Source organism: Urocampus carinirostris, chromosome 1, assembly GCF_059441175.1.
Source record: "Urocampus carinirostris isolate Australia breed hairy pipefish chromosome 1, RoL_Ucar_1.0, whole genome shotgun sequence".
Classification (NCBI taxonomy): Eukaryota; Metazoa; Chordata; class Actinopteri; order Syngnathiformes; family Syngnathidae; genus Urocampus; species Urocampus carinirostris.
The window spans coordinates 16034853-16095800 of NC_142349.1; the positions used below are offsets into that span (position 1 = coordinate 16034853).

The 60948-nt window shown below is 40.5% G+C and overlaps 3 protein-coding genes across 4 annotated transcripts in view; 2 read left to right on the forward strand and 1 right to left on the reverse strand.

Moving 5' to 3' along the window:
- The window catches only part of adgre5a (adhesion G protein-coupled receptor E5a), a 21356-nt gene extending 6865 nt beyond the window's left edge, over positions 1-14491 (forward strand). The window contains exons 6-19 of the mRNA XM_088353649.1: positions 1044-1169; positions 1247-1290; positions 1364-1468; positions 2521-2674; positions 3350-3472; positions 3556-3746; positions 5899-6063; positions 6132-6326; positions 7977-8194; positions 8286-8346; positions 8495-8586; positions 8728-8896; positions 8978-9070; positions 14165-14491. Coding sequence (XP_088209775.1) covers positions 1044-1169; positions 1247-1290; positions 1364-1468; positions 2521-2674; positions 3350-3472; positions 3556-3746; positions 5899-6063; positions 6132-6326; positions 7977-8194; positions 8286-8346; positions 8495-8586; positions 8728-8896; positions 8978-9070; positions 14165-14206 — 1778 coding nt within the window. The 3' untranslated portion in view covers positions 14207-14491. The remainder of the gene's footprint in view (positions 1-1043; positions 1170-1246; positions 1291-1363; positions 1469-2520; positions 2675-3349; positions 3473-3555; positions 3747-5898; positions 6064-6131; positions 6327-7976; positions 8195-8285; positions 8347-8494; positions 8587-8727; positions 8897-8977; positions 9071-14164) is intronic.
- Positions 14492-19776: 5285 nt separating this feature from the next.
- On the forward strand, positions 19777-42848 carry slc27a1a (solute carrier family 27 member 1a). 2 transcript variants are annotated; one of them, XM_088328528.1, is made up of 13 exons: positions 19777-19912; positions 27745-27912; positions 30673-31067; positions 31169-31336; positions 33505-33574; positions 33662-33753; positions 33831-33940; positions 36491-36700; positions 36772-36898; positions 36984-37121; positions 37225-37389; positions 40559-40705; positions 42113-42848. In XM_088328528.1, the coding sequence occupies exons 2-13, from the start codon at positions 27746-27748 to the stop codon at positions 42268-42270; spliced, it is 1947 nt and encodes a 648-aa protein (XP_088184654.1). In that variant the 5' UTR covers positions 19777-19912; position 27745; the 3' UTR covers positions 42271-42848. The 2 variants fall into 2 exon arrangements, with proteins under 2 accessions (XP_088184654.1, XP_088184644.1); XM_088328518.1 differs by lacking the exon at positions 19777-19912 and adding an exon at positions 25449-25869.
- Positions 42849-43451: 603 nt separating this feature from the next.
- On the reverse strand, positions 43452-51243 carry trim35-13 (tripartite motif containing 35-13). Its single transcript, XM_088328539.1, has 6 exons — positions 51034-51243; positions 48431-48526; positions 45676-45906; positions 45574-45596; positions 45391-45509; positions 43452-43991 (listed from the first exon to the last, which is right to left on the reverse strand). Exons 1-6 carry the CDS (start codon positions 51241-51243, stop codon positions 43456-43458), a joined length of 1215 nt encoding a protein of 404 aa, XP_088184665.1. The 3' UTR covers positions 43452-43455.
- Positions 51244-60948: the final 9705 nt, after the last annotated feature.

Sequence of the window (60948 nt, forward strand, 5' to 3'; positions counted from 1 at the left end):
CTAAAAATGTGTACACAAACTGACAACACAGCATATAAAGAAGTAGCAATCCATCTATTATCTGCACCACTTATCCTCAGTAGAGTCGCAGGGGTGCTAGAGCCCATCCTCCGCTACCTTCGGGCAGTGGGTAGGGGACACCCTGAACTGTTTGCCAGCCGATTGAAGGGACAACAACAGACAACTCACTTGCTCATTCACACCTAAGGACAATAAATTGACATGCATGTTTTTGGAATGTGGGAGAAAACCAGAGTGCAAGGAGAACATGCAAACTCCGCACAGGGAGGATGGTAGCTTGATATGAACCCATGACTTCAGAACTGCGCTGCGGATGCGCTAAACACTCATCTGCCGTGCTGCCCTAGTGGTGGCAATATAGTGCTCAATTGTTTCTTCTTGTTTTCACTATACCAGGGGTGAGCAAACACCTTGAGTCGTGGGCCGCAATGTGTTAAAAAATTGTGAAAGGGCTAGGAGAAAATATAATTATTAATATTATTTTTTGTATCCACCAATGCACTACAGGATGTTATACCTTACCAATACATGAGGGAGGGTTAACTGGAGATGACTCTTTTTAAAATAGCAACGAATTGTGCATTTATAGATTACCAAACATGGATATATGTTTTATTTCCTTGTTTTTTTTCTATAAATAAACCAAATTGGTTATTATTATCCATAATATGCATAACTCAAGTACATCACAGATAGCTCGGATTCATTTTAAACTAAATGAATGTCTTTATGAATAAGATAAAAACATGATAAAAATAGCAATTCATGAAAAATGTAGCCATCTATTTGAATGTGGGGGACATTAGGGACAAGAGTGGCATAAAAGCCAACACATTCTCATTAGTAGAACTGTAAGTCGTACCATTTATTTTACACATTATCATTTTCATTTAGCGAAGCCTGACAAAAAAGCTTGACTGGCTGCATCCGGTCTGCGGGCCGTAGTTTGCCCATATCGGATCTATACGAGCGAAGGTCTGTATAGTATTGACATTTTGAATTTCTCGTTCTGTTTTCTTTAGCCATATGTTCCATTAACGAAACAAACCACTGTGGAAATGGAACTTGCCACATTGAAGCCAGCGGCCCTTCCTGCGCGTGCCATGCAGGCTTCACCAATTATGGAAATAAAGCTGCTCGTTGCTCGGGTAAAGTGTATTTTCCCACCCTCACGCATCCTTGTTCTATTCAGTGAAGTTTGTTTACTGAAACTCATTTTCTTCAGCCTTGGACTGCAGTGCACTCAGTGACGCAGAGGATCTGAAAGTGGTAACTGCACAAACAAGGACCACACTTCGGAAACACGTTTTGTCGTTAATTATCCCAAAATAATTTTGCTTAGATTAACCCTGTAGCTCATGATTTTATGAAGAAGCTGAAAAGAACTTGTCTCAACCTGACCAAGGGAGAACATCCTCAAGACATGGACAACAAGGACATGCTTCAGGTATTTCTGCTTTAAAGTTTACAAAACGCTCTGCTTCTACTAAAGGTGGGCAGATTGATCCAAATACATTATAGTCGAAAAATCTCATTTCAACTATCACAATGATAATGTGTCATAATATTATACATAAATTACAATTTTCAAATGTGATCCAATTGTGGTTTTCATTTATTCATTTATTTCCAAAATATTGTGCACTAAAATGACTGTATTTTCTGGACTGTAAGACCCAGCTTCAAAAAATATCCGCTTTTGAAAGATGTTTTTATATATAAGGCGCGTTGAACGATATGCACATGAGATTTAAACAGAAGATCCAAAATTATTTAATGGAACATAAATATCAGGGAATCTGGTATTACAACAAAAATAATTCAATCAAACCATAAAAGGTTAGCGTATGGAAAAGCATTCAATGAAGTTATATCCGGCTCCATAAAGGCACACTGGATTATAATGCGCGTTTATAAATCTCTGGACAATTTGGGGTATTTGGGTGAGCCTTTTGGTCCAGAAAATACAGTAATTAAGTTCTCCTGTTGCCAGTTTATACAGTACTTTACATTGTTGCTTTTTGGATTGGATTTTTTTTTTTTTTGAAATAGTTGTTGTCGTTAAAATATTGTATTGTATTCTCTTTAATACTGTTAATATAGTTGTTTTACTTGTATTTTTGTTACGTTGCTGCTTTTATTGTTTGACTCTCTTGATTTTTGTTCCGAAACAGTCGTACTACAAATTTTCATTTGCATTTATTTAACTGTTAAGATTTACATTGTGGTTACTTTATAAAAAGTAAACTATTTTAGGCTGTCTTAATTGTAATTATAAAGTGACTCACAGTGGAGGAATTCTGTTTTTTAATGATCATGACATTTACGACTTGACTTGATCAGTATTGGATTGGTATCGATCGATATTTTCCTGTATTTTACTCTGAACAGATCGATCCAAAAAAAAAAAAACAGGATTGCCCTCTCCTAGCTTCTACCTACTCATCTGCTCGATTTACTTGTGAAATAATGTTCTGATCCTTCTTCTTTTTTTAACAGAGACTTTTGGAGGTCATTGATCACCTCTTGTCCGGTGGCACCCTTCATAACAACAGGAAGGTGTCGATCTTTCTGGATATAGTGGAAAGTGCATTAAAAATGATTGGACAATTTATGAAAGTCCCCAGAATGAGGAAGTCGTCCACCTACACAGGTATGAATAGTTCCAGTAACTTCATGTTCTCTCAAAATATACAGTCTGTTCTCTCAGTGATATAAAAGTAATTAGATAAAATGTTACGTTTTTCCACCATAGAAATTGTGGACATTTGAGGTCCATAAACTTTAGATCGAGAGGTCTGTGTTTTTAAAAAGTGCAAGAAATTTTTACTTTTTTAATCCCTCCTGCATCCGGAACCTAAACAAGCTGTCTAACCAAAATAAAATCGGATAAAAATACTTTAACATTTATACCAGCATTAGCATGCATCAAGTTATCAAAGGGAAAAAAATATAGGCTTCAGTGATGTATTAAGAAATAGAAGCTCGCAAGTGCAATAATTAAATCAAAAGTTTAATCAAATTAAAATCAATTTAAAAAGCACTTTTCAGACAATGAATTGCAATTAAAGGTGCTGAATAAAATCATTCAGTTTAGAATAAGAAAAAGAAATCCAAGTTGTTAACATTTTGTGAAGTTCTAAAATCTTCCAGTTTTGGTAAAGGTTTCTCTCCCATACTTTCAGGACTGGTGACTAAGACCTGTGTTATATCAAAGTTGAGCTGTTGGAAGTTCTCTGCTATCCATGAAATAATAGAAGCCTCATTTAAAATAATTTATTAAAATATCTGCCTATCCCTAATGTGATCTCATAACATGTATTTTCAGAACTGCAGCTTCTTTCTCACAAAGGGCCCAGACTACCTCTAGGGGTCGTGACATTATCAACAAAGCCGGTAAAGTTAAGTATCCACTTGGAAACCGTTGCTGGAGATCTTTGGCAGTACCCAGGTAGTGGTCACAACTAACAAATGCTACTTTCATTTGGACATCCACTTACCGTAGTTGTGATGTTCCTATTGTGACTGCTACAGGCAGGGCAAGCGTGTTCTTGCTCAGCTACAGAAATCTAGAAGCCTTCACTGGTGGTTTCTACATGAGTTTGAAGCCACAGGCCAACCAACGCTTAATCATCAATTCCAAAGTGGCAACGGTGTCCGTCACAAACACAGACACTCATCACCTACAAGAGGCTATCATCCTAAACTTTCATCATCTAAGAAAAGTAACGTTCAACTCTTGACATTGTAATTGAAAGATGTATTTTCAATTAAAGCTTTAGTAGAACATTTTACACACAGTTGGAAAGGTGAACTCAGGAAATTACAGAATTTTAAAAAAGCTGTCTTTGGTCTGTCGGCAGGGGACACCCTGAACCGATTGCCAGACAGTCACAGGGCACACAAAGACATTCAACCATTCACAACTAGGGAAGATTTGGACTTACCAATTACCCTGACATGCCCGTGATTAGAATGTGGGAGGAAACCGGAGTGCCTGGACGAAACCCACGCAAGCACAGGGAATACATGCAAACTCTGCACAGGGAGGCCGGTAGGTGGAATTGAACACTAGACCTCCACACTGTGCACTAACCACCAAGCCGCTGTGCTGCGTTAAAAATTAAATAATTAAAATGAAAATAATATTTAAAAGTGGGAATATGCAAGGAAAACAGTAGAGAACTGTACAAGAAACCCTTACAATGCCAGGGTTGGGTAGGGTTACTTTAACTGAATTACTTTCAATTACTTTTGGATTACTCCAATACCAAATATACTAATAAAAGACAAAAGAAACTAAACATGAATAAAATTACTACATTTTGTGCAGGCTTGGGGAGTAACGGAATACATGGAACGGCAAAAATGATGTTGGCAAGCTGTTTGAATTTATTTTCATTTTGTTTCTGTCACATTTTATGTTAGTTTTGCCGGAGATCAAAGCCAGGAGAGAAAGCTTACCACGTATTGTGAGTCATCATTTTATTCATATTTAGTTTCTTTTATTAGCATATTTGGTATTAGAGTAATCCAAAAGTAATTGAAAGTAATCAAGTTAAAGTAACCCTACCCAACCCTGCTAATTACAATAATGTTCAAAAAGCGTTCCCCTGATCCATTTATTTTTATTAAATCTATTGAGTTATGAAAAGCAGATGAGCTCTAAAGGGTGTGCAAATCAAAGAGCAGCATCATTATTGGCCAATAATGACAATAATGTAAACAGTGCATAGTAGTCAAAATAACAACATTAAGGTTTAACATTTCAAATAACAAAATTGAATCTTATGAAGGTATCCATTATTTAAAAACAAAATACATTTATCAACTAGCAAAAGTATATTTCTTTGGCAACCAAATCCTTAAAAAATATATACCAGGGATGTCATACTCAGTTTGGCTACAGGGGCGGATCCAGACTTCCTGTTCTCATGCGGGTCAGAACAGTAAAAGAACTTCAACTTGAAATGTTGATCCTACTAAATGTTTTTAGTATTATGCTTTATCATTCAGCCTACTTTAGTAGCCATCCACATATATCATAATTATAACAAGGGCTTTTTCTAAGCATATCACAATTATTCACAAAAAAATGGTAAAAAAATGATTTTTATGTTTGGCTTTGGATGAGTTGACTGATTTATTTTTTAATAGTTACCATAGCTATGACAAAAATGTATTTTTTGTCTTTGTATGGTATGAAATGAATTTAAAGACAAAATCAAAATTTTAACAGATGATTGGGCAAAAAGATTAGACTACATACGATCAAACGACTAGACTGGGTCAACAATAGCTGAGAGTATGCTCTTTACTGCCTGCTAGTGGTCAGACGGAGTATTTGGTTTAGTTTTATCCTAAAAATTCTAACTTTTAATAAAAATGAACTAAAGACTTGCTTCTTTTTTTACATACTCAGAAACTCTAGGCGTGCCGGATTTAAACATCCAACAGGCAGGGTCCGTGTTTGACACGTCGGTTCATTACTGGTTTTATGGATATTTAATGGCTGGTTTCAAAATTAAATTTATAAGAAAACTAAAATTACAAAAGCCAGACATTCCAAGAATGTAAAAATATCTGTGGCAGTGTTTCCATTTTCAGAATCCAAGGTTGTAATACATTTCATATTATGCCTCGCTATTTAGGTGACAAATTAATTTTGATGCATAATTTGTGACTCATTTCAACAAGTACCAGTAAATTATAGTAAGATAGAAATAAGAGTACTCCTGTAACACGACCAATAAGTGCACTAAATTCTTCTTTTTAGCTTGGATCGTTTTAAAAGGTTTAAGCTCCATTATATAATTTATTGAGAACTTATATATTACTGTAATTTACTACATATGTGCATGTGTGGTTATCTTCTAGGTAGATGGTTCGTACCACATCTGTGTGTTCTGGGACACTTCCCAAGGGAACGGAAGCTGGTCTGCCAACGGTTGCACAGTGGTAGAGTCCAACTCGGAAGTCACCGTGTGCTCCTGCAACCACTTAAGCACCTTTGCCGTGCTCATGGCCCTCTACGATGTAGAGGTAAACAAACTTTATCCGAAGATGTTTAAGATGCCGGATATTTCTTAATGTGTCTCTCATGTGGACAGGCGACATTTGAGTTGCAGGTCATAACCCAGGTGGGATTGTCCCTGTCTCTGATTTGCTTGCTCATATGCATCTTGACCTTCTCACTCGTTTGCTCCATCCAAAGTCCCCGGAACACCATCCATTTGCACCTATGCATCAGCCTCTTCGTTGCAGCGGTCATCTTTCTCTTGGGGATCTCTCGTACAGAGAACCAGGTGAGAATAAAAAATGATGAAATGATGACAGGACGTTATGCACTTTAGAGTCCCTTTACTATCCTAAAAGCTTTTTTTCCTGTTCTTATTTTTTGCACTTTATTATATATATATATATATATATATATATATATATATATATATAGTGGCGCGGTGGTTAGCGCGTGTGCGGCACAGTTCTGAGGTCATGGGTTCAAATCCAGCTACCAACCTTCCTGTGCGGAGTTTGCATGCACTCCGGTTTCCTCCCACATTCCAAAAACATGCATGTCAGGTTAATTGGCTGGTCCAAATTGTCCCTAGGTGTGACTGAGCGAGCGAATTGTCTGTCCTTGTGTGCTCTGCGACTGGCTGGCAACCTGTTCAGTTGTCTCCTGCCCACTGCCCGAAGATAGCTGGGATGGGCTCCAGCACCCCCGCGACCCTACTGAGGATAAGTGGTACGGATAATGGATATATATACTGCGGCTCTGCAGCAGAGTGGTTAGCGTGTAGTTCTGATTCACGGGTTTAAATCCAGCCACCAGCTTTCAGAGTTTGCATGTTCTCCCCGTGCTTGAATGGATTTCCTCCCACATTCCATAAACATTCATGTCAGGTTAATTATGTAAATGGGCAAGTCAGTTGTCTGTCTCTGTGTGCTATGCAACTGGCTGGCATCCAGTCCAGGGTGTCCAGGATGTCCCCTGCCCACTGCCGGAAGACAGCTGGAATATGCTCCAGCACCCCAGCGACCCCACTGAGCATAAGAGGTCCGGATAGTGGATGGATATACAAATATATATATATATATATACATATATATATATATATATATATACACCCCGCAACCCTACTGAGGATAAGCGGTGCAGCTAATGAGATGAGATGAGATATATATATATATATATATATATATATATATATATCATCTCATCTCATTAGCTGTACCGCTTATCCTTATTAGGGTCGCGGGGTATATATATATGTATATATATACACACACCGGAGCCATATCTACCTAGTGGGAGGTGGCTAGAGTGTTTTCTGACTCTTTCTGGGAGATTGATACAGAGGAGGGGATTCCCAGCCCCCTCGCTCAACCCAACTGATGTGTTGGGAGTCAGTCTCAGGGCGGGCGCCCTACCCCCAAGGCCACCGAGATATATATATATATATATATATATATATATATATATATATATATGTACTATACCATACAATATAATTATATTTATATATATTTCCCCCCGCAGCACGGCGGCGCAGTGGTTAGCGCTTGTGCGGCACAGTTCATGTCATGGGAACCTGTCGTGGGTTCAAATCCAGCTCCAGACTTCCTGTGCGGAGTTTGTATGTTCTCCCCGTGCTTGCGTGGGTTTCCTCCGGGCACTCCGGTTTCCTCCCACGTTCCAAAAACATGCATTTCAGGTGAATTGGCCGGTCCAAATTGTCCCTAGGTGTGAATGAGCGAATGAGTTGTCTGTCCCTGTGTGCCCTGTGATTGTCTGGCAACCAGTTCAGGGTGTCCCCTGCCCACTGCCTGGAGATGGCTGGGATGGGCTCCAGCCCCTTCCGCGACCCTAATGAGGATAAACGGTACGGCTGATGAGATGAGATGAGATGAGATATTTCCCCCCTTAACCTATGCTTCTGTGTTTATTTGTCAAGAGTGCATGTGCTGTGATTGCTGGCCTGCTGCATTTCTTCTTCTTGGCTGCGTTCTGCTGGATGTGTCTGGAAGGCGTGCAGCTCTTCCGGATGGTCATCTTTGTTTTCAACACCAACTTCCGGACCCTTCATATGATAGCCGGGGGCTACGGCATCCCGGCGGTGATTGTCTTCATCTCTGCGTTGGTGAACCCTAAAGGATACGGAACTCAGAGATAGTGAGAAATATAACGAGATAATTGGTGATTTTCTGGTTCATCATTGGGTCGCCTTGCAAGGATCTGCTTACATTTGAATTTATACTTGCAGTTGCTGGTTAAATGTGGAATTCATTTGGAGTTTTCTGGGCCCAGCTGCTGTCATTATTGCTGTAAGTACCACCAGAAAATGCCCAGATTACTGTGTTTTGAAAGTAAGCATGTTGTGTTTGTTTGCATGGATTTTTACCAATCAATAATGTTTTTGCACACGCGAAATTTGACATCATATGTCCCCTTAATAGTTACAATGTTTTCCAGATCAATCTTTTCTTCTTTCTCATCACGGTTTGGAAATTGGCACAGAAATTCTCAAGTCTAAATCCAGACCTAAACAACTTACAGAAAATCAAGTAAGACACCATGCATGCGTGGAAATAACGTGTTTGAAAAATAACCTCGCTTCCTTAGAGCGAGCAAGTTTTTGTTTAGGCTGCCCAACGTCAGGCTGGCCTTTATGTTGTTCCTGTACGGCCCTCTGCCGCCCCCTGTAGAACATTCACCGTTACAGCATTGGCCCAGCTGTGCGTGCTGGGAGCAACATGGATTTTCGGCCTCTTCCAATTTGAGAAGGGCACCATGATTTTGTCTTACCTGTTCACGGTCTTCGCCAGCTTGCAGGGTCTCATGCTGTTTGTGACGCACTGCCTGCTCTCTAAGCAAGTGGGTCACTAAAAAACATCAGTCAAAGATGAATCAGAGATGCATTTGAATTTACTGTTAACTTTGCATTATGGTTGTTAGGTCAGGGACGAATATGGAAAGCTCCTGTTCAGAGTCACTGCACCGCCAAGGAAAAAGTACTCTGATTTCTGCTCGTTTTCCGGCAAAAAGATGGTAAGAACTCGTTTTTGTTTGTTTTGTTTGAATGTTTGTGAAGATGTAATCGTGAAACAAAACACACTGTCCACATACGTAGAAAACAAGCTCAGATCCCTCACAATTTTTGCCAGCAATGAAATGATGGATTTTATTTTTATTTTTTATTTTTAATAGTTTAGTGTTTTCACGTGTTTTGTAGGGTGTGGTTTGCTGCCATCCTTGTCATTGTAGAATTGCCTGACCTGTGAGTGTCAAAAATGCATTTTTATATGATAGTGCGCAAATCAATATTGCGTTTCTTTTTTTTACTTTTTTTTTCTAATCACCAGCTAAAGAATACACACTGTCCTTTCAAAGCAAAAGACACAGATTTTTTTTCTACAGTATTATTTTTATGGACTATCAAGTCAAAACATGTTTATTTGTATAGCCCTTAATCACAAGGAGTCTCAAAGGGCTGCACAGAATACAGATCATTGCAAACTACAGACTATTATCACACCATCCCCTGATCTAAAACCAACACGAGGGCAAGGAAAACTCAAAAACCTCAACATGGGTAAAATGAAAAAACCTTGAGAAGGGACCGCACATGAGGTAATCGGATGACCAGGATGCAAGTGATGTTGCAATAACAAACAATACTGTCGACAAATCAACTTGTTAAATATGCATTAGTCAACAAAATAGATCTATTGTATTTAATTTAGAAGGTGTCCTTTTTTCATATATCATAGAAAATGCTCAGGCTTCAGCGAATGACCAATTACGATTCATCTGCTTTTTGAAGTAGAGCAAAGATGGGCTAATACCCAAACTGTGAAGTAATTTTCATTCAATTGCAAGCAGGAAAATGATTACTTTTATACTTTTTTGCCCATGTTTGCTCTTTCCCCCGGATCACCACCTTATCGTGGTGGGGCACTTTGTGCGTCTCAATGACCCCTAGAGCTATGTCGGCGGGAGTCTCGTACTCCTGGCAGGGTTACCCAAGCCGAACAGGTCGAAGGGTAGAGTCCAGACTAAGAGTGATCCCAAAAGCTGGTGGCGGCACGCTTTGAGGCGGTTTCCCACAGACCTGGATTCCGGCAGCCGCCTGCAGTTGTGGGAAGATGCCGGTCGTCTAGGGTCTCCCTTGCCACTGGATCCATCTTCTCTACAATCAAGATAGTGGCGTTGGGGAAAGCGCACCCCTTACGCCACTTTAAAAACCATCATTGCGCAGGTATCTTCTTTTACCTGAGTCCCCGACCACAAAAGTCTGGCGGCGATGGAGTAACCAGTGACGGGAGCAGGTTTGAATGAGCTGGAAGCTCTTAGCTGGACCTCTGCATGTCAGCGGCACAGGGCAAGGGTCGTTAGCAGCTGGGATTGAGTGGCAGCTGTTTCCGGCAGACCCCTGTGCGTCTGAGCAGAACTATTTAGTGGCCGCACTGCTCACCCCAATTGGGGAAAGGCCTAGAAAAGGTGGCCTAAAGATTGCCCACTCAGCACAGTACCCGGACAGGAAACCGCGCCTGTCGGGACATTCCACTATGCGGTCGAAAAACAATAGCATTTAGAATTGCAGCATGGAACATAAGGACACTCCTGGATACCAGTCTGGACAGACCACAGCGCAGAACAGCACTCATTGCCAACGAGCTGAAGCGATATAATGTGGATGTGGCAGCGCTCAGCGAGACCAGACTCCTTGAGGAAGGCTCACTCAATGAAGAGGGGGAGGGTTATACATTCTTTTGGAAGGGATACCCCATGGGCGGACACCATCTTCACGGAGTTGGTTTTGCAATTAAGAACACTCTACTGCTGAAGCTCACAGAGTCACCAGTGGGTGTCAGTGAAAGACTAATGACTCTTCGCATCCCACTTGCAAAATGCAGACATGTCACATTAGTTAGTGCCTATGCACCAACACTGCCATCGAATGATGAAGAGAAGGATCGCTTCTACCAGGCACTCGATGACATCCTCAGTCACATCCCGAGGAATGACAAAATCATGCTGCTTGGTGATTTCAATGCAAGAGTCGGAAAGAACTTGCAAAACTGGGATGGTGTGATTGGTGCCCATGGCATTGGAAAAGTTAATTCCAATGGCATGAGACTTCTTAGTCTGTGCGCGGAACATAACCTTACCATCACAAACACCATCTTCCAACAAAAGAATAAATATAAGGCATCCTGGATGCATCCCAGGTCCAAACACTGGCATCTGATTGACTACGCGATCGTGAGGAGGGCTGACCTGAAGGACGTGCTCATTACAAGAGCTATGCGTGGGGCAGACTGTTGGACCGACCACCGCATGATTCTGACAAAGGTCAGAATGCATGTCCGGCCCCTAGCACGTCATGGTGGTTCAAAGAGGAAGACACTCAACTGTGCCAAACTCTCCAGTAGCGACACCCTTGACAACTTCCATTGCTCTCTAGCTGAGAGGCTGGCAAACATTGAGCAGCTGGTCATGTCAGAGGCTGGGATGGATGAGAAGTGGACCTATATATCTACCACCCTCTTTGACACTGCAGCCCAAACCGTTGGTTTTAAAACTAAAAAACACCAGGACTGGTTTGACCAGAATGCCGGAGAGATCTCGACCCTCCTGGACAGAATGCACAAGGCACACAGAGCCACCCTGAACAACCCACAATCTCAATTCCATAAAAAGCTATGGCAAGCCCTTCGTTCCGAGGCCCAGAGAACTCTCAGAAAACTGCAAAATGAGTGGTGGATCTCAAAAGCCAATGAAATCCAGTCTCACGCTGATAGAAGCGATATGCACAGTTTCTATGATGCAGTAAAAACCATCTATGGCCCCAGACACTGCTCACTGGCACCTGTTAGATCTGCTGATGGAACATCTCTAATCAAGGATCAGGCTATGATAGTGGAGCGGTGGGCTGAGCATTTCAACACCCTGCTCAACCAGCCCACCCCAGTGGACCCAACTGTCCTTTCAGAGCTCCCTGAACATCCTACATTGCCAGACCTCGACCTCCCGCCAACTTTCAATGAAATCCTGCATGCAGTCAAAACCCTGAAAAACAATAAATCCCCTGGACCTGACAACATCCCAGCTGAACTTCTCAAGGTAGGAGGCTACCTCTGTACACGGACACTGTTTCAATATATTTCTGAGGTGTGGAGACGAGAGTGTGTCCCGCAACTGTGGAAAGATGCGAACATTGTGACCATCTTTAAGAATAAAGGAGATAAATCCATCTGCTCCAACAGTAGGGGTATCTCTTTGTTGGCCACTGCTGGAAAGGTCCTTGCCAAGGTCATGCTCCGCAGACTCATCTCCAAAATATCGGAACGCGTCATCCCAGAGTCACAGTGTGGTTTTCGAAAGGACAGGGGAACAGTCGACATGATCTTTGTGACACGTCAGCTCCAAGAGAAATGCCGGGAGCAGCACAAGGACTTGTTCATCGCCTTTGTCGATCTTTCAAAGGCATTTGACACAGTGAACAGGGACCTACTGTGGCAAGTCCTGAAGAGATTTGGGTGTCCACCCAAGTTTCTCACCATTCTTGCACAGTTCCATTCAGGGATGACGGCCAGAGTGGTAGTTGGAAGACACAGCTCAGAGCCCTTTGGCGTCGAAACTGGAGTGAGGCAAGGCTGTGTGCTGGCTCCAGTTCTCTTCAACATCTTCCTCGTCTGTGTTACAACACTGCTACGTAGAAGGATGGAGGAGCAGGCTGGAGTTACCATCAACTTCAGGGCTGATGGTAACCTGTTTAACATCAGGAGGCTACAGGCAACTACCAAACTGACTTCAGAGACCATCATTGAGCTACAGTATGCTGATGACTGTGCCCTGGTTGCCCATACACCGGAGGCTCTGCAAAACATTCTCTCGGCAGCTGTAACTGCATACACCAGAATGGGACTGACGATCAACACCCAGAAGACAGAGGTACTCTGTCAGTCCAGTGCTGACCTCTTACCAAACCCAATAACCCTCACAGCAGCTGGGCAACACCTGCTCATGGTGCCCACCTTCAAATATCTGGGGAGCATAGTGTCTGACACCTGCTCATTGGATGATGAGATCCAGAGCCGCCTCAAGCAAGCATCAGCATCTTTCGGTCGACTAAGGATAAGGGTCTTTCAAAACAACAACCTTAGACTCCACACCAAAATGCTGGTCTACAGAGCTGTATGTATCACGACATTACTGTATGGATGTGAGGCATGGACTATCTACAGCCGCCATCTAAAGAGCCTCGAGACCTTCCATGTAAGATGTCTTCAGAAGATCCTTGGCATCACATGGAGGGACAGAGTGCCGCACACAGAGGTGTTGGAGAGGGCAGGCAGCTGCAGCATGGAATCCATTATGGCCCAACACCAACTTAGGTGGCTGGGGCATGTTGTTCGAATGCCCAGCCACAGACTGCCACGCCGTATCCTCTATGGTCAGTTACATCTAGGCCAACGCAGTGCTGGTGGGCAGAAGAAGCGGTTCAAAGACCAAATGAAGAACATCCTGAAGAGATGTCGGATAAACCCCTCCTCACTGGAGGAACTTGCTTCCTGCCGAGACCTCTGGCGCTCCCACTGCTCACATGGAGTGGATTACATGGAGGAACAGCGCATGCAACACCGTGCAGCAAAGCGTACAAAGAGACATGCTCGCCAGGCCACCCCTGCTCCCCCCAGCACCCCCTTCACATGCTCTGTCTGTAACCGCATCTGTGGATCCAGGATCGGACTCTTCAAACATCAGCAGACTCACAATTAAAAGAAGATGGTCATCATCGTATCGATGGACAACCCCAAGCATGGAAATGGTACACTGGCATTCATTTTACTGCATATACATTTTAAAAAGAAAATAAATATGGTTGGATCCGTTTAAAATTGCATTAACCTTCAGTCGGACGCAATACTAAAAAAAAAAACAATGAAAAAAAAAATTGTGCTCTGTTGCCATGTGGTCAATGACAAAGCAGGATCCTGTATGTTACATCTTATAGCAATGAAGCGTTTTGATCCTGCTGACAGAGCCGCCCAAGCTTTGCTGATAATGAACGGGCAATAAAGTTGTCCACTGGTGACTGATTGCCTTGTCTTCTTTCTTCCTGTCATCCATCCCAAGGCATCCAAGAGCAGCCAAGACACAGGAGCGTCGCACATCTGAGGAAGCAAACTCTTATTTCTCTGTCGTGTGTACTACACAATCACCGGCTAGCCATCTGTTGATGATCAAGTGTGGTGGTTGTCCTTCTTTTAAGAATATGCTACTGTTCTTTAAGCGATCGAAATGCAAATGTTGCCCCTTTTGATGTTCTTTGTTCTGTTGCCTACAGTGTTTATTTGATCTCTTAAAGGGTCTCATTGTGCAGTATTTCTCTCATGTATATTTGAAATTAGATTCAAAGAAAATAATTTTTTTATGTAAAGTATGATAGACATTTATTTGCATTTTGTTAAAGGAGCTGTACAGAATTTGGAACTGTTTTGACTCACTGCCAGTCAGCTTGTCCGTGGGGCGCGCGCAAGCTCGTGCATTTCTTAGACCACTGAATAAACTCTTTTTTTTTTATCTTTCATTGGGTTTGGATTAGCGTTTGGACTCTACTTAATGCAGGCCTTCTCTTACTTTCACCATTTTCATGCGACACTAACAAATAAAAATCAAAGGAGAAACCCGCGGGGACAAGCATAATGTCACTCTCCAGCACTTTCCTCCAATCTGCACCCCTCCTCCCAAATTTGTTCCGCGGCCCGAACAGTTTTGCCAAAAGTAAGGTAAAAGCAGATAGGCACAGTGGAAAATAAAGCTTTTTGAACTCAGTTGGACATTGTTGACACATACTTAATCGAGAAAATATTCGACTTTCAACTTTATAAGGACACCTTCAAATGACGCACCCTAAATGTAATAGTATTCCCCCCCAAAAAAGAAAGACAAGTCGTAGATATGTATTTCCTTTTTTTTACTTTACTATTTCATCACAATATGCCTCAGTGCCTCGTTGTTCAACATCACGGTCATCCAGGCCTATGCACCAACCTTAAAACACAGTGACGAAGAAACTGAGGACTTGTATGCTCAGGTTCAAGGCATAATAAACAAAACACCACAGTAAGGCGACTGGACCGTCCAAATTAGTGTGAATGCTCATAGAAACTGGAAGAAAACATGGGGAACAAGCTCTAATCTATGAACCAATGATAGAGGACAACGATTTCTTAAACAACTTGGTGCTGGCAAACACTCTGGGCAACCACAAAAACTCCAGAGAATGGACATGGCACCATTCGGATGGAATCCACCACAGTCAGGTTGACTACATTATGATTCCAAAACATTTCAAAAGTGGAATCAAGACAGCAAGACATATCCAGGGGCCGAAGTGGGAAGCGATCACGACCGAGTCCTCAAGAACTTCCGCGTACGCCACCAAAAAGTCAAAGAGCTCACGTATCAAGTTTGACCTTGAGCGACTGAAAAACCCACAGGTGGTCGAGAGCTTCCAGGTCTTTATCGTCAGGAAGTTTGCTCCTTTGCTCGCCTTGGACGAAGATGTCGAAACCCTAGCCACCAAATTTTTAGAGACGACGACTGAAGTCGTAAAAGAAAGTGTTGGGAAAACACCGGAAAAAGATAAAACCGAGAGTTACGAACAAAGTCCTCCAACAGTGCGACACAGGGCGAGACCTAAAGAGGAAAAGAAACAGCCCCGGAGGAACAGCCAAGTACAAACCAGCAAACAAGAAAATCTGAAAAAGCTTGAAAGAAGCAAAGGAGACATGGATTGAAGTTCCTCAACAAGAACAATTCAAAGAAAGTATTCTAGATTGTAAAAGACCTCACTCAAACAAAATGGGCAAAGTCAGCAGCATTCAGGAAGATGCAGGAAACTCAGAGATCTGGTCAATTGCCTGGACAAAGACTTACGCCAGTATGGGATGAAAATCAGCACAGAAAAAACAAAAGTAAAGACCAACAATCCCCAAGATATCATCAGAAACATCACCATCAACCACAGAGAGCAAGAACCTGTCACCAATTTTAAATATTTTGGGGCTTTCTTATCAGAAGAGTGGTCAGAACCAGAACTCATGGCCTGAAAAGCTCAAACCACAGCCGCACTTGCAGACGTTACTCCGGTCTTCCTTTGCACTTGTGAGATATGGACTCTCACAGCAAAACTGGAAAAGAAAATTGAGGCCATGGAGATGCAATGGTACAGGAAACTTCTTGGTGTTAGCTACTGAGCCCATGTGACAAACGAAATGGTGTGTAACACCACCAGAGGGCACAATCGACCCTACGAAGAACTGTTGTCAACTGTGCGCAGACAGAAACTTTAGTGGTATGTTCACATTAGAGGTAAGATCGGGCCAAAAAAAAGCACCCGAGCCCGACGCAGGCCCGAGGGGTATTAAACCCGACCCGGACCGAGCCCGACTAATTAACTGGATTTGCTGGCCCGGCCCGAAAGGGGCCCGAAATTACATATTTTATTTATAAGGAGGGGTGATTTATGATAACAAATTAAACTCTGCCTTTTGTTACAACATCTAGGCCTAAGTTAAATAAAACTGTATAAACATTTACATCTTTTATATTTCTGTGTCTGCACTGCAGATGTTACATTAAGCGACAATCTGTCATTGACGGTTTTTTTTTTTTTGAGGTAGCGAAAACATTTAAGGGCGTCCGTCATTTTGACGACTTGATCATTGGGCCATAATCCACAGCAGCAGTAGTAGTACGTCCTTAAGATTTTAGCGCAGCACTTTCATTGAGGGGGTGTTGACGTGTTGTGCCCTTTTCCGACTCCTATGCAAATTCCCCCCCCCCCGATCGTATTCTATATAAAACGCTTATTAAAACAATAAAGCGAGCTAATTATAATAATTGGGAGATCCTAGTCCATATAACGCGTTTATTTAAACGATAAAGCGTGATTTTATTCTGCAAATTGCGTTTTTTAACGCGGATGAAAATGTCACCAACGTCAATGTACGCTTCCGACAAAAGCGATCGTATTCTATATAAAACGCTTATTAAAACAATAAAGCGAGCTAATTATAACAATTGGGAGATCCTAGTCTATATAACGCGTTTATTTAAACAATAAAGCGCGATCGTATTCTACAAATTGCGTTTTTTAACGCGGATGAAAATGTCACCAACGTCAATGTACGCTTCCGACAAAAGCGATCGTATTCTATATAATACGCTTTAAAACAAAATAAAGCGAGCTAATTATAATAATTGGGAGATTCTAGTCTATATAACGCGTTTATTTAAACAATAAAGCGCGATCGTATTTTACAAAATGCGTTTGTTAATGCGGATGGAAAAGTCACCAACGTCACTGTACGCTATGATTTCCGCAATCACAACTAATTGTACACAAATAATATTTATTTGATTTACTATAATATCTTGTTGGTCCGACTCCATATCGGGGATACCAGGCCAAAATCACGCGAATTTGCGGAGGGGAAGATTATTAAGAGGACAGCATTCACGTCACGTCACGTGCACAGAGCATGCTCTGGCTCCGTTAAAAGCAATTACAGCTCCTTCTCCGTTTTATCCAAATTATTTATTTTATAACAAGTATTCCTTGGTCTAGTATCCATGCATAGTTTAAGTATATATTTTTAATGAACATATATTTATAATTATTAATTAATTTAAAAAAAAAAAAAAAAAAAAAAAAGCAGGACCGAACCCGACCCGACCCGACCGTATGACTGACATTTCAGGCCCGACCCGGCCCGAAATTGCCTCGGGTTCGGGTTCGGGTTCGGGCTCGGGCCATAAATCTTAGGTCTAGTTCACATCACAAGATCATCAGGATTGGCCAAGATAATTCTCCAGGGCACAGTCCAAGGGGGCAGGAGGAGAGGAAGACCGAAATAATTGGGCCGACAACATTAAGGAATGGACCGGTGCCAACTTTGCCACGGCCCAAAAACAGGCAAGGGACCGTCAACAGTGGAGAAAGCTGTCCAGAGTTGCGTTCTCATTGTGTCCCGGCAACTCATGCGGTTAAGGGATCTGTGAGCCGGGATTTCTATGCTGTATTGCAGGTTTGTCAATGCCACTGCCTATAGGCCAATTTGCTTACCCAAATCTATTTCTCAGTAGTCTGCAGCATGTTAAGAAAACAAGATTGTATATGACCTGAGTGTTGAAAAAAGTTGAAAGAGAGTATAGAAGTGGCCTGGTCCCCAAAAATCGGCGAGACCACTATTAGTAATGTACTAAACTGTTTTTGACGTGTTTCTGCATATGCAAAGATGCAAATACCTAATCTGTGAGTAGATTATAATTATAACATAGTAAATAATAATATTTGTTTAACGTTAGAAGCAATCTCCTTGCATCTGTTCAATGCAAACTTTTGTAAAGTCCAGCTTTCTAAATGTTTCCTATTTTGGAAACTGTAACTCTGCAAAATATTTGAATAATCAAAAAATGATGGGTACCAATTTAACTGTAGTTGATGTTTGCTGGTAATGGTGTCAGGACCAGGACAGGATGCAGAAAGCAGAGCCCACTCGCATAACGTTACTCACAGTTTATTGGGGAGAAGAGAAAGAAGCGCACACTAGATCCGGAGATCGTTGGTCGGGGGGAGTAGATTGCTCGGAACGGGGAAGTGGTCAAAATCACACAGATCGTGGCGAGAGCAAAACAGGAGCAAAAACATAGGAAAAAAACGGAGATTCACAGGGCTTGTCAAAACAAGAGCAAAAACACAGGAAAAACGGAGATTATCAGGGCTTGACGTGTCAAAACAGAGTTTTGCAGACGCTCTGACGAAAGGTGACTCACAGGATAGCGTTTAAGTAGTCACAGGGAGCAATCTGTCAACGAGTTTCGCCTTGTGACCATGGGCGGGGCCAATTGGGCGCCATAGCAACCGTGACAAATGGACTTAATAATGCCTTAATATAGTGATATCACTTTGTTACAGTGACAGTGTGTATTATTAAGAGCCCCTTGGTGCCAAAAACAAATATAATTCATTAGAAAAAAAATATGTATTTTAATAACAAGCAAAAATACATGAAAAACGTGCAAATACGGGCATTTTTTTAATACTCGCAGTTTGAGATCTTGCTGTTATGGGAGTCCCCCCCCAAAAAATAATAATAGTAAAATAATGATTTCCCCCCCAAAAAAACTGAAAAAAAATGATGCTGTTTGGTCCCTTTGAGTCTCCATAGTTTAATTCCTTCTTGTGCTTTTTGGCACTGGTTTTTGGTTGTGCTACTCAATACAGCAGAATCTAATGGTAAAATAATATACTGTCCCTTTAAGTTCAAGTCAAAGAAAATTGTGATGGCACCCCCCAGAAAGAATAATATCGCGCAGCAGGCACACATTTTGTTGCTACATATTGTATAATTAAATAAGACTTTCTGTCCCATTTAGTAGTCTAGACTTGAAAGAAGTACTTTGCAGCTTATTGAGCTTTGAAAATGCAGAAAACATTTACTGTACATCTAATATGATTTACTTGCCATGAATATTCCTACTTCCTTTTCAAGTTAAGGGTAAACAATATAATAAGCAGATAATGGAAGCAGTGACTCCCTTACAAAATAAACTAACAACGGCTATTGACTGTGTGTGATTTCTAGTACTGTGATGAACAAAAAGGCATTGGAGAACTTGTTAGCCTGGTGGAACACGTAATACTATTCAGTTACAGAACTGCCCTGTCTTGTTTTGGCTAAATTGGATTGTGAATGAAGCTCTGGCTGCTCTTTTCTAAACCGCAGTAGTATGAGACAGCCGTTCTTTTTGTTTACCACGTAGAACTCGTTATTGGATTTAGGGATTTTTCTCTTTTTTGAAAGGTCGATAAAGGTATGTTTTAAAGCTGTTAATTTTCGGTGTTGAGAGAGCAAATTTGAGCAAATGTGTGAAAAACGTTCAAATGGTGGTGCAATGTGTTTCTGTTGTTACAATGCTTCCTGTTTGCTGGAGTCACTTCCTAGCGCAGACTAGATATTGTTTAGATTCTGGCAAAGTGCTGCATTTTTGCAGGGGTTATGGGAGCCATGATGTCTTTGACATTCGAGATTAAAAGTGCAACTCTGTTGTTATAAGATTAGACTTTGTTTTAACATTGGTCATTCATCATTTTATGATTGGTGTCACCCAAAAACACAAAATAGTTGGAAAATAAAAATATAGTATTTACCTTTTTATTTATGTTTTAAGGGGACATTGTGAATTATGTAGCGAATTGTAGTGGTTAAAAAAAATCAATATTGATATGAATAATAAGCAAAAATACATGAACTATCATGTAAATACACTAACAATCATAAAAACAATCATTAGGTTTGTATTCATTTGACATAACATTTGCCTCAAATACAGGGGGCTGACATTATTGTTTGTGATCCTGCTGCTAGTACCGTAATACCCCAAAAATCAAAAAAACTTTCGAGAGGCTTGGCAGAAAAATGAGAAGTAAAATGGTGCGTTTGGATGACTTAGAGTCACCGTAGTTTGTCAACACAATGGCAGAGAGCATTTCTGATCTGTCGAGTGACATTTATGATCAACTGCCTGAGAAAGCAAAATATCTCATTGTATATTCAGTGGATCTTGTTGAGACCACAAACATCACAGAGACTGCCCAGCTGGCAATATATGTCTGTGGTGTTCATGTCAATTTTGAAGTAATGGGGGAGTTGCTGACAGTAATTCCAAGGCACGGCCAGACCACCACTCAAGAAATATTTTAGCTTCTGTGTCATGCCATTGAAAACGCCAGTTTGCATTGGAAAGGTTTTGTGGGAATAACAACCCAGTGGCAGTTCTACACTAAATTACTCCCCGGGCGAGAACACCTCCAACCTGCTGATGACAGCAAGGCCAGTGAATCGTTCCTGAGACATGGTTGACCATAGGTAATAGTTTATCCATTTCTGTTTTGAAAAGCTCCCCTCTGCTTGAGCCACCCTGACTGGCAAAATGAGAAAAATGTGCCGCAGTTGGCCTGTATTTTCAAAGTTATGAATAATGTGGGGCAGCACAGCGAATGGCTGGTTAGCACGCAGCCCCACGGTGCGGAGGTTCAGGGTTCAAGTCCAGCTATCGCAGCCCTGTAGAGCTTGCATGTTCTCACCGTGCGTACGTGGGTTTCATCCGGGCACTCCGGTTTCCTCCCACATTCCCAAAAAACATGCATTTCAGGTTCATTGGTCGTTCCAAATTGTCCCAAGTGTGAATGAGCAGGTGAGTTTTCAGTCTCTGTGTGCCCTGCAACTGGCTTGCAACCAGTTCAGGGTGTCCCCTGTCCACTGCCCGAAAATGGCTGGGATGGACTCAAGCACCCCGCGACCACACTGAGAAGAAGCGGTGCAGATAATGGACAGATGGATGGATGAATAATGTGCATTAGGAGGTGCAGGAGGCCATAGCTCTGCACTGCATTATCCATCAGCAGGCCCTTTGCAGGAGGTGCCTTAGTTTGACAATGTGATGTCTGTCGTTGTGAAATGCATCAACAAAATCAGATGCAGGGGCTTAAAGCACAGACTTTTGAGTGCTGTTTTTAACATGCGGTTTCTTTAGTCGTCAGTATCTGCTCTATCTCCATTTCCATTTATTTATTGAATTAATTAATCTGTGTTAAAAAAAAAGGTATTGGACAACACTGGAATGTTTTATCAACGCTGTTCTTGTGGAAATCCTGATGCAGCCCAGCCTCACCCACACTTTGCGTTTGTGACACCTGCTCTACACATAACATCATATAAAATAGTCACACAAGTTCATTTTATCTCCAAACTATATGTACTCATGAAAAGAGACATATGGTTTGCGTATTAGGTTCCCGACCCGTGCAAAGGTTTTTTGTCATTTGTGTTTATTTCAGAGTCACATTGTGTTCCCCAACATACCGTTTGTAACATTTTAAACACATTTGGTCATTTCAGGTCAAGTCATGATTATTTGTATAGCCCTTAATCACAATAAATCTCAAAGGGCTGCACAGGCTATTACAGACTACAGACTATTATGACACCATCCCTTGATCTAAAACCTACATGAGGGCAAGGAAAAACTCAAAAACCTCAACATGAGGAAAATGAAGAAACCTGTAAAAGGGACCGCACATGAGGTAATCGGATGACAAGGCTGCAAGTGATGTTGCAATAACAAACAATACTGTCGACAAATCAACATATTGTGTCCATTGAATATGCATTATTCAGCTAAACAGACCTGTTGAATTCAATTTAGAAGGTGTCCTTTTGTCATATATCATAGAAAAAGCTCAGGCACGTTTTGCTTACTCTCAATTGCAGACCCCATTAATGACTGACTTCACTTTTCATGATCACTTACCTTCGCTAACAAAGTACTGTATCGGTACTCGTAATTGTTTCAGTTTCATTAAAGACTCACGTGTTTTCGTTATTTTGTTGTCTGAATACGTCAAAGGCGCCCTATATAATGTTAGCTTTAAGCTAGCAGATATTGTGGCGTTTTTAAAGTAGCCTAGAACACAAAATAGACATTCCTGCGCAATTCTTAGTTAGGGCAGACAAGTGGGAGTTTTGATGCTGGAGGTATCTGGCTCAAGTTCCCCTACCTTGTCTTTTTATTGTAAAGATCAGGAGACTCAAAGTTGGTGGTCCTGCTGCCTGGGGGCAGACCCCCTTAGGCAACAGGTCCAAAGACACTTTGAGTGACGGGAAACACCACAGAACAGTCAGTTTTCACCATGAGCACCAATGGGAATGGTTATTTTCATGGATACTCTTATTATATAGTATGCTGAGAATGCATGGAGACAGCAATGATAATGATGATGACGGTGAAAGTGGTGGTGGTGATGATAATGATGAAGATGACGGCGTGACTCTGCATCCACAAAACGTATGTAAATATGTACAGTGGCTTGCGAAACTATTTGGCCCCCTTGAACTTTGTGACCTTTTGCCACATTTGAGACTTCAAACATCAAGGTATAAAACTGTAATTTCTTGTGAAGCATCAACAATAAGTGGGACACAATCATGAAGTGGAACACACTTTATGAGATATTTTGACAAATAAAAAATGAAAAGGTGGCTGTGCAAAATTATTCAGCCCCATTCAATTAATACTATGTAGCGCCATCTTTTGCTGCAATTACAGCTGTAAGTTGCTTGGGGTGTGTCTCTATCAGTTTTGCACATCGAGAAACTGATATTTTTGCCCATTGCACCTTGCAAAACAGCTCGAGCTCAGTGAGGTTGGATAGAAAGCGTTCGTAAATAGCAATTTTCAGTTCTTTCCACAGATTCTCAATTGGATTGAGGTCAGTACTTTGACTTGGTCATTCTAACACCTTGAAATGTGTTTTAGTGAACCATTCTATCTTTTGCTTTATTTTTGGATCATTGTCTTGTTAGAAGACAAATATCCGTCCCAGTCTCTGGTCTTTTTTCGGACTCCATGGGGTTTTCTTCCAGAATGGTCCTGTATTTGGCTCCATCCATCTTCCCATCAATTTTAACCATCTTCCCTGTCCCTGCTGAAGAAAAGCAGGCCCGAACCATGATGCTGCCACCATGTTTGACTGTGGGGATGGTGTGTTGAGGGTGATGAGCTGTGCTGCTTTTAAGCTAAACATAACGTCTCGCATTGTTAGCAAAAAGTTCAATTATGGTCTCATCTGACAAGAGCACCTTCTTCCACATGTTTGGTGTATCTCCCAGATGGCTTGTGGCAAACTTTAAATGACACTTTATATAGATATCTAAGAAATGGCTTCCTTCTTGCCATGCTTCCATAATGGCCCGATTTGTGCAGTATACGACTGATTGTTGTCCTATGGATAGATTATTCCACCTCAGCTGTAGACCTCTGCAGTTCATCCAGAGTGATCATGGGCCTTTTGGCTACATCTCTGATCAGTTTTCTTCTTGAATGAGCAGAAAGTTTAGGGGGACAGCCTGATCTTGGTAGATTTGCAGTGGTCTGATACTCTTTCCATTTCAATATTATTGCTTGCGCAGTGCTCCTTGGGATGTTTAAAGCTTGGGAAAATCTCATCTCATCTCATCAGCTGCACCGCTTATCCTCAGTAGGGTCGCGGGGGTGCTGGAGCCCATCCCAGCAATCATCGGGCAGTGGGCAGGGGACACCCTGAACTGGTTGCCAGCCAATCGCAGGAAACACAGGGACAGACAACTCGCTCGCTCATTCACACCTAGGGACAATTTGGACCGGCCAATCCACCTGAAATGTATGTCTTTGGAATGTGGGAGGAAACCCACGCAAGCACGGAGAGAACATACAAACTCCGCACAGTAAGTCCGGTAGCTGGATTTGAACCCACACAGGAGGTTCCCAAGACCTTAGAACTGTGCCCCGCACGCGCTAACCACTGCGCCGCCGTGCTGCCCCGCTTGGGAAAATAAAGGGGCTAAATAATTTTGCACACCCACTTTTTCATTTTTTATTTGTTAAAACGTTTAGAATATCCAATAAAGTGTGTTCCACTTCATGATTGTGTCCCAATTATTGTTGATGCTTCACATGAAGTTCTTACAGAATAATGCATTTTTAAAAGTTATCATTTATTTCACATTAGATGATGCTTACTTAAAGGGAACCTGCCTGTTTGTTGGCCATCTTGCTTCCAAGGAAAACCAAACAAATGGAGGGAAAAGAAAAAAATAAATCAAAAAAGGAAAAAAACAAAAAAAAAGAACAAAAAGGACTAAAAGGAGTAAAGAAGGACAAAAAAGAAGGGAAGAGGGGTAAACGGAAATATGAAAAATAACAAAAGAAAAATGAGAAAAATGAAATTTGATAAAATGAATAAGGTACTTAAAAAGACAAACAAAAAAAGAAAAAAAAGTAATGAAAGAAATAGAAGAACAAAGGGAAATTAGGGAAAAAAAAGAAGAAGAAAACAATAGAAAAAATAACAACAAACAATCAAAGGAAAACATGGGGGAAGAAAAAGTGAAAAGAGGGGAGAAAAAAGCATAAAAAATGGGAAAAGAAAAGAAAGAGCAAAAAAATGGAAAAGAGGGGAGGAAAAAGGGTAGGGCAAAAACATGAAAAAAATGGTGCCTTTTGGGCAGATTAGTTCTCTGAAGTGTGTATTCTTCCTTGAGCTTTGTGGTACTCATTGTCTGTTTCACTACACCATACAGCGATATCTAGTGGTCAAATATTACACATTGTCTCTTTAAAGTAATGTTTACTTTAGTTCTGTATTAAGTAATCTGTGCCATTGGTACCATTCAGCATTCACGGGGGACTCTAGTTCGGGTGTAAAGAGGCGTCAACGCCATGAGCCAATAGATACTGATCATTGCTTTGACGGGCACCTTAGCCAGCCAATAAAAGAGCTCCTTACGTCGCGCTCACCCCATGCAGGGGCGGGTTTTCATCCATGACGTTTCAGTTCAACATGGAGTACAGAGGGGAGGAAAAAGGCAAGACCGCCATAAAAACTTAAAAATAAGATCAATTACATGTCGTGCAACTTAACGGATTCAAAAACAATGGACTCTTGGTAAAAAACGCCACGCTTTCACCTGGGAATCTTTATGAACATCGGACTCTCTTTGCAGTGCCAGTTAGTTTTGAATACTGTAACCACGCGAACCGGCGTCATGCAAAAGTGTCACAACTGATAAAAGAAAAAAAGAACTGCGCCCTTCTTGAAGAAAGACACTTACCGCCGAAGACGGCCACGCCAAATCGAAAGTAATTATAGGCAAGAGATAACCGTAACCGTGGCCCCTCGGTTAGTTTGGGGTTATTGGGTGAAAGGTGACGCCGTTGAGTTTTGACTTGAGGTAAGTTGAGTTCATGCACATGATTTGGGGGGGGGTTTACACGCTAGGCTAACCCACGTGATCGATATTACTATTATAGATTTATTACATATTACGCATAAAGTGACTTTTATCTTAAACGGGAAAAGTGCATGTGCATCTTTCAAAAATAGGTGTGTATGCTATTCATTCTTGATTTTTTTAGACGCGAGAAACCCACACTTTTGAAGTCAAAAGGGTGACCTACGTGAATAGATACAAGTGTAGATCCAAGAAGAACATGTTTTGAGGGGGGAAGGGATTATTGGGAGATTTCCAATTGTGCGTTGGAATTAAAATCAGTTTGCACAGGGAAGAGTACCGTATTATTATTTTTTTTTTTACATATTACCTATCCATCCATGCATCTACTATCTGCACCGCTTATCCTCAGTAGGGTCGCGGGGGTATTGTAGCCCATCCCAGTCATCTTCAAGCAGTGGGCTGGGGACACCCTGAACTTGTTGCCAGCCAGTCGCAGGGCACACAGTGACAGACAATTCGCTCCCTCAGTCACACCTAGGGACAACTTGGACCGGCCAATTAACCTGACATGAATGTTTTTGGAATGTGGGAGGAAACCAGAGTGCCCGGAGAAAACCCACACAAGCACGGGGAGAACATGAGAACTCCACACAAGAGGTTTGATCTCACGACCTCAGAACTGTGCCGCATAGCGCTAACCACTGCGCCGCCGTGCTGCCCTATATTACCTAGGTTTTTCTTTATTTTTTTTTTTATTGATGTTCACTATGTTTTGTGTATTCTTACCTAATGCTAAATCTGTTGCATCCTGGGAGTGGGATTACGACTTGTGAGGCCCCTTCTCAGGTTTCCTATTTTCCTCACGCTGAGGTTTTGGAGTTTTTCTTTGTCCACATGTTGGTTCAAGATCAGGGGAGGGTGTAGTTGTAACCTGTGCAGTCCTTTGAGACATTTTGTGATCAAGGGCTCTTCAAATAAACATACCTGTCAACCTCTACGGCTCCATGCCCTTACAAACGGTCGTATTTTCCCTTACAAAATACAAAACAATCTTACACCATTTATTTATTTATTTCTGAAAGATGCGTGATGAGGAATCCCCAGGTGGCAAATGCATGCGCACAGTAGCATCAAACCGCTCGCTTCGTTTGCTTCGGAAAAAAACGATATCAGGATAGAGGCTACTGCAACGAACTCATTTGACTTGATTGATTTGCCGTTTCGTGATAGTCAATGTTTACGGGATGGTACCCATAATGGACAAATTTGCGTTTTTTCTTACAGATTTTCTTGTGCGTCGTATACGTCTTAAAATCCATAATAAATGTACTTTCTTCCGACAAAAATGTACAGGTTGACTGGTATGAATAAATGTGACCTGAATTGATGTGTGTAAAACACATTAGGTTGTATCTCAATGTTACATTATTTTTACTCAAGGTACCAGAGGCAAATGTTAGCGAATGGAGAAAACAGAAAGTCTTGCAGGAATATATAAATAAACGCAAAAAAGATCTGCGAGGGAAACAACTTTTAGGTGTATCTGATGATGAATCGGACTTTGAAGGACATTTAATACATGATGTTTGTGATGTGTTCATAGTTGTCAATAAATGATTTGAATCATGGCCGCATGTATTCAACGTTTGTCACTTTCAATGCTTAGTTTAAGCTGAGAAAAAGTCAAACAAATATTTACCTCCAAATTAGGGATGTCTATTATACACTAATAAATATGGTATTTCCTTCTCACCTTTTCAAGCCCTCCACTTTTTTCATGTTTGCTTCATGAAGAATTGACTAGTCTGTTTGTTGATCATCTACTTGGATTTATCCCTCTCAACAAATATATTCTAATCCTAATTTTTGCAGAATGCACAATGCAGCAAGTGTGTCAGCCTCTCTTGGCTCTGTGGGGCTGCTGCGTCTTTTGGGGGTGTCCTGGCCCTGGAGTGTCGTGGCAGGACTTGGGGTGTACCTGGGTATCAGCAACTGGAAGTATTTCTACATTGCAGCGCTGACCGCCAGGAGAGATATACGGTAGGTTATACTTGCTGGGGGGGCTGAATATTAATTTTGCGGACCTTGTGTAGTGTGGCCATGTAATGTATGAGATGTACAGTATATAACTGCCAAGTCTATTGGTGCCTAAAAAAAAAAAAGAATATCGTGCCTCTTTGGATTTCATAGAGGCAAAAAAATGAAGAAGAAAAGATTGTCTTGAAAGGGACATTGTGTATTATTAGACCCTCTTAGTGGTAAAAATAAAATTGTATTTATGAAAAAAAAATATTGTGGCTTTTTCACCTAGGCACAGCACACACAAAGTAAAACCATCAATCATTAATTAACAAAAGGAAACAAAAGAATATTTGTGTACAATTAGCAGTGCAGTACAATTCAGATTCAGATATACTTTATTGTCATTCTAGTGCACGTGTATACAGAACGAAACGTCGATACATCTGACCCGCACAGTTTCCTTGAATGTACAGATATAAATAAAATGTTGTATTGAGTTGGAGTATTGAAGTACTAATAATATACTAAATAATTATGGCTATGTATAGTATTATACAGTAGTGCAAAGAGTGCAAGAGTAGCAGCTAACCAGATGTGCAAAACGGGCAGTCAGGTAAACAAGTCACTGTACAGTAACAATAACACTGTAGTACGATAGTGCAGAGGAGAACAGATGTGCAAAGGAGTGGCTAGGTATAAAGTACTCCCAGTAGTGCAAAAAAACAGAACAAACAGATGTACAGTATAGCAGCAGTGTAGACTTACTATGTGTGTGATTGACCATTTAACATTCTAATGGCAAGGGGGACAAAACTATTGCAGAACCTGGTGGTCCTGCACCGCACACTGCAGTACCTCTTCCCAGAGGCTAGCAGAGTGAACAGTCCATGATGGGGGTGAGAGGGGTCCCTAATGATGTTCTTGGCTCGGTACTTAAATATGTGCCCAAAGGGAGTTTCCTGAAGCAAAAGCATATTTATGCTTTGTCCATGCTTTGTTCTGATTAGCAAAAATACAGGAATTATTGTAAAAACATGCATTTTTTTAAAATACCCGAAGGTCGATAAATTTGCATTTATTTTACATAACACGAGCCTCACTTAAATGGAGCTTACGTAATTGTACGCCATCGAGTATGAATACCCATAGACCCCAGAAGGGCCAGGTAAAAAAGAAAAGTAAAATAATGTGTTTTGGTCTGCGTCTCTGTAGTTTGTATTTTTTCTTGTGATTTTTAGCACTCTTTTCCAGTCCCTTTTCAATAAGCCATTTAGGGGCGATTTAAATGATGAACAACACGTTTTGGAGATACGTTTTTTATTTTACATGAGGACAATGCCACTGTTACTAACTATTGTGTAAGATAGTGGTGGTTCCCAATTTCCAGTAGTACTATTACGTGAGTATATTATCCCCTCGTAAAATACCATAAATAAAATCTTCAGTAAATTGTATCAAGTTACAGAGTTCCCGCTTATCCTTGAAAAGTCTTAAAAGGCATTGAGTTCATTCTAAAAAATAAGGCCTTAATATGCAGTAAAATGTCTAGTATCAATTTTTGGATGTCTTAAAAACTCTTAACATTTAAAGTTGTTTGAACTAAAAATATTTGGTAAATCTTATCAGTTGTCTTTTTTATTAATTTGCCGAATAACTTACGTGGCAACATCGCATAACTACAATAATGGAACTATCAAAACCGTGATATGGTTTCAGTCGGGCCTTTCGGAGCAAGCGCATGACTTAGGTCTACTCACAATAGACATAGCAACTTTGGACAGAGACGTTTACTTTGGACCAAGCCAGGAAAGTGTAAATTTAATGAGAAGTGTCTGTCCGAAGAACCTTTTTTTGCCATGGCTGAAAGCTGTGCCAGCTAATGTTTTTGAAGCAACATGGATTTTGTCCAAGAAATATTTTAAATGATGGGAGTCAAAGCTTTAAAGATAGATAGATAGATAGATAGATAGATAGATAGATAGATAGATAGATACTTTATTCATCCCCGAAGGGAAATTCACATTTCCAGCAGCATCCCTAAGCTGAGAACAATCGAAAATAACTGAGAACAATCGAAAATAACACGGGAGCTGCTGGAGTGGCTGCCATTCGTGACGGCGCCGGAGAAACGATTCAATTTGAATCATGTACAAACAAACAAACAATTGAATCATGTACAAGAAACGATTCAATCTGAATCATGTACAAACAAACAAACAATTGAATCATGTACAACAAACAAACAAAATATTTATGTTTCAATAAGTGGAGTGTTAAATGGGGGGAAAATAATTTCTGATACTGCCACGTATGCGAAGCGCGAAGCACATAGCTTCAGAGGATTGTTCTGTTAGTCTCTTGTTCCGAATTTGGTTGATAATTGTCTCTAATTTATCTGTTTTTTGGGGGGTTTTGTTTATTTCATTTGTGTGTGGGGTTTTTTCGTCGATTGGTCTTAAATTTGATTTCAAATGGCCTTAAAAAGTCTTAAAAAGTGTTAAATTTAACTTGCCTTAAGCTTTACAAACCCTGAGTTAGTATTACTGCAATAGTACTAATATGTACATATAAAATGTGTAAGCATATAATAAAAATCATAATTAGCTTGACTGTTACAGCTTCTAATCTGAACAGTGATTGGCTTTAAGAAGCTCAGTTTTCCTCGTCTTCAAATCTTTCATATAATTACACATACAAAATATTGACGAAGCTAATGAAAAGGGATTGTTACATCCAGGATTCAATTGTCAATGATTTCTCATCTGTTTTCGTTGTCAGTGGGCTGTACGTGCTTATAAAGGTCAAGCTAGCTCTGTGGCGCTCCATGCGTGACGGAAGCAACATCCTCACCATGTTTGCCCAGACGGTCAAACGCAACCCGAACAAGATTGCCCTGATTTACGAGGCCACGGGGGAATCGTGGACGTTCACCCAACTGGACCAACTATCCAACTCGGTGGCCAATTGGGCCAGAAGTCAGGGCTGGATCACGGGAGACGTGGTGGCTCTTTACATGGAGAGTCGACCATTGCAAGTAGCGCTTTGGCTGGGCTTGGCCAAGGTCGGCGTGGAAGCCGCTCTCATTAACTTCAACCTCCGCAAGGACTCCCTTCTGCATTGCATCGGGGTGTCTAGATCACGAGCTATTGTGTTTGGAACTGAGCTTGCTGATGGTATGAAACAAAATGTATATTCAGATGTAGAAACATATTTATGAACTAACGTATTTAACCTGACCTCTTTTTTTTATCTTGCTCTTTATTGAACTTGTCAGCCATATTGGAAATTAGCGACTCCCTTGATCAGTCCATGGTGAGGTTTTTCACTGGAGACCTCAAGACTCATCAGGAGACCCCTTTGGGTGCCACGGCCCTGGATCCCATCTTGGCTTCCACTTCGAGGCACTCCCCTTTACCTTGTGTGAAACACAAAGGCATGAATGGTTAGTAACATTGCATGGCTTTTTGGAACTTGCAAGGGGGACCCTGATAAGGGCTCTCAGATGACAACAATAACAATTACCTGCAGTTTTAAAAATGTCTGTTGCATGTTACCGAAGCACAACTCCCACAGATGTATTTGCTTCCATTCATCAATTTAACTGATTAAGTGCTGGAGGTAAGATCTTGGCCCCGGGCCCAAACCTGACCTGAACCTGGCCTCAAAATGTCAATCATTAAGTCGGGTTGGCCAGGATTCTCTGTTATTTTCTTTCATGGAGGATCAGCACAGCATGCACACTGTTCAGTGTACTTACTTTTACTCGAGTATCTAAAGTAGATGCTTACCAAACTATCAATTTAACTCCAAATCACTTAATCCAAAGACATTTTCATTCTCTTTGTTGGGGTAAAAGTTGCACTGATTTCTCCTCCACCTCGCTCACGTCAGACGTCATTTCCGCTTCCCACCAATAGCTTTCGAGCTCAACGAACATTCTTTCTGCTTTTCGGCCAAATATTTCATTATATTCAGCATGGAATCCTCAGAATATGATTTTGAGATTTTTTTTTAGGCCCGATATTACCTCTAACAAGTGCCCAATGCGACAACTTTATATTTGTTCTTATTTTCAGTGTTCCAATGGTAGCATTTTTTTATATTTATGTCACCAAAAATATCATACATATAAATAATTTTTATACAGATATTATTTTTTTTACATAATATTTACATGCAGCGGTTAACACGCGCAAGGTCCCCAGTTCAAGACCGGGTGGAAACATTTGTTGTCCTGGAGAGGGATGGGCGCCACCAGTCTACTTGCCCAAGACACACCGAAATGGTGCCCCTACGACTATAGTGACTAAAGGATAAACCCACCCACCCAATACTTAGAAACTGGCCCAATTATAACAAAAGTGCAATGATGTGTGAAGCCTGGTTGTTAGGCCGGTCTGGAGCAGGCAAGCTGTAGAAAATAAATCACCAAAGTAACTGAGCCGAGCCAAAATTAACTTGCTTTCATGCAACCGACTTGAGGTTAGATTCAGCCAAAATAACAAACATATCCAGGCCTTATCTTGATTTCATGCTATATCTCCAAAGTGTATGTGTGTGGTGTCGCTTGGATCGACAGACCTTAATATTTTGTTTGGTTGTACTGTGTAACAGAACATGTTTTTTTTTCCTTACCTTTTTAACTCTTGACCCATTTTCATGTCTGTCTTTAGGTATTAGCAGAATTGATTAGACCTTCTAAATTGCAAGCAAAAACCAGAATTATATTATGGTAATATTGATATTGCAATAAGTCAAAAATGTAATGGTGAGGATGAGAGTGGCACCAAATCCACATTAAAAAACTAATAATTTTATTTGTAACCAGATTGAAAGAATTGCATTATCGATTAATGACATTTCTATTCATTTAGATCGAGAATGAGTTATTGGTGTATCTGTCTAACTACTTTAACCAATTTTCATGAAAATGTACACAGTTGTACTTGAGTCCTCCGCAAGTGTCTCTAGCTAGGTTTCGTGTCAAGGCACTCCCAGTACTTACCAAAGCAAAATCGATAAACATCTGCTTTTGTGCGATCTGTAACGCCTTCTGGCAGCCAAATTGGGTACTGAGCTCCCTGCCAAAGACCGAATCCACAAGCCTGTAGTGGACCAGCAATGTCGAGCCATTTTCCATGTCATTTATAGTTAAAGCCACCGCTGTCATTGTATGTATTTTGTGTCTTTCATATGATATCTCTATGCATATTTATATATTATCTTTCACACTCTGATATTGACGGATGACTGTGATTTGCATTGAGAGAAAAGAGTAGATGCAAAAACCTTTAGAAAAGTGGAGGAATCAAGATTAGCCATAGAAGTTTTAGAAGTCAATGGTGAGGTAGCAGCCCAACTCCATGTACAGACAGACACAGTGGCACTGAGATGAAGAAATATTGAGGTTTTCCTCTGTAACAATCAGGTTGGATCGAGTGAGAAATAATGTCATTACAGGGACAAGTAAAGGTCTTTGTAGACTTCCACTTATTTTATCTTATTTTCTCTACAAAGAAGCTCTCACACTTTCGTATTTTCTGTTGTCCTAGCTCGTGTTCATACTTCCAGTTTGTGTGAGTTGATTCCTTATTTTCATCTCCCCTGCAGACTGTTTGTTTTACATCTACACCTCTGGCACCACAGGACTGCCCAAGGCTGCTATTGTCGTGCACAGTCGGTACGTATCCCTTAATTATTCCTCCATAAAGCTTAAATAAAGAGTAAGTCCATCCAAGGATAATTGACAAAATAAATTGTTCAACAGGTACTACAGAATTGCCGCTTTTGGCTACTACGCTTTTCGTATGCGCCCGGATGACATCATCTATGATTGCCTTCCACTCTATCACTCCGCAGGTTCGATAAAATCTTTTACAGACACTATTTCTCACTACTAGAGTGCACAACTGATGCATCATCTCTTTCGTTTCTAGGTAATATCATGGGTGTTGGCCAGAGTCTGATCAACGGCCTCACCGTTGTTGTCAAGAAGAAATTCTCAGCGAGTCGCTTCTGGGATGATTGTATCAAGTACAACTGCACTGTAAGAAATTTCCATCCTTAGTTTGCATATAGATTGCATTTTTTTCTGCGATGAATACGGATTTTATGCGACTCAGGCTTTCGTCTTTATTCAGAATTTTGAAGTAACTGAACTGACTAACAAGAAGAAATCAGATATGAAATAGCCACATTTACACCTAAGCTACCTTTAATGACCGCTACTTAGATTCAGTCAACATGCAGACTGGCTAATGAGTTTGTGAGCGACACAAATATATAGCGATATGTTGACATTCTTTGGTACCCACTCATGAGACCAGACTCTAGATCAGGGGTGGGCAAAGGTTTTTAGGCATTGTTAGAAGTGTTGTCAAAGGGGCCGGGAGGAAAAACAAGATTTATTTTACTACCGATAGTAGAGAAATCCCTCGATTTTCGCTGGGGTTACATTCCAAAAAGATCCCGCAATAGTCAAAACTGGTAGAAACATTTGTTTATGTATTTGACACCTGAAACATAATATATACAACTGTAACAAATTTCTAACTACAGTGCTGTAAAAAAGTATTCGCCCACTTTTAGAATTCTGTGTTGTTTTACATATTTACCACTCAAAAAATGTTTCAGATCATCAAACCAATATAAATACCACACGAAGACAACCCAAGGAAATGCAAAATGCAGTTTGAAAATGTTGATTCCATTTATTGAGGCTAGAAACAAATCTAGGCCTATTTGGCCCTATGTAAAATAGTAGCTGCCCCCTTGTTACAATTACAAAGTCATTGTGACTAACCACACTTTAATTCCACAGGCCACACCCAAAATTGATTGCGACCACCTATGTGGAATCAAGAAATCACTTAAGTTGAATCTGTTAAACAAAGTGAAGTAGGCTACAAAATCTCAAGAACACAATCGACATGCCACTTTCCAAAGAAGTTCCACTAGAAATTATAAAAAGTAATTGAAATCTATCCAGAAAAGATCACAAAGCTATTTCCAAGGCTGTAGGGCTCTAGCGAACCATTGTCAGAGCCATTATCCACAAATAAAGAAATTTACCAAAGAAAAGCGGACCAAAATTCTTCCACAGCGTTGTGAAAGACTCATTACCAATTGTCGTAAATGTTTGATTTCTGTTATCGCTCCCATAGGTGAACCCTTTACAGCAGGGGTCGGGAACCTATGGCTCGCGAGCCATATATGGCTCTTTCTATGAATATCTATGGCTCAGAGACAAATTTGATTGCATGCAAAATTTCTCCATCCTATTCGATACTTGAGTAGTTCGTCCTATTCAGGTACACGCAAAGCCAATCCAGAACCAAGTCTTGCGGTGTTACTTCGCAGTATATATAGGGCACGTTTTTCACTACAATTTACAGTCAAGGTGTCACACAAAAAAGGTGGGAAAAAAACTCGTTTTGGCTATACAACGCTAAAGAATCCTTTATATAAAAGTTCACTATATAATCTGTGTTCAGTGTTCAGATACCTTATGATGAATCCACAGAACACACTGTAAATACGCCAAAACACCGGAAGAGAACTTAGTCTTTTGATTGGGTGAGTGGGAGGGATGGGTGGAGCCATGCAAAAAGCGCAAGCACTCCCTCCCATCTCTCGCCCTACGCCATCTGCGCCAAAAGTGAGCTCATCAGGCTCCCTATTTGCAGAATGTTGTGACGTTTTTACACAATAACAGCTTGCATCTGGTTTTGAAACCAATATGTATGAAAAAAAGGGTCAAAAGGAGTTTAACCGATCTTGAGTAATTGCAAGAAAGAGACAAGTTTAAAGTGGTATGTTTGTTGATTTTGGGACAGGGGCTTTTTCACAGCACTGTGCATGAATGGTTGTTCACAATTGCATTACTGCATTTTATATTTTCTTGGGTTGTCTCTGTGTAATATTAAAATTGGTTTAATGATCTGAAACCTATGCGAGTGATAAATGTGCAAAAAACTGGGAAATTAGGAAGGGCACAAATACTTTTTCACGGCACTGTATTGAGCTAGAGAAAAAAACACAGAACACAAAACTTCATTTGAATAAATGCTCTTTATTTTCATTATACAAGTTTACAACAAAATTGGAAGGCTTTTCTTTTCAGTGTAAGAAAGAAATGTAGAGAACGGCATGTTAGCTAGTTTAGAGGTCTCTATTGTGGTGAGATGTCCGCGGACCAGTTCAGAAATCAACAATGCTAAGTCATTGTAATTCTAGGTAAAGGATTTTCTTTTTGTGGATGACTGAGTATTTAAGCCTAGTTCCAATAATTAACCTTGTAATAACATAGTAACAACATAGTAATAACATGATAAGTTGTAATTTTAAGAATGCATATTCAACTGGGTGTCCTTTATGCTAATTAGTAACAAAAAGTAGCTCTCAACCTGAAAAAGGTTGGAGACCCCAGGTCTAGAGACACGTTTAAAATCACAAATGTTAAAGCGGAGTGTGCTAAATGCAAGTGACAATCGACAGGACAACATTCTTTTTTGATTGTGTTTGAAACGCTAAATCAATTATTACGTTGTGATTTTCTGTCCCTTTTTCCCCAAATAATTAGTCATCTCACCCATAGGTGGTCCAGTATATTGGTGAAATTTGCCGTTACCTGCTATCCCAGCCAGTACGACTGTCAGAAAAATCCCACAGGGTCCGCTTGGCTGTTGGAAACGGTCTGCGTCCAAGCGTTTGGGAAGCCTTCAAGGAGCGTTTTGGCGTGGAGCACATAGGAGAGTTCTACGGTGCGACCGAGTGCAATTGCAGCATCGCCAATCTGGATGGAAAGGTCGCCGTTTGAACCGCTTTTTTTCTTTTATTTGACCAAATTAAGTGATCGAAATAAGGCTCTATTTCTAGGTGGGCGCCTGTGGATTTAACAGTCGCATTCTGCCCAACTTTTACCCCATCCGGCTGGTCAAAGTGGATGAGAATACGATGGAACTCGTCCGGGATAGTCGGGGTCTCTGCGTGCCTTGTCAACCCGGTGACTACTATAAGTGAACTTGTTATGTGCTAACTAAGTCATGACTTGAGAGAAACCCACTTTATACTGTCCCACGGGTCTCCAGGTGAGCCTGGTCTTCTGGTTGGCCGAATCAACCAAAAGGATCCACTGAGGCGTTTCGACGGCTATGTTAACCATGATGCTACGAACAAAAAGATTGCCCAAAATGTATTTAAGAGAAATGATTCTGCATATTTGTCAGGTTAGCAGTCCTATTATGTTAAGTAAAAACATATTCTGTTTTCACAATGTCACGTACATTTTGAGGTACCACGGTGTCATCGTTCTTCCTGTCTCTCCTGTAGGTGATGTTTTGGTGATGGATGAATTAGGCTACATGTATTTTCGCGATCGCAGCGGGGACACGTTCCGCTGGCGGGGAGAGAATGTGTCCACCACAGAAGTGGAAGGTGTACTGAGCAATCTTTTAAATCAGGCAGATGTGGCTGTGTATGGTGTGACAGTGCCAGGTAAGCGCAACGTAAATTTGCCCTGTTGTCTTCTACTGTATCGTAGAAATGACTCCTACTAATTTTTTTACCACTAAAAGCACTTTGTCTTATAATGAATGACCTATGAGAAATGAGAAAAAACTTCAGTGGCATGATTCTAAGACATGGGTGGGCAGACTTTATAAGTCGTAAGGGTTACAAAAAGTTAAAGCAGGGACAGAAAAAAGATTGATTTATCTTTTTTGTATCTGCCAATACATAGTCTCAAATTAATACCTTGGCAATAAATAATTGCTGCTAATTCAATAAGACATTTAAATCCTCTTTTAGAGCATTTTTATTGTTTTCGTTGTATGCATTCATTGCTGCAAAAAACAAATGAGTAAATCTTTTGAAAATCAGCAACCATGCGCATTTATGAATAAATAATCATTTACATGTTGTATTATACTTAATTTTTCTGTAAATAGACTATCTAGTTTTGAAACACTCATAATGAAAGCAGTTCTATTTTAGGTCCCTTTTTTAAGCACTAAGCTCAGGATTTTTAAAACTCAAGTTAAGTCATGTTTATTTGTATAGCCCTTAATCACAAAGAGTCTCAGAGGGCTGCACAGAACACAGATTGTTGCAAACCACAGACTATTAGCCTAGATGGTAAGGCGCCCGCTTTGAGACTGGGAGGTCGGTGGTTCGCGCCCCGACCGAGTCATTCCTAAGACTTAAAAAGTGGTCGGCGGCGCCCTCTGTTGGCTGCGGCTGCATCGGCTCGCTACAACGGGTCAGGTGCAATCGACATTTCGTTCTGTGTACATTGTTACACAGAATGACAATACAAGGAAATTATTATTATTATTATTATTATTACACCATCCCCTGATCGAAAACCTACATGAGGGCAAGGACAAACTCAAAAACCTCAACATGAGGAAATGGATGTTGCAATAACAGTAAATACAGATATTGTCAACATTAAAACCTAGGTCATTCATAAGCTATATAGAATAGAAGTGTGCTTTAAGCTTAGATCTAAACATTTCCACTGAGGTTGCAGATTGAATTTCTAAGGGAAAAGCATTCCACAACAACGGGGCCCGAATGTAAAATGCTCTTGAACCTGCGCATCTCTTCTTGGCTCTTGGGATCACGAGTAGACCAGCATTTTCAGAGCGAAGGCTCCGGACCGGAACATAGGGAAATTAAATCTGAAATATATGAGGGAGTAAGTCCGTGCATGATTTTGTTTACTACAAACAGAATCTTAAAATCACATCTTAATTCAACAGGGAGCCAATGCAGGTTAGAAAAATGGGGTAATGTGATTTTACTTAGCTGCATTTTACCTCGCTGCAGCATTTTGTACCATCTGCAGGCTCCTGATTTTGAACTTTGGGAGACCGGAGAGTAGTGCATTACAGTAATGGAGACGGAAGATAACAAACGCATGAATTATAAACTCCGCATTCTACTGAGTCAGTATAGGGCGAATTTTAGCAATACTGCGAAGATGGAAAAAAGCTGTTCTAGTCATATTCTTAACATGTGTTTGTAAGGACAGATTGGGGTCAAATATGACACCTGAATTTTTGACTGAATCACTCTAGGTGATATTATATTTGTCAGAGCAGTTTTTGAAAACAAGTCAAGGCATTTAGATGGACCAATAACTAACATTTTAGTTTTTTCAGAGTTGAGGCACAAGAAGTTGAGTGACATCCATTCTTTTATCTCAGTGTGGCAGGCCTCCAAATTTCCACAGTTTAGTGTGGCAGATTCCTCCATCGGAAGATATTGTTGAATGGGAATTTTTTTATAAATCTTGATAAAGCAAAACTTATCAAGTACGTAAAAATGTAGCCAGCTATTTGAATGTTGGTCTTAAAGCGCGTTACACATTAATGCTACACAAAAACATTTTTATAATGGGAAAGACACTCTAGGGGCTCTGGCACCCCCGCGACCCTTCTGAGTATAAGCGGTGCAGATAATGGATGGATGGATGGAAGACACTCAATGGGAAACTGGGGACATGAATGGCACCAAAAAAACATCCTATTTATAATCATACTATCCTTTTGTTTGGCGGGCCAGATTAAAATGCCTGTGGGCCATAGATTACCCAACAGAGGTCAGATCGGGCCTAAAAAATTCATTCCAAATCCAGGCCACCGGGTATCAAAGTCCGACCCAGCCTGAGCCTGACCACTTAACTTGATTTGCAAGACTGAGCTCGAAGCAAACCTGAAATTTTATGTTTTTTTTCTTAGGTGAATTATGATAACCAGGGATCAGAATTTTCCGCGGATCCGCGGATTTCCGCTGTTTTTGAACCCCAAAGGCATTCCGACTTTTTCACTTTTTCTCTTGCGTAGCAAACAAATTCAAAATCCGACTGTCTCACTCTTTCCTTTATTGCTCTGGCGCACCCTGGCGGGTGGGCTCCGCCCTGCTTTATTCCTGGACCCTGGCTATTTCAGCTGAAAATGAAAATCTCCATTCTGATCCCTGGATAACAAATTAAAGCCTGTCTTTTGTAATAAAATCTAATTCAAACAACATAGGATCAACACTTACATCTTTTATATTTCTGTGTTTGCAGAGGTTACATTACCGACAATTTTCCATCATTAAAGGATTGTTTTTTTTTAAGAATTGACATTTTAAGGCCATCTGTCGTCAGAAACCACAGAAACAGAACGTCTTTAAGCCGCTACATGAGAGAGAGAGAGAGACATAGAAAGAGAGTCAGAGAGGCAAAAAGATGAGAAAGAGCAATGACTGTTGGATAATGGGCCGAGATGGGAAAGGGTTCTTTGAATAGACGTCACAAGAATTTTGTACAGTGTGTGTTATGATGAGGCAACTTCTGTTTTTTTGCTGACCACAGTCTCTCCCGGCCAAATCTACTCACAGCCTCAAATGGCTTTAGCGCACTGTGATGTGAGCGTACAGCGGGGTTAGTATCCACTCATCGTTTTAGTATACATTTTTGATAAAGATGTATATTTTTTGAAGTCAGTGAGAGAAGTCCGGCCCGACCCAAACGTTGACATTTAAGGCCCGACCTGGGCCAAAATCCCAGCCGGGTCGGAACTGAATTTGGAGGAATTGAGCAAATTAATTGTTCAGAATATTTGCTATGATTTTTGTCGTCGCAATGCTTGAACTCCTCCTGATCGTTCCATAGGTGTCGAAGGGAAGGCTGGCATGGCCGCCATTGCGGACAGCAACGGCACTTTCGACTGTAACGCGTTTCTGCACAAGGTCCAGGCGGCTCTCCCGCCATACGCACGGCCCGTCTTCCTACGACTCTCACCGACCGTAGACACCACAGGTGAAATGCCGCTGACGTGTTCCTTTTTCTGAATTTTAGGCTTTGTACTGGGGATTGAAATCCATGAAAATGCTTGAAATTTAATGTTGTGTTTTCAAGGTTTGAAAAGTGCTCAAATTCAGGGTAAAATCCCTGGAAAGGCTTAAAATTGTTGCCCTGTTTCTCAACTGTCTGGCTTGACAGACCACGTATTAAATGAAGAAAACTAAAACAAGTCTGCTCAAAAATGATGCAAACACTTTGCTTCGCCTTCGCATTCCTTCTCCATTCGTGATCAACGGCAGCTGGTCTTAGTTTGTGTGAAACTATAAATTCCCCTACTCCCTACTAGTGTGACGTTGCCAAGCTGTGTGTGCATTTTTGAGGCAAAGCGGCAAAGTTCAGGTCCGTTCATACCAGCCGATTGACAGAAAAAGATAGTGGATTAAAGAGTGGATAATATATGTATATGTAGAGCCTTATCCCCATAGTGGCAGGTGGCGAGTGTCAAGAACACATTCACATTTCTGACTTTTTCTGGGAGATTGATACAGAGGAAGGGATCCCCAGCCCCCTCGCTCAACCCGACTGATGTGTTGGGAGTCATTAGGTGACCAAACCCCCCAATTTCAACCCCTAATGCCGAGCGCCAAGCAGGGAGGTAATGAGTACCAATGTTGTAAGTCTTAAGTATGACTCAGCCGAGGCTTGAACCAGCAACCTCCCAGTCTCGGGGCGGGCGCCCTACCCCCAAGGCCACCGAGCTGGTCACTAGAGCAGATAATAACATCTCCAAAAAGCACAAAGTAAGTGCAAGTAGCAAGATAGCAATCTTTATTTTAGTGATCAAAGTCAACAACAACAAAGAATGTTCATTTGATCGGCGCAACACATAGATTGTCCATATTAGGTTAGTATCGTGTAAAATACCTTTCTTCCACAGTAAGTTAAAAGAAGGAAAACAGTGGCTTGCATGAGTAATTCATGTTTACTGTAGCTTGGTTCACTAAATTAAACTTTCGAATAATTCACTTTTCTTTTTCTACAGTTTGACGTCATCGGGTGCTGCCTGTAAGAAAAAGAACAAGGAAATTTGATACAACATAGACAAAACAGACAGCAGCAAACACTATTGGAATGGGGCAGAGAAATACTGTTTCATTTTCTGTGCCGCATTCAGTGTGTTATAGCTGCTGGTTTCATATCTGGGTTAGGATTTATCACATTTTCTGGTTCCTTTTCCTACATGCAGCACCAAGTGACCTCAAAAATCAGGACTATGTATTGATTCGCATCAAGTTTTTATTTCAATAATACTGGGTGAATTGGAAAAATGGGATTTGAAAAACCTTAAAAAGTGCTTGAAAAGGTCGTACGAACCCTGGAATTTGACACGTTTTACATTCTTTCTTGCACCTTTCTCCGTAGGTACCTTCAAAATCCAGAAAACCAGGCTGCAGAGGGAAGGCTACGATCTTCGGCTCACGAGTGACAGGATCTACTTCTTAGACACTAAAGTCGGCCGCTATGTCCCGGTAGATGAGAAGCTCTTTGCTGGCATAAAGGAAGGCCGAGTAAATTTATAATGTGGAAATGTAACCCTTTTTAAATCAGAGGTGTCCTGATTAGTCACTGAGCCAGCATTTTCGCAGGTGATTCCTTTAGTGTTTTTTATACTTTTGGAATAAGATACACCAAGTGAGCGATTTTCCAAACCACTTCCACCTCACAGAGCATTCACGCATGTACAATGCTTGACTTGCCATGAAAGAGGACGGCGCAATGGCTGGGTCGACTTTGTTGAAGGAAAGTAGGACTTATAATATCTAACGGGGTTACGCAAGCCATGAAGAGGGGTTGCAAGCTCAAATACTGATGATTTGTTGTGCTGTGGAGGAAATGAAAACAAATCCATCCTTATGTCTACATGACTCTAAAACGATCAAGAACTGCTAAAGTGCCTTACATCCCAATGGGTTTTTACGATGGATTTTTTTACACTAAAATGTTTTTATTTTTAATTGGTGTCCCTTTTGGGCTTGCATTTTATGTAACACTTCTAGACCCTGTAGTGATGTCTTAGAAGGTCATTTAAGGTTTAATACAAGCATCCTCCAAATTAGATTTTGTGTGAACTCCAATTAAAATCAAATCTTAAAATATGGCTTCAGGTTTTGCTTTTGTTTTTTTTGTGTGAAATTTCTAATGGTGGTTCTCAAACGGGTATGCAAAAGCATTTACCCAACTCTGCAATGAAATGTTATTCAAAGGCGTTCTTTTAATTATGTGAATTTCTGGTTCATGCCTTTTCTATATATACTGCAGATCAGGCAGGAGTCTCCCAACGTTGTCCCCCATCAAAAAATAGCTGAGGTTCCCGCACACCTGATGTGAAAATAATTTACCAGTGCTGGGACATTGTGAATTTTCTGATGTAATGATTTTTTTTTAGTGTTTGTCTGAGTGTATTTAACCCTACTTTAACTAATGAACCTGGTAATAACATAGTAACGACATAGTAATAACAAGTCATTATTTTACAAATGCATATCAACCTGGGTGCCCTTTGCGATAATTAGTGACAAAAAGTAGCTCTCGGCTTGTGAAAGGTTGGAGACCGCTGCCGTAGATGAAGATAACTCAATTGATGTGTTAAAATGAATTTAATTGTAAATAAACCACTGTGGTTGACGCTGCATTCGCAAACCTCTACAACAAAGGCTCAATACTGTTGTTTTAGCTTTGAGTAAAGGGACACGCAGGAAGAGGGATCAGTCGGTGGAAAGAGTCAATCTCGCCGGTAAAATTGTCAGCGGGTGTTCTTTGCAGGCCGTGCAAAAGTAAGGAAAGGCTTTTGGTGTGATGACATCTGTGAACGTGTAGAGTGGCTCTCTTTCCGGGGGGCTGAAAAAGGCCACCTTGCCTCGGTCCATGTCCAGCATCACTTTGATCACGTCCGGCTTGGTTTTCATGTTGAGCGGCTCCCACGGCGCCGTGCACGCTTTGTGCTCGCCGTTTCGAAAGCGTATCGTCCAGAAGCCCTCCGCGGGCGTCAGCACGTGTTTGCCTTTGCGGTTGATGGACTCGCTTGCCACGCCTACCACCCAGTAGGTGTTGTCTTTCACCTCTACGCTCCAGCTATGGCGGCCCTCGGTGTAGCCCTCGGCGCCCAGCATCTCTGCGCTGATGTCGAAGCGCTCCGGGTTGTTGGGAAGTTTGAAGTTGTGCGTGGAGTTCTGGACCGCCGTCAGGTCCTCAGAGAGGATGAAACAGTTGGCGGCCGTGTTGGGATCCACAACTATAGGACCTTAGTGAAGATAGCCATCCATCACTTTTTATATCGACAATATATATATATATGTGGCTACCAATATTCCCTCTAATTTTCCAAGGGTCTGAGCAGTCACACAAAGTCGGTGAGCAACGCTTGAAACAACAGTGAGCAACAGCAATCCCAAGTGTGGCAACTAATCCATTATCAAACATGTCCAAAACTTGACATCAAGTTACATTTTGCTGAGTTTCCGGCAATGCAAAATTATTTTTCACTTTTGAATGAATTGACTAATGTACCATTGCAAAGCTTTTACGGCCTACAAAATGTCATTTGTTTTCACAACAATTCTTTCATAAGATTTCTTTTTGATCCTGGTATCTTTTGTCGCATTATACTAACAGTTTGGGGGGCTTATTTAGTCAGTTGCATGATACAGAGCTATATTTAATCACATTTTTTTACTTTTTTCCTTTGTTTCTTTCTTTTCCTTTTTTTCTGGCTTTTTTCTGAATTTGTCCTTTTTTCCCTCTTCCTTTTGTTTCTGCTTTTCACTACTTTTTCATTTTGGTATTTTTTTCTTTTTTGCTCTTTTTTCCCCCCTCCCTGCATAATTTTACATAATATTTGGTCATGTTGGGATTATAGAAGCAAAAACAACCTGAAGAGACGTTTAGGACCCGAAAGAGCCGGTTCCTTTTAGTGAGCCGAGCCGAAGAAGCCGGTTCTCAAAAAAACTACTGACTTAACTCAACTTCGTTCTACTTCGACCTTGACTTCAAAATTGTTGTTGTTGTTGGGGTTGTCCATCGATTCGATGATGACCATCTTCTTTTATTTGTGAGTCTGCTGATGTTTGAACAGTCCGATCCTGGATTGTGGTCGGAGACTCATGTCAAAGAGGATACCTGCGCAATGATGGTTTTTAAAGTGGCATAAGGGGTGCGCTTTCCCCAACGCCACTATCTTGATTGTAAAGAAGGTGGTTCCAGTGGCAAGGGAGACCCTAGACGACCGGCATCTTTCTACAACCTTTGTAGGAAACCGTCTCAAAGCGTGCCGCCACCAGCTTTTGGGATCACTCTTAGTCTGGACTCTACCCTTCGACCTGTTCGGCTTGGGTAACCCTACCAGGAGTACGAGACTCCCGCCGACATAGCTCTAGGGGTCATGGAGACGCGCAAAGTGCCCCACCACGATAAGGTGGTGATCTGTCGGGACACTTCAAAATACCACATTTAGAGCACAGTGTCAGGAGAACCTGTGTATTTCTACTTTCATGCACCTTAATTCGCTTCTTAATTAGCAATTTCGAGCCCTGATTTTTGTGAGCTGGCTAGATTGCGCATACACGCAGCTTTGAGGGAACATTGGTGGCTACACTGCAATGGATAGAGAAGCTTTTAATTTCCTGTTCTATCAAATAACTTACTGTACTTGACTATTTTCTTCATTTTCTCCCACACTTGGTACTTGAGAGTGCCAGTATGCTTGGCCACGTCAATCAGGGCACCGTACATCTCTTGAGGGTCGCAGGAATCTATCCAAGTTCTTCAACCAAAGGTTGGAAATGAGTCATGGTCATGTTTTTCACCACCCCAACAAAAGTGCTCACCTCCTTATAATGTTCTTGTAATTCTGTGAAAAAAATTAAATACACATTTCCTGTGAGGAAAATTTCACAGCAGGTAAATTAATTTGTTTATGCGGTTTCTACCTTTAGGAAGGGAATATCTTGGGTTTGCATCTCCTTCTCCACCGCGTTAATGACATTAGAGAGCGAGGCCAATTCTTGGTCCAAATCCTCAATCCTTTGCTCAATGGCCAGGCTCTTTTGAGACTCCTCGGCTCGCAGGGCGGACAGCCTGGACGCCTCCTGCTCCCTCAGGAAGAGGTGGAGCGCCTCAAATTCCATCTTTATCCGCGCTTCTGTGTGCTCCAGCTGGCTCTGTTTGCAAGAGACGAGCCTCATTTTTAGAGAGCTCACGGTCAAAATCATAAGACCTGATACAAAGATATGACAATTTTCGATTGAACTTTTCCACACTGAGTAGATTAACTTCATTTCTCACCCACTTGGTTTCCCCAGCTGCTGTGTCCAGCTGGAATTGTTCATAAATTATAGTGTTTTCTTCTTCTTTTGACCTTTTTTATTGTTGTGGGGGGTGTTGTGTAGGTTGCAGGTAACTTTATGCAGGACAAAATTAGTCAAAGAAAATACCTAGTAGTAATTTTTAATTGAGTTGATCACAGTTAGACTAGTTTAGAACTTTAGAACTAAAATTAATTTTTGTATAGCCCTTAATCACGAGGAGTTTCAAGGGCTGCACAGACCACAGACTATTATTACACCATCCCATGATCTAAAACCTATATGAGGGCAAGGAAAAACTCAAAACCTCAGCATATTTAAACAAAATATTCAAACGAGATTTTATTATGTTGATTCTGATATATTTGTATCAAAGACTAGCATTACTGCTACAAAGATGTCAATTTTTAGCATAACAGTATGCCTTTGGTGATTCCCATGGTTTGTTAACTCTAAGCTTGAGGGGACACTGTGTAATATTTGACCACTAGATGTCGCCTTGTTGTGCAGTGCAACCAAAAACGAGTGCTGCAAAGCACAAGGAAGAATACTAACTACGGAGACTCAAAGTGACCAAACCGCACCATTTTTTTTTTGCCCGGCCTTTCACGAGGATGGTGGTTTTAGGGATACCACATACAGAGTCACTTGAGGTATGCTAAAGCACATTTAGACAAGCGAGCGAATTTTTTTAAATAAATTGCTGTGGACTGATCATGCTAAAGTCGAGTTGTTTGGACAAAACAGTTGGGTGGAATGCATGATTGAAGAAGAACACAGCATTCCAAAGTAAACATGCTATAGCAGGGGTGGCAAACACGCGGCTCTAGAGCCACATGCGGCTCATGGCCAATAAGAATGCGGCTCTTTTGCCTCATCATATTTTCTATATACTGTGGCTCTTTGCCTCGTTTCATGTTTAGTTTTTTTCCCCTCTAAAAACACACTTGAATCTATCAGCGTTAATAACAAATAATGAATTATATTTTCATACTAATATGGCAGATTTGTTGTCTTAATGCTGCCCTGGACACATATCTGACTGCCACTCATCTGCGTAGGTTACGTCTAATGCCGGTCAGTGCGTGGTGTGGCTCTTTGACTCTCACGGTTTAAAATTTCGTCTCTTTGTGCAAACTTGTTCGTCACCACTGTGTTATAGTAACATTTGGTGGTGGTTTTAACCTGCTGTGGGGATGTGGAGTCAGTGCTTGTACTGATAATAATGTTGATGTTGAAAATTGCACGGATTCCAGTCATTATCAGCAGATACTAATGAAAAAAGGTAATAATACATCAACGACCCTAAACACAACTCCAACTCAATGAAGCAATGTTCTGGAATGGCCATATCAGTCCCCCAGACCTGGATATTGTTTGTTGTTTTTTTTTTTGTTTTTTTTTAAGTAGAATGGTCAAAAATAATTTCAACCAGAATCAAGACCTCAATTCGAAACTATAAGAAGCGTTTATAGCAGGCACGTCGAACATAAGGCCGCAGGGCGGATCCAGCCCATCGGATAATTTAGTCAGGCTCGACATCAATTTAAGAGTATGTCAATAAAAAGAGATTATTAGGATTATTTCTATCAAAAGATATGACTTTTCTTAAATAAATGCAGACCAAATGCCCTCTCTGACCGCTAGAGGTCAGTGTTGTGAGTTTGTATAGCGTGATGAGTTGTTTCAGGTGCAAAACAACATTTACTTAACCATTAAAATAAACCAGTTACAACATTCAACGCCAAAAACGATCATTTTTTTACCCATCGTTTGTGAACAACTGTGTTGTAATTAGAAAAGATCGGTGATTATAATTTGTAGGGTAAGTTATGGATGTAAGCTTAACCATACAGCATAAAGCTGGAAAAAAGAGGGTAAAAATTTGGAGTTGACATTCTTTTACTGATCCGGCCTGCCTTAGAACAGAAAGTCTGGATCCGGCCCTAGAGCCAAACAGTGTTTGACATCCCAGGTTAAGAGCCGGTTATTTCTGCAAAAGGAGGTTCTACTAAATATTGCGTAAACATTGACACCTGACTACACATTTTTTATAAATCCTATAAACATCATTTCACTTTTCAACTAAGACTGTGTTTGTCTGCTACTGTATCAATTTTCTGCACCGCTTATCTTCACTTGGGTCGCCCATCCCAGCCATTTTAAGGCGGTGGCAGGGAAGCACCCTGATAGGTTATCAGCCAGTCGTAGGGCAGAGCTTTTCTTCTATAAGATCCAATGAACTGAACAACCAATGATTTATCAAGGAAAATCTTAGAAATGATCAGGGTTGCACAAAACGTATGTATATTCCAATGCATGCAAACTACTTGAGCATGACACTGTCGATGTGTATGTGCTGGACAGTGCTGTTCATTACCTTGACGTGCTCCTGCATATCCTCGCAAACAAGTTTGGCTTCTTTGTACTGCTGCAACTTCTCCTTCAAAGGCAGCAGGGCCCCCTTCAGCTCTTCCTTTATGGAAATGAGTAGACAGCGAGGTCAGTATGCAGCAGGTGGCGCGGCAACCGAGCTGTCAGCGCGATATTGGGACGGCGGTGGCCGGTGGCGCCAAAGAAATGGGTCACATCTGTGCGTAGGGCTCAAGCGCCGTCCGGTGACACACGTCGAGCTGAATGCGGGCTGCTCGGGCCAAGCCTGTATTCTTTTCACATTAGTAGGCGCGGAGCTCTCGTTCTTGAGCGAGGCCCAGCAGGCAAATTGGGATAAGCTATCATAAAAAAGTGTGCCAGGGCTCCAGTTTCAGGACCATAGTAGTCATGCTATCCCCCAAAATAGCAAACTATTATTAGAATGGCAATAATCTCTGATAACCATCATCACACAGATTAAACCAAACGCCTTGGCGTCGTGACTGAGACATATATACAACTACATGGATTAAAGAATACATATGTGTCCAGTAAATCGAATATTTTTCATTATATGTTATATCTGAATATATGATAAATATCTTCCAGTCTTAAGATATCAATCAGGGGTGTCAAACTCATTTCAGCTAGGCATGTTGGAAAAAACATTCTCGCAGGGGCTGGACCTGTAGTTTAGAGGAAGGGAGAAAGAGAAAATTGAGAGAAAGAAATCAAGAATGAGAGAGAGAAAGGGAGCAAGAGAAGGAAAGATTGGGGAACAAAGAAAAAAAGAAATGAGAAAGATTAGAGGGAAAGAGATGAAGAGGGAAAGAGATGAAGAAAAATAAATACAGCTCCAGTTATGGGATTGGCGCCTGTCTTTGGCGACATCAAGTGAACATATTTAAAACTGCAGCTCATTTTTTGACTTTTGTTTCTCTTGTGCTTCCGGATTAAAGCCCTTGGCTTGTTTTTGACACCCCTGGTTTAATTTATGTTATAAAAAATTTAATTTCAAAACTTATTCTTGTGACGGTAATGTCAGCGGTTTTTAACACACATTATGGATTGTGTGCTTTATAACCAGTGGTGATAATTAACTTAAATTATGCAGTCTATTTTATTACATTATATTTGAGTTATTTCATCACAAATTATAAAATAAATTACACTTGTTCCAAAATGTATTCTAATATAAAATTCACAAGCAAAGGAATGAATGAATGAACACATAAATTAAATGATTTTAGTAAAAATATTGGATCCTGTAATAAAACAATATGGGAAAGGAAAAAAAACCTTGAAAATACATGTTCAAGATCCTGTTGAAATACATGTTTTAAAGAAGTAAGAATACAAAACATACAAAAATACAATTTTGAAAAATGTTCAATGATCAATTTATACTATGAAAGGGACATTATGTATTATTTAGTGCTTCCTTTGTGGTAAAAAAAAAAAAAAAAAAAAATTCATAAAAAACAATTATGATTTAAATAAAGATAATATCGCATCAGAGTCTTGCTTTAGAATGACCGTGTGTATTGTTTAGAACCTGCTCTACACACACACACACATACATATATATATCATGCTTCCACAGGTACCCCCAAAATCCCCAAACTTTGTGAACGGCTGCGGGGTAAAACATTTAAAGAAAATTGTTTGGTCATTTTGAGTCTCTGTAGTTTATTAAATTTGCTGTGCTTTGTAGCACTCATTTTGGGATGCACTACACAAGACAGCAACATTTAGTGGTCAAATATTTCACATTACAATGATTGGAATAGAATCAATAATTCAAACTGAATGAATACAAGATACATTTGATAGACTAATAAAATTCTGAATTATAATCCTTCAAAAGCTAACAGTGAACACAATTGCAAATAATCAGTACAGACGGCAGACTATAATACGATTGAAAACTGTGAAATGGCAAGTAAAATGTAAAAATATGTAAATTGTTTTATTTAAAGGGACCGTGTGCAAATTTGGCCACTAGATGTCGCTGTATTGCGCAGCCCAACTGGAAACAAGTGTTACGAACAAAAGGAAGATTCTAAACTAGACTCAAAATCACCAAAATGCAACATTGTCTTCTCTTTTTCTTTTCCAAGCCTTCCGCGAAGAAAAAAAGGGAAAAAAAAATCGAAAATAAAAAGGAACCAAAAGGGAAATAAACAAAGCAAAAAGCAAGAAAACAAAAAAGGAAGAAAGAAATGAAAAGAGAAAGTGAATAGAGAAAAAAATAAAAGGGAAAAGAAAGGATGAGCAATTGAAAGAAGAAAAGACAAGAAAACAGAGAAAAAAAGCAAGAGAAATGTTAAAAATAAAGAGTAAAAACAAATAATATAAAAAATTAGAAGAAAAAAGTTTTGGGGAGCAAATTTTTCCACGTACTTTATAAAAATACATATTCTAGGAATTAAAATGTACCCCAAAAAAACAATACAAATAAATTAAGAAGCACAATTGCACCTCATGAAAAAAAGGAACTCAAAAGTCTATGTCATAAACCAAAGGCACAAGCGTATATGGTTAGCCCAGGTAGGATAATAACAATCCCATCTTGGTTTTTGCTGACGAAACACGAGCGCTGGAGCTTACCTTACAGTCGTGAGCCCCCTCCCTAAGGGGATAGAGCCTGTGTCCTCGGTGGGCCGCGGCCTTCCCGCACAACCCGCAGATGGGTTCCAGGTCTTCCAAGCAGAAGAGCGTCAGCTTCTCCCCATGCTCCGTGCAAGCGTCGGGGTCCATTTTAGCCCTGCTACTTGTGGTGAAGGCCTCGTGGGCCCTCCCCAGAACCATTTGATCCATAGACTGTGGAAAATCCCGGCCTGCTGTCTATCTGGACAGTCTGCAAGAGTTTGGATCGCCGAGATCAGGCTCAGTTAAGTGGTCCGGCAGCCGTGACCGGGGCAAGGGGGCGGTCGCTCCCCCTGTCACAACGCCCCCCTCTCCAATACAGGACGACGTCCGTCTTTAAGCCCAGAAATAAGTGTTAAGACCCCGGCTCCCAGAGGCGTATCTCGTGTCGGCCGGCGTTGTTCGAATATGCGTGTCGCGCGTTCTCGAATAAACGCCGCACGTCCAAATAGAACAAGATGGCTTTGCTCAAGAGGTTAGAGTGTCCGGGGGTATGACAGCGGAAGGGAGAATTGATGACGTTGAAATATTTCTCATGATTGCTCCTATGATATTCGAGAAGAGTGATGAAAAAGCTGGCGAAGGGCTACACACCACCCGCGGTTCCTATAAGATAGATTAATAGAGATCCCCGGAGTTTATTAACATCAGCGCAATGTAGTGAGCTTTCTTAATCAACCTGTACACCAGTGGTGGGCCTGCAAGGCCTTCTTAGCTGGCCTAAAAAATATCTGCACCATTATACTTTCATACCTGTCAACCTCCAAGGCCCCCCGCCCTTACAAAATGTTGTTTTTTTCCCTTACAAAATCCCCAAAAATCTTACACCATATTTTTTTTTCAAACGTGTTTATTTATGTAGTTTAACATGTTATATTGTAAATGTGTTTCGTTATATCATGTATATTGTTAATTAACATTTTGTTGTGAGATCCTGTGTTGCTCGACATGAATGAAGTTCAAAAATTATGTAGCTTGGACATTCACTGTAGAAGGAAAATATACATGCAAATATAATTAAGTAAAATAATACATTTTCTTATTCAAATTATTAATTCTTTTTCTGCATTAAATTATTGTTGGTAATATAGTAAATAAGGGATAACCACAAACCTGTCTTTTTTTCTTTTCTCCTTTCATACTTCCTTTTTTTCTTAACTTCTTACAACATAATAATGCATCAAAGTAAGTGAGTCGTTTGAGAGCCGGCTCTTTAAAAAGAGACGCACTTCCTTTCACTACATCAAACCGCTCGCTTCGTTTGCAACGAAAAAAAAACATACCGAGATAGAGGCTACCACGGCGAACTCATTTGACTTGATTGATTTGCCGTTTCGTGATAGTCTGTGTATACCGGATGGTACCCATAATTGACAAATTTGCGTTTTTCCGTACAGATTTTCTCGTACGTCGTACACGTCTTAAAGTGCACAATAAACGTACTCTGAACGTCAAAACTGTACAGGTTGACAGGTATGTACTTCGTCCATGAATACTTATTAAATAGTTCCAAATTCCTTTCCTTTCATTGTTTCCCCCCGCCCCTGGTTGTGCCGCTTCCAGACGTGTACTTTCATATTTAAGCGTTTAACCAATAACATTTTAGCCATTATTGTTACCGGGGTCAGACATATAGGTTCGGATTAATTAATCCAACTGGTTAGAACAAGCTTGAATTCACGTGTCAAACTTAGTGTATTGTTACTATGTTATTACCAGGTTAATTATTAAAAGAAAGAAGAGAGAAAAAATTACAGAAAGAAAAAGAGAGAGTGAAAGAAGAAAGAAGGAAAGAGAGTGTGTGAAAAGAAAGGAGAGTGAGAGTAATAAGGAAAGAAGATTGGCTGGCAACCAGTCCAGGGTGTCCCCTGCCCATTGCCCGATGATTGCTGGGATGGGCTCCAGCATCCCCGCGACCCTACTGAGGATAAGCGGTGCAGCTGATGAGATGAGATGAGATGAGAAAGAAAAGGAATGCTCTTTCCTCTGAGATTCAATCTGCAACCTCAGTGGAAATGTTTAAATCCAAGCTTAAAACACACTTCTATTCTATAGCATATGAATAACCTATATTTTATGTTGATAATATGTGTACTATTCGCCCTCATGTAGGTTTTAGATGAGTGGATGGTGTCATAATAGTCTGTAGTTTGCAATACAGTAGTCCTTGATCTGTTCAGCCCTTTAAGACTCTTTGTGATTAAGGGCTATACAAATAAACATGACTTGACTTGACTTGGAATATAAAAATAGGTCACTGATTATGTTGTCACTATTACATGAGTTTTCCAGCTCTATTAAGTTTCTTCATCATGATAGAATTACTTCACTAATAACATTACTCATTTAGTTGTATGTGCATCCACATATTAGAATGAAGTATGTATGTACTTGCTGAATCCTTTCTTATCAATACTTTACCAGAAATGGTCTTCCACCCTTAACTTATCATACAACCTTCAAAATACAGCTGTGAAGAGATTTAACAAAGGGCTCTTGAATAGGATGTGAGTTCCTTTTATTTGCCTGTTGAAGTTTTATGTTCCATTTTGCAAATCCACACCCATTTCCTATAAAAACTGTGTTCAACAATTTTCGATGTCCTTTTGACTGTGAGAACTGTGTCCTGTTCAGATCAGCCAAGGGCGTGCTGTTTTATCTTTGTATTGAAACTTTGTAATAAATGTCCTCAACCGCATTGCTTCCATCCAACTCCATTATTTCAAAGTCCAAATACTCGGTCTGGTCCCGGAAAATAACACTTGGGCGACACATCGGAATGTCATTCGCCTTCGAGGTCTTCACAAGCAGATCTGCAGGCCCTTCTGAGACATAACAGGACACGATGAAACTTTTAGTTAACGCCAATTCGATTTCGAGTTGGCGACATCGAGGCTGTCTTGCATACATAAGGAAACGTCAGCTAGGGGGCATTCTTGCACCAAAGTCTGAAACGTATTCTTCTACTAAACTTTAATAGATTTCTTTTGTTTTTAAGTTTGGAGTTCAGTAGACACTCAAAGAGAAAACATTTTGAACTTGCAAGGAGAACAGGGGCAGCCCCAAACCTCAGATCATAAATTCCAACCTGTTTTAAAAATGTTTTTTAAATGATCCACCCATAATTTTTTCTTTGTTTCTGTTTCTTTGTGGAGGAACGATGCAGCGCAGCAGGCAGGCTCGTTGCCCTTCCTTCCTCCTCCCGAATCCTCACAAATAAAATGTGAAAATTCAGGTTTTCTCCAGCTCGGCCCCTCAATTCAGGCTCATTGGCTGGGCTCGGGTTGATTCGGGCTTTTACATCTTGTTAGGAATTGAATATTAAAATGTACCATTTACCAAATTGTTCGAATTAGTTATCTGACTCCATTAACCAAACACAACCTACATTCACCTAACAATGCGTTTATTGATGGAAAAGATGAACAAGAAACCGACATTTCCACAAGGGGGCAGATTTAATTTCATTAACAATTTAACTAAGTGCAACTATAACTTGTGAAGCCCTTAGAGACTAATTGTGATTAAGGGCTATACAAATAAAAATGACTTGACTTGACTTGACTCTATCAAAAACGGCCGTATTAGTGACGTTGGCGTCTGGGTGAAGCCTTTTTCTCAAGTCCTTTAGCTTTCTCCTATTGGCCATCTTCTCCCCGCATAATGGCGTTCCGACTCCTCCCGTGGGCGTGCCAAAGAAGCCCCCCCCCTGGGCTTCACCATCTAATCGAAGAGCGTCGCGATGTCTGGAATACTCAAAACAACACAGAGCGTTTCTACGTCATCAGGGCCTTTCTGAGTCGTCAGATGTGCTGATTATCTTATCAGCCTTACGTCCTGTCCCCGCCATTCCTGTTAACAATATTTCCTACCAGGGTGCCCTGAACTTTCACTTCTCATTGAACTTAAGCCTACTCGGTGAAAATCTTCATTGCACTCAATAAATGTAACTTGTAATCAATCGTATAAAATCCTTTTTAGTCAATTGTATAAAATCCTTAAATATCTTAGTCGAAGTATGTTATCTTCTTTGCAGGTGGCCGATATTAAAAACAGAATCAATTGAATGCATGGTTTCAAAATGATTTTTATTCAATTCAAATAACGTTTTTTACTTTGGAGCTTGTAACAGAAATTCTTTGGCATAACTGAAAATCATCAAATCCAACATGGTATAGTAAGACTACTGCCAAAGCTTGAATTGATCCTTCAATAATTCTCCAGTAAATAAACAACTGTCTTTAAAAGACTAGCGAAGCGGTCTCAGTTTTTATAGAAGCAAATAGAGATTCCTAAAGCTTCTCGCTTACAGGTTTAGAAACTTCTCGCTTACAGTTTTGGTGTCGCGGCTCTGCCCACAAGCTTGAACAGTGTTGATTTGAGAGGGTTAGAGCCCGTGGAGGGAATTCCAAGAAGGTGTTTCGTACTGACATGGAGATGATTTTGCAAATAACTTCAGATTTCTTTTCAAACGCCGAGCTAATTATACATCCTATAAAGTCTTCGTTTGTTTATCATAGTGCCAATGTCAATATCGAAAAATCAGATTCTAGAAAGATCTTGAGAAGAAACAAAACAGCCTTCTTTTACTGGGGAGTTTTGGTTTATTTTCATGTTTATTTAATATGTATTGATCAAGATTTATTTACAAACAGGTAACAAGAACAAATACTAGTGCTTACAAGCTCAGTAGCCTAGATGGTAGGGCGCCCGCTTTGAGACTGGGAGGTCGCTGGTTCGCGCCTCGGCCGAGTCATACCTAAGACTTATAACATTGGTAAAAATGGCGGCGCCCTCTGTTGGCTGCGGCTACATCGGCTCGCTACAACGGGTCAGGTGTATCGACATTTCGTTCTGTGTACATTGTAACAAAGAATGACAATACAAAAGGAAATTATTATAATTATTTTAATACACTCCTCTTTTCTGTTCCTTTTTGAATTATTGTTTTTTTGTTTGTTTTTCTGGTTTTAAATGGACACTGTGTGGTATTTCATGACTGGAAGTCGCTGTACAGTGTTGGGCAACGGAGAATGAGTGATAATAAGCAAAAGGAAGAGTGCAAATTACAGAGACTCAAGGTGACCAAACGTTTTTCTTCTCATTTTATGGACCGGCCTTTCGGATTTTGTTTTTTCTGGGGTTAACAGCAAGATGGCAGACAATCGTGTCAATTTCCTCAAGGTGAGCCTCACGTTATGTAAATTAAATGTAATAGTCTCGACCTACGTATTTTCAATCGTGCACGTTTGTGTGATATTTCTTGTATTTTTTCTTTTTGTTGAAGCCGCTACATGTTCTGTGTTTATGAAGGACTTTTTTTACCACAAGGGGGCGCTAGTTAATGCAAAATGTCCCTTTAAAACAAGGGGCTCAAAATCGGAGTCCCTAGGATGATCGTTTGAGCCCCCCTTCAATATAAAACTTAAAGGGACAGAGTTTTTTCCTTTCCCACCAGATGTCGCTGTATTTGTACCACTAGTCGTACCACCAAAAACGAGTGCTAAAGGCACAACGGAATAAGACAAAATGTGAAGATTCAAAGTGACCAAAACGTATCTCATTACTTTTGAAAAGAAGAGAAATCAGAAAATAAAAACAAAAAAGGATTTCAAAAGAAACGCCAAAAAGTACAAAAAAGATTTGAGAATAATAAAGATAAACTGAAATAAGACAAAGATTAAAAAAACTCGGGAAAAAGAAAAATGAAAAAAGAAACAATGGGAAAAAAAGAGACAAATTAAAAAGTAAACAATAGGACAAAGAGTGAAACTCCCAAAAAAGGAAAATGAAAATAAAAAAGATAAAAAATGATAAAAATTAAAAAATGAGAAGAAAAAAGAAAGTAAATTGCATGTTTATTTTTGTCTTTTTTTCTCTTTAATTCCTTTCTTTTACTTTTTCTTTGTTTTTCTTACTTTCCTTTTTACTTTCTTTTTTTTCCCTCTTTTTCTTATATTTTGTCCCCTATTTTTAAACCTATTGTTAAAAAAAAAAAAAAGTTCTTTCTTTGAGAAAGGCTTGGTTAAATTTGTTAGAAAAAGCGTGACCTTTGCTCACTTTCAGTCTCCGAAGTTTGTAGTCTTTCTCGGACTCATTTTTGTTTACCTGACACATTCCAGCAACAGTTAGTGGACAAATATGAAACACCGTCCCTTTAAGAATAGAAGAATGTTTTTATAATCACTGTTTTTGTGGAAAAAACTCCATTTGGCCAAACCTCACCCAGATCATATCTCCAGTGGCCCCCAACTAAGTTGAGTTTGAGACCCCTCATCTCTCATTAGCCGTACCGCTTATCCTCATTAGGGTCGCGGGGGGCTGGAGCCCATCCCAGCCATCTCCAGGCAGTGGGCAGGGGACACCCTGAACTGGTTGCCAGTCAATCGCAGGGCAGTTTGAGACCCCTGCTTTGAAATATCATTTAAAAGACGAAAACTAGGTTATTTAAGTGTGTTCGGGACAACAATTATAGAACCACAGGTGACCAATGTTCAAAAACTATTTAACAGCAGAATTCCAGTTTTGACTTTAATTTAAAATGTGAATTTCGAAAAAATCGTGGCACCCATAATGACAAGCAAAACATGTAGAGCTACGGGGAATACAGTACCAGTAAAAACTGCTCCAGTCGTTCTATGACTGTTGTTAGTTCCTCGAAACCGGGTTTACTGTTAAGTCTACATACCAGTCCCTGAAAATAGAAGATCCTGGTGTGGGATTACACCCCTTTACGCATTTCTGAACTGATCCGAAATGTAATTCTGTATTTTATTACGGAGGCAAATGACTTGAAATGTCTGACACACTACCTAAAATAGGACCCCAACATGTGGAGATACAAGGCTCCCCCACCAATAATGGATTGCATAGCATGCAAAGTGCTATTTAGGGACTCGCCCAGTGCTTTATAACCAGACAGGTGAAAAGAAAACAATGCACGGTGTCGTCTATAAAATATGGAGTCCTAACTTTAGGTACTGCACTTGTTTTTATTGGTGCAGTGCCGAAAGAATGCCGATGTGATGACGCCCAAGTAATGGAAGCCTTCCACGCAGCGTGCGCCCAATAGGGGGACTTCTAGGACATCGTGTCGGTGAAAGCCTAATCTGTGTTTGTTCTCGTGGACCAAATTAGTCATCTGAGGTCCTGTCCTGGTGGACGACGGGGCAGAACTTCAGAGCTAATGTATCCGAACTGCTAACTGATGGCAGCCAACAGATGCCTGCAGACACACATGCCTGGTACTGTAAATGCTGGGATCAATGGTACAGTACGTCCCTGTGTGGTCATTCCATAGACACACATTCAGGTGTGTTTATTACACGAGCATTAATATAGAATGAGGGACCATATTTTGTCGTAATCATACCAAGATAGTTGAACTATGTGATTTCCCAGAGCCAATCGACAATCCCATGATGAGGTAATACTAGGAGTATATTATGATTAAAGTCTACGTACTCCTATACTGGGGATGTCAACCTCAGTTTGGCTCTGGGGCCGGTGTTCTGCAAAAACGTCCTAGCTTACCGAGACGTCCTACCGTAGTATGATCTGAAAGGAATTTCTTTTTTTTAACTTCAAGTAAAACCAGCTACACTGAAACTGGGAATTATCGCAAACAGAACTTTTACTGATATATCAAACGAGTGTTTGCATGCATAATCAAGTCATTTTTATTTGTATAGCCCTTAATCACAAAGAGTCTCAAAGGGCTGCAGAGGTTATTGCAAACCACAGACTATGTTTACAGACTATTATTACACCATCGCCTGATCTAAAACCTACTTAAAGGCAAGGAAAAACTCAAAAACCTCAACATGAGGAAAATGAAGAAACCTTGAGAAGCGACCATATGGTAATCTTCCTTCCAGGATGACCAGGCTGCAATGGATGTTGCAATAACAAATAATACACAGATATTGTCAACAAAAAATATAGGTTATTCATATGCTATAGAGTAGAAGTGTGTTTTGAGCTTAGATTTATACATTTCCACTGAGGTTGCAGATCGGAACTCAGGGGGAAGAGCATTCCACAGCACCGAATGGAGAATGCTCTTAAACATACGTACATACACTGCTACGGGATTACCGTAGTCAACAAACAACATGCTAAAATGCTACCACATAAATACCCACCAGGCTTAAAAACTACATAAGAAAACATTATTTGGAAGCAGTGAAAGAGTCAAAACGGTTTGATCCTCACCCTAGGAACAGTAACAAAGCTCTGCCAGAGAATCTCAAGAGCTGCAAGGGCTGATATAAAAAAAGCAAATCCGAGAAATAATATGGTCCCAAACCGTTAAGACATTTAAAAACAAGCACCTTAAAATCGATTTTAAAAGCGGTGTAATGCGATTCCACCGCCTAGCCCCCGTGAGCACACCTACTGCTGAATGTTGAGGTAGCTGAAGGCTGGCAATGATCTTTTTGGAAAGACTGGAGAGCAGGGCATTACAATAATCTTAATGAGCGGATATCAAAGCATGCATCAGCACCTCTGTGTTTGCCTGAGAAAGGAATGGGTGGACGCTGGCTATATTCTTCCGATAAAACCCAATTTTAGTTACATTTTCGATATTTTTCAAAAAGAACAACAAATTTGCTATCCAGGTCATATAAGATAGGAAGGATGAAAACTTGCCATGCAGTACAAAAACTTGCACATTTCACAGTGAATCGCACGTTTGCACTGGGTGTTTGTAGGACGTCTCGTTGGTTAGGAAGGAACTTCGGAACACTGGATCCAGTCTTTATGTTCTCAGGCTGGATTGTTGAAATAATGTCAACTCAATTTTTTTAGTGTAGCGGTACTTTAATTTTAAGTATTATGCCTTATACTAGCCTACCCTACATATGATAATCATGTATGGCAAGGGATTTTGGGCAGCACGGCGGCTGAGTTGTTAGCCCGACCGCGGCACAGTTCACAAAATAAAGGTTTTAGCAGTGCACGGGCAATAATATTTGACTACATTAGCTCAAACTACTCGGCTGTGGCTAATAAAGCTGAGTGTCTATTCCACGCGTCGCCCACGTTTTTTTACATTTGTTTTCTCCTCTAGCGGCCGTAGGAAGCATTTGGTTTGCAATTAGTTTTAAAAATCGTAACTTTTAATAGAAATGACCTAGAGACTTGCTTCTTTTTTTGACATACTCAAGAAATGTATGGCAAGTTAGATTGAATCATCCAAAAGGGTGGATCCAGCCCGCCAGCCACATGTTTGTTCTGAATAGACACATCATGTTACGAATGTCTATTTCCTGGATCTGACTTGTTCAGTCCCCATGTTGGACGTCAGCTATTTTACTTATTTAGTAAGTGGCCGTAGGGATCATCTGTTTTGCAATGATTCTAAAAATCATGACTTTAGATGGAAATGACCTACACACTCGCTTCTTTTTTTGACGTTCTCAGAAATTTATGGCGGGACAGTTTTTATCATCCAATGGGCCAGGTGCAGCCTGCGGGTGTATGTTTGACACACTTGCCCTATACAAAAGTCATATTTATCGATTTAATTTTTTTCAACCAGGAATGATTTTGGTTACCTGCTGTATACATTTTACATCTGTTTTGTGAGTTGAAAAAAAATAAAAACTGTGATTGTATGGTTGCTATAATGCAGTGTTTTCACCAATTTCAGGATTAACAAATAGTACTTTAAATAAGCAAAAAGTATCTGCTCGTGGAACAAAACAATTTTTACTGTGTTCCTCCGGCAGCAAATTGATATGCAAGATTTTGAATTATTTCAATGATTGTGTTTTCGCTGAGCAGTCTTAAGAGCTTTTTCAAACAGAATGTTATTGAATATATGTGCCTGTACGACGTCATGAGCAGATAATTAGTACATTTTTAAAAAGT

What these genes read in the sequence shown, in the direction of transcription:
- trim35-13 (XM_088328539.1), bottom strand. Translation starts at nt 51,243, where the DNA reads ATGGATCAAATGGTTCTGGGGAGGGCCCACGAGGCCTTCACCACAAGT. An exon ending in TACAAGAACATTATAAGGAG is followed by an intron (nt 45,510 to 45,573) that starts GTGAGCACTTTT and finishes CTTTGGTTGAAG; the next exon opens with AACTTGGATAGATTCCTGCG. An exon ending in GAAGAAAATAGTCAAGTACA is followed by an intron (nt 43,992 to 45,390) that starts GTAAGTTATTTG and finishes ATCTTCACTAAG; the next exon opens with GTCCTATAGTTGTGGATCCC.
- slc27a1a (XM_088328528.1), top strand. Translation starts at nt 27,746, where the DNA reads ATGCACAATGCAGCAAGTGTGTCAGCCTCTCTTGGCTCTGTGGGGCTG. An exon ending in ACCGCCAGGAGAGATATACG is followed by an intron (nt 27,913 to 30,672) that starts GTAGGTTATACT and finishes TTTCGTTGTCAG; the next exon opens with TGGGCTGTACGTGCTTATAA. An exon ending in GCTATTGTCGTGCACAGTCG is followed by an intron (nt 33,575 to 33,661) that starts GTACGTATCCCT and finishes ATTGTTCAACAG; the next exon opens with GTACTACAGAATTGCCGCTT.